Consider the following 71894-nt stretch of genomic DNA (forward strand, 5'->3'; position numbering starts at 1 on the left):
CACCTGCTGTGATCCATTTGATGAATGGAAAGACCAGCTAGGTTTCATAGAAATGAGAAATGAAGAACCTATGCACTGACTTCATGTTGCTTTTTGATCCCCTGCATCAAGAACACTGACTGCCCGGCCTCTCTGTGCAAAAAGGAAAGCCCAGGCATAGCCCCACCGCCACTGGGAACCGACCCCCTGCAACACGGCTTTGGAGGCAAGAAGGCTCAGGTGACCCCCACCAAGCACACCCGGCATCGCATGGGTGTCAGGGTTACATATATATGGTCATGAAAACCATTTGCAGTGAAATTGCTTTTTGTCTAAAGGGGTCTGTCAAGCTGGTCAGACCAACGCTGCGCAGGTGTTGCTGCAGAAATTCACTTTATCCACAACAACTCCATCCTGTCTAAAAATGCAATGTGCTGGCTGCTTAGCAGTACAGATCAGCGTTGAACACACCTCCCCGGCTTACCTTTCTGCACTGCATCTCCATTAGATCTTTCTCCTTCCTCCAAGGGGCTTCTCCTAGCCATTTTTCTCTCTGCAATCATAATTCCCCGTGACAGTACTGTTCTCCTGGAAATGAAGCAACCAACAGAGAGGTCAGAAAACAAAATTTCTAGGCTCTCTGAGCTAAATAAAGGAAACTTAAGGACTTCCATCTCCAAATTCTTAGCTAATTGAATTCTCTAGTAGGCCAGAAAGAAGAAGAAATGGATAAGTACTGCTAAGTTTAAAACTTAGGTGTTTTGAAAGCTGCCTTGTAGTGGAGAATGGAACCCGTATGCAAACTGTGCGTGCCAAGCAAGGGAGCTCTGTAGACACAGGGGATTGGTCAGGGTGACAGAATTTATTATCATTATTATTATGAAGTTATCAAGGATCCTTAACTTCTTGGACACTCAAATATTTTTGAAAAATCTGTTTTATGTATATTTTTTTTCTATGTTTTGAGTAACAGCATGCTACTGTACCCTTTCCATAAACATGAAATCATGGTTAAAAATAAAGCACCATGTAAACTTAACATAAGCAGCTGGCTAGTTGGCTTCGACACACAGAACCTTATGATGCTGTCATCAAACCGCTAAACAAATCTTACTTGCAAAGCATGGTGTACAAATACCCAATTTTTAAAAATAATTTCTTTCTTTTTGTATTTTTATGAAAACAATGTGCACAGTCTGATAAGTGAAATTGGGCCACACAGGAATTTAGCTAAGAGCATCCTGTTTCAATAGTGAATTGTCCAGCATTTTAAAAATTCAAGCCACGTGAAGTTGGAATTTACAAAAAGACTAAATTAATTAATCTGCAGCAAACTTACCTTGCCTTTTAGGGTATTTGCTGTACAAGTCACTTGGCTCATGTTAAACTCTCATGGTGATTCTTCTATCAGGTGTTTTAAATTACTGACAAGAACAGATTCAGGTGAGCAACATCAGTTTGATAATTAGCCCATATACTAATCTTTAAAAAACAAACAAACAAACAAAAAAAAAAAAAAACAAACAACCAAACACCCCCCCCAAGTTACCACCCAGAGAGACTAATGCAAAGTTCTAGAGCTTAGGAATATATAACACTATGCCCATTTACAGAACTGGGATTTCTTATCTGTACTCCAAATCATATTGAGGCATTTGGTATGTAGAACAAAAATTAAGATTTACAGGTTTCTAGGTTTAAACAAAATATGTTGGATGGGAATAAGGCCAAACAAAATGACTAAAACAAATCTGGAAAGATTCACAGCAGGTGTGAAAGTCAAAGAAAATCTTAAAACTGTAAGTTGCTCTGTTTTATATTGATTTTAGAGGAGTTAAGACAACCACAACACAAGCTTCAAGTGTACCAAAACATTAAGACAAGCTGTGTGGGTTTTGTGCTGTTGATATTACTGGTATAAAATTTGTCATTGTAGCTGTATGCTTAAATCATTAAGCTATGTTCTTAAACACAGCTTTTTAAGCAGAACTTTGTACATCGGTTAAGAAAATGCAGCTAATTGTGTTAAAATGCTACTTTTTGAATGTGGACTTATTTCTGATAAACATGATAGCTGTTTAAGCACAGTAAAAAAACTATGGTAGCGATTACCTTGCTGCATCATCTGCACTAGAACAAATAAAACTACTCTAAAGGTTATTGCAGTCTTTCTTCACTTTTCTGCCTTTCATGCCTAAGATACCCGTACGTTACCCTTTTCAGATAAAAGATCAGATGGATAAAGTCTAGTGCTGTGCATAGTTTTCTCTCCAAAATACATAAATGTAAAGGCAATGCGAGCTTCTGTAAAAAAAAAAAAAAAAAAAAAAAAGCTGAAATTGAATGCCTCCTTGTTGGTTTATATAGCTGCAGAATTGACTTTAAAAGCGTGTTTCTCAAGCCAAGCAGCAATCCTGAAGAAAGACGCGCTCCCTTCAGTCCCTGAGTAAGCAGCTTCTCCTCCATTAATCATCCCCTTCAAGCGCAGCCTCTTGGTCCTGCCTTGAGCACATGAGAGGAGCCCCTCGCCAAGCCCGCATCCTGTACGGCGGCAGACGTCTTCATCTAACAAATTCCAGTTGTTATGGCAAAGCCACCGAGGGAGGGGGGGAAAAGGCACTTTCAAACCTCGGCCACCTGTGGCTCCAGCTTCATATGGACTACAAGGGCCCTACTGAGGTAAAGTGCCATCTGTCCCCACGCTGAGGCTGCCCTTTGTACCAAAAATGCAGCCTTTTAATGGCAAAGTTTAAAAGCCCAAGTGTTGAATGGATGCCTCCCAGAGACAAGAGGCTGCTTGACAATGTTTTTCAACTGCGTACCCACTGAACGCAGCCATATGCCACACATCTGATGGGTGCAACTACATGTGGGGCATCTTTTCGTGGTCCCATCTCCTCCTGCTGGGAGGACAGAACCAGGCATGCTGTCCTGCTCCACGGCCACATGTGTCCACCCAGTCCCGCCAAAGACCTCCGCTGAGAGTCAGCAATTGGTTTAGCCTTTGTTCCTCTTCCGAAAGCAGGTTACCTCTGGGCTTTTCAAATACGCTAAACGCTAGAAATGAGGTGTGCAGAAACTTGGCTGTTCGGGGCTGACTGAGCTTGAAGTAGGTGATCTCCTCATTTTGGGGTACAGAATATCAGCCTTAAAGGTAGAGGCAAGCTTTCCTCTAAGCTCTACAGGTGGAAACCAGAGCTACTCTATAGACTCTGACAATGCAATAGAGCAGAATATCATTTCTGACACTGGTTTGTTGTTGGGTTGTCTTTCTTCCCCTGGGGGTTTCCTGGGAATTTTTTCTGGATTTCTAGGGGTTTTCGCTGTGTCTTTTTGGGGGAAGCTATCTAATACAACCAAGCTACTCCCATTCCCAAAGTTGATCATGTTTCTTGAGAGACACCATTGAGCAGGATGCACAATGCGGTTCTAGAGATGACTTGAGGAAAATTCATGGCATTCCCACCATTATCAGTAGCAGCCACAGACAGATAAAAAGGGGAGAACTGGGACATTTAACGTTGGAGCAGTTCCTCCCAACACACAGAGTGAAAAGTTAGTCTGGGCAGGTTAAAACCCCTCTGCCTGAGAAGTAATGACACCGGTGTACAGTGGTGACCCATGTCTGGAGAATCACCTTTGGCGTTCTAGCTGCATAAAGTAAGTATCTGCCTGTCACTCACAAGCAAAGGGAGGGTGAACCTGTGACCGCTTATGTAGTGCTGCAATTGGGGTTGTGCAAAGCAGGGAGTGCATTTCAACATGACACCTCCGTGGGCTCGCAAGAGTCCGTATGCAACAATAAGATCAGTGGGATGGTGCAGGTGTGAATAAGTAATCACACAGAAGCATCGCTCATTTGGCTCGAAGTCATTCAAACAAACAGAAACCAAACGCATTTTACACATTCCCCCATTATCTTCAACACGCATCCTGGGACTCGTAATGGTGTTTGGGAGAAGGTGGTTTTGGGTACTTAGGCTGGCGTTTGAGCAAAGCATCGACACCTTTAAGGACCACAACCAAAGAGGGCTCTTTCAACAGAAAATCAGCAGCAGGTCTGCTTGTGGTGTTGCGTAAAAGGAGTAGGGAAGCAGGTGCGTGAGGATATTCTTGGAGGCCTTTTCAACAAGGCTCACAAAACATCCCGGCAGCTCCTAGGCCTCTCTATTCCAGCCTGTTGCCCTTCCTTTGGTTTCCCCGGATCACAGCAAGAGCACAGGGCAGCACCTCTCTCCAGTCTTTACGACAAAATGAAGTGTGAAGTGACTGGGTGGCAGTGCTGGTCCTGCCACTCAGCACCATGTTCCAGTTCAACTTAAGCACCAGCAAGTTCTGCCTACAGCCTTTCTGCCTTCACGTGTGTGAGATGTCCAGGAGCGTTATGGCAGGTACCAATAATTGAGAGACACAAGGTTGCCCAGTGACAGGATTTAGACTTGTGCTGCACCTCTGCAAAACTGAGATTGAAATTATTTAAGTATCAGACCCCTTGTCAGCACCAGCATCTTGGTAAGTTACTGTAATTAGACTAGAAATGCCCCAGAAGCAACCAAGAACATGGTTCTAGAGGACTTCCCTAATAAGAGCATTAAAGCAGCTGTAGCTTCCTTCCCTTCCAGGGTCTAATCTCCTTGGAGAAGGGATTACAGTTTCACAAACCAGTCTGACAGGCCACGTAAGCACACAAGCCTAGCAAGGTCCCAGGAAGCCTCCCATTAGCCCCACCACCCCCTGCAGGGGAAGGTAGATGGAGGCATGTCTGTGGAAATTGGGTGGCACCACCAGAGGAGGAGGAAGGAGCCCGCCACAGGGAAGGAAGGGCCACCATGGGACAAAGCTAAACTGAAAAGAGGGGGAGTTGATCAACTCCTGTTGAATCTCCGCCTGAATTCTGCCTGTGTGGGCGACGGTACCTTCTCCCTTCTCAGGTCCAAGTCTCACCCTTGAACTTTGCTTTACCTGGGAGGTGCCTCTGCTGTTTTCATTTCAATAAAGGAAACGGGCATATTCTGTTTCAGAAAATATAATGTTGTTTTCCTTAACTTTCCTTTCAGCAAACTATGCGTGAGCAGTCGAATCCTTTGGATTCCAGAAAACCGATTCCCATAGCCCCCCGTTCCACACAGTTGACTTGAGGCAGAAGCAATTAATCTGTCAGCAGTGCTTAAACCACCACAAAGCTACCACACCAGTTAATGAGGAACAAAGGGGGGGCAAAGAAAGGTATAATTAAGACAGCTTTCTGCTTCTGCTCAGCAAGCCTGAGCTGCCAGCTTGGTGAAGCTGATATGAATCTGAATTTCTAAACAATTTTCAGCCTTTCCTTCCATAGTGCCACCGGTAGTTACTGTGCCGAAAAGATCTCCTCCTTTTCTTGCCCCTTGCTCTCAAACACATAAAAAAATATTAAGTTCAAACTAACGTTGAGAATTAAAGCTTAAAACAGGACTTCACTGTCAAAATTACTCCCTGACTCCAACACTAAATATTTAATTTTTATTACGCCATGCTGTCTGTTCACACTGGAAAAATGCAGGTTACAAAGGACCGGGAAGAACACTTCACGTTTACTTTTATAATAGATATGTATTTTAGAATACATACAGTATTCAAATTCCGCCCCCCCCCCCCGGAACAGTATTATCAATTTGCATTTTAATAAATTGTTTGCAATAAATAGTAAAAGAAAAACGCTGGCAGACTTCACTGCAGCGATGAATCTCACAGCCAGGCACCCCCGTGCGAACCCCCCGCAGGCAGCGGCCCCACTGCCGCCTTTAACACACCATTACCATTAACCGCTAACAGCGGCAGGGACACCCTCACGGCCACCTCGTGCGCTGTGCTGCCACCTTCCGGAAACAGGGGACACGGCTCTGCTCGCCAGGCACAGACCCTGTCCCGCACCGCTCGCCGCCTGACTTGACTTTTGGCCTCTCCCCCAGCCCCGGTCCTCTCCTCACCCACCTCCCGCCATTTTCTCCTCCACCTCCCCGTCCCGCACCGCTCCGCCCGCGCGCTCGCCGGCTGCGCCGCGTGACCGGGGCGCGAGGGGCGGGGCCGGGGCCGGCACCTTCCCCGCGCCGTCGCCCCGGCGACGAGGCAGAGCGGCCCGGCGGCGGTTGCCGGCGGTTGGGCGGCTGTTGGGCGGGCCGGGGGCTTGGTGGCGGGCGGCCGGCCGGCACCGCCCGCAGCGCCGCAGTGAGTGGGCGGCGGGCCGCGCTCGGTGGAGGCGGGGAGGGGGCTGCGTCCCCAGCGGGGGTGGTGGTGGGCGTCCTGAGCCTGTCCCCGCCTGTCCGGGGCTGGGCCGTTTGGGGCGGGGGCGGCTCCAGGGTCCCACCGGGATGAAGGAATCGCCGGTGTAGGGGGGAGCAGGTTGGGGTCTGTCGTCTGTCCCTGAACGGGACGGCTTCTCTTAGCCTGTAGGCTGATTTGAGGTGGGCCGGGTCACTGGTGGCCTTTCCTCGCGCGTATGAGGAGCTGCCCGCTCGGCAGAAGTGGGCTCTGTTCGGCTGTGGAGATGGGGATCCTGCCTGCTCCTGCTCCAGTGAGGCAGGTATGGGCCTTGACAGCCTAACATATTCAGGGTTAATGAGAGGAGGTGAATTTTTATTTATGAGAACCAGGGTGAGACTTCCAGGCCAGGCAGTCTTGAGTTTCATGGCCTGAGTAAGCGAGGAGAGAGTTGTGCCAGCCTTTGGACTGTGAGCATATATTAAGGAAGATGACTGTGCGCTCTTGGGAGATCACTGTCACCAGGTGAAACTAAAACTGGCAGGGAAATGGGTATTTATTGAAACTTGTAGTGGTGCGGAGATGTTGAAAGATGAGTAGTTTCTGTTCCTTTTGGACACTGCCTAAAGCTGGAGACTTGAAAGTTCAGCAGCAGGTCTCACTGAAACCATTACTCTCCTGAAACTTGCTGTACCTACTGCTCATTGCATTGCGGGAAGAGGTTTTGCGGGAATGGGAAGAGGTAACCTTGTCGGCACAGGGCAGCAGCATCCAGGCAGGTCACTGTTGAAACATCCTGAAAAAATCAGTGTGGATCGTTTTGGCTTGAAACCAAAGCTACTTTCCAACAAAACAAGGGAAAATATTTCCAGCAAACTGGATTTCCTGCTTTTTTATATGCCCAATACAAAGAAGTGAAACAACATATTCGACTCTTGAAGATACTTTTTAAAAAAATATATTAAGGCAGTATATTTGAAAGTAAAAATATTTATTGTCAATGTTATTAACTTCTTGCTTGCAGCTGAGCAGTTGTGCTTCTAAATAACCACTGGTCTTTGATTAGAGTAATGGATTTGTAGTTAATCCCAAGAACTGGATCCACCTGCCATGGGATCTGATTACTGTCAGCTTCAGTAATAATACACAGTCACTACAAAGAAGGTTCTTGTAGCAACAATTCATTTGTTGGTTTGTGGTTGTTTGGCTTTTTTTTTATTTTTAAAATTTGCATTGGCATACATTCTGTACTGTGCAATACTGCCAGTTTTGATCACTGAGAGTGGTACCATGCTCTGAACGGTTTTGGGGATTTCAACGGTTACTGTAAACAGGTTGGTGAAATTGGGTTGTACGTGTTTTGCTTATCTGTGTGGAAGGTCTTTATTGGGTTATATATTGTAGTTTGTATTTTAATTTGAGAGTAGGCTGTTTAGCATGCAAATGTGAAACTTTTGGTAGTCGTAATACTTGTACAGCAGAAATGCAGATATTTGCTGTTATTCATTACATTTTGAAATGTAATTCAGACAAAATAATTTAAAGTTGTTGCTAGTGCTTAAAATAAAACACTGGTAATATAGTAAAAGTGAAAATTTGCTTAAATTATTTATTACTTGTTCAGATTCTCTAAATTTACACAAATTACTAGATTCTTTCAAGCTATTGTATTTTGTCCTCTGTTTGTCCCCTGCTTTAATCCTTCCTTAATCCCGTATGAAGAGATTATGGGCAGTATGTCATTAAGAGTATAAAACAAGCTGTTGTTTATAGTAGGATTTCTCTTTTCAGTTTGGTAGCTGACTAATACAATTTTACATTTTAGAGCTTCGTATAACTGAGGAAATACTATCACATAAGCTTTACGATGGAAAGCCTGCTTCAAAGGCTTGCATTAACCAGAAAAGCTAGATTGAGCCCTTGCTCTTCCCCAGGTTGGTACAAAAGAGAAAACTGATCTGCAAACTTGAAAAAAATAGAGACCACTGAGAAAAAATCGCTGACCTGAGCTGGGTACCTGTGGTGCAAAGTACAAAGTGTGTGAAAGTCTGTTGTAGTAAAATATGAAACTCTAGAGCATTTATGTTCTAACTCGTCATGCTCTGTAATTCCAGTGAGAACCAAAGAAGCCCCTGACCCTGATGTCACACCAGGCTCATAAACACAAATACTTGGCAGCCTCATTTATTCTAATATCAGTGGAGGGTGGCAGTTAGAATCTTGCAGGATCCAGCACTGTACTTGTTGGTCAGCAAACCTCTGCCACCCTCCAGCATTTCTTATGGGCTACGGCATGCCATAGCATTGCTGTAAAATCGACTGTTTAGTTGTCCATAGAACTCTATCAATTTCCTTAGATACTTCTGTATGAAGGATGAATTCTTTAAAAAGTTGGAGAAGAACTTAGACTCAAGGGTGATACCTGCAGTCCTTTTTTTCCACTGCATTTGGTTAGTTTTCAGTTGATTATGTCTTACTATAAGAGTTCCCTCATTTGCCTTTTTTTATTAACTGTAAGTGGCCGAGATGACTCTTTCACAAGAGTCATTAGTGGAATGGCCTAGTGTGCATCAGTGTGGTCGTCAATGTACATGGTATGTACGATGGTACATAGATACTGTTGTCAGGGTATGTAGTTTTCACACCTGGTTTAGTGCATTTCCATAGAGTAATTTTGACACTACTATTTGACTATGGAAGGAATGTGCTGACATTTCTGTACTTTACCTGATTAAGTGTTCTTATACCCTAAAAATTACAGTATACATCAGAAAAGGAATAATGCAATAAAATAAATTACAAAACAGACAAAATACACAATTGTGTCTGTGATGTGTTACATTACATAGGACTTCTGCAGGGAAGAAACACTTCATGTGATGCTCTTTCAAGTGCGCATGCCGAAATAATAGAATTTGACACAAGAAGTAATTGTAAAGGCATGTGATTAATGTATACTCGAAAAATTACTTGGATAGGTGATAGAATTTAAGCATCAAAATTAGAGGACTTAAAGGTCGAAACTTGAGGTTTGTGTGTAGATCTGAGTCTGTTTATTGCAAAAACAGACATTTTCATTTTGGTATTTTGGTTTACTTTGTTAGCAAAAGGTTGGGCATGAAATGCATGCGAGTTCTCCAAATTTTTAATGTATGTAACTCTAGGAGTTCAGACTAGGGCTGTCTTTGGCAGATATTGCTGAATCCCCTCCAAAAACTGTATCTTAAACAATGTACAATTATATTTGTTGAAAAAGAGAAACACAGGCACCGAAATCCTGTTACAGTTAATTTCACTTCACGTTATATACCTATACACAAGATGCACACAGTTTATCATTGCTGATGCTGTAGATGCAGATGCTGTGTTTTAAAATGTGTATTAGAATACTTTCAGAAAGTTTTTGGTTTGTTTTCTAATATATATATATATAAAACTAACAATAACTTGCAAGATATGTATGGGGTATGTGTCTTAGCTTGGCATAAACACTTGATCATCTGCATATTGCTAGAGTCACCAAATAGTCTTGGTGAAAAAATGGCATTATTCAAGGTATTAAAGACCAGAGTGCATGCAGGTACTTTGGGGAATAAGATACAAAGCTGAATTAATTATGAGAAAAATAATAGGCTTAAATATATGAAAGTCCAACCTAAAACCCAATCATAATTTGAATTGTGTATTATTGTTACTTTTTTTTAATCTGTTTTTTAGCTTTGTTATAGAATACACTATTAACCAGCAATCTTACTTTACTGTGGCTATGGCTTTTGGAGGGGGGTGGGTAAAAGCTTCTTTATATTCTTCACTGCCAAACTAGCGGTTGTCTGGTGCAAAGATTATAAATTGAGATGTCCACTAGGTCACTTGTTACTGGCATCTTGACAGCTGATGTAAGATTCTTCCCTGGTAACAGAAGCAACAGGGAGTAACAAGGTGCATGATATGCCTTCTCCAAGGAAGCAGCCTTTCAAGTAATACCATCTTAGAAACATCAGTGTATTGTCCAGCCAGATGTTTCCTTTACACAGCAGGCTAGTCTACTCAAGGGTGCTGTGCTCTTAAGAGGCCAATTTTATTGTTGAATTTTGCCTGGCCTGTAAATGTCAGGCCTGAGCCTTGCTATCAGCTGAATTTCAGTTCCTTAATCCATTTGGACAGCCTTACCAGCCTGTAGCTAATTCTGGCATAAGGACTACAGAGTTGCGTGCCGAGTCCTGCATCTCCTATAGAGGTAGGCTGACAGTTGATTTGAGCTTTATTTTGCGTTTTCAGACAGCAGAGGCAAAAAGCAGAGATAATGCTAGAATTCGGTTAGCAGTCAATAGTTTGTTTGTGTTTAAGCATTTGGGTTACGGTAAGAAAATGGTACAGTGATTGGCTGTTAGTTTTTCCTAGGCCTGCATAAATAAGTGCATGACTTGTGAGTTTGTGTAAGTGCCTTAACATCAGTCTAGTAGGCAGCCGGTGCTAAGGTTAGAATTAGGATTTGTGCATAGGAGCTATGGGAACTAGCCTTCATCTGAAGTGTTGGTGACAGATAGTATTGCATATAATGAAAGCTAGGGTTCAGATTCAAGTTTGGATCTGGATTCACATTAAGGTTTACATATATTTAGAAATTAAGATTCAAAATTGTTTAATGTGAATTCTTTTCCAAATGATAATTCAGATCTAGTCTGCCATACCAATGCGTGTGAACTCTATACTTCTCTCTGCAGGCCTTGTAAAACTGAACAATAAGCTTAACTCTTCAGCCAGTACTATGCCTAATCCTAACTGTGGCTATAGAGTAAGAATTCTGTGAACTTCAGAGCAAGATACCAGAGTACATTTATTACGGCTCAATTTACCTTGGTGAAGAATGCAGCATTTATCTCACTTCTTCACCTCCCTTCCTCACTTAACTTTAAACATAGCAAGCCTGCTTGCGCTATCAATTCAAAACATAGCATTCAGACTCTAAGTTTACCATAGCACCATTTGCAAAACTTGGGTTCCTCTGTTTGTTTTCCCAAACTTCAGCCCTGCCTTCATTACAGATTAGGAACCTGCTGCTGTCTTCAAATTAAGAATAAGGAGTTCCATCAGAGGACACCAGCCTGAAACACGCTTCTCTGGTTCTAGGGATTTATGACGGTAATCTTGACTCTCTGGCCCCTGCTTACTCTAACCCTAATCCTAGACTAGGCACCTTCTGTGGTTTGAAGGATTAAAAGGAACTAGTTATATTGAAGTGTTCCATTTAAAGAACACGTACAGATCTGGGAGTTGTTATTGTTAGATACAAACAGTAGAGAGACTCTTTCCTAAAATACTGTAAAATTACATATTTCTCCCCCTTTTTTTTTAAGGATCTATGTGAGAATGACCATGTTGTTCTGTCTCCTAAACTTTATATCTGGATCTCAAAGTCGGTGTAATTTGGTGGAGACTAGTGAATGAATATCTTGCTCCGTTATGAAAAGACATTCACCAACGTAAAACAGTCTGGAAGTAGATTTCTCAAAGAAAATCAAAGAGCATAGAATCCCTTAATAAAACAGAAGACATTTAGAATTTCATAAGCTATTGGCTATCTGGGTCTTAAAAAACATGAACCGTTACACAATCATGAAACAACTAGGTGATGGCACCTACGGCAGTGTGTTGATGGGGAAGAGCAACGAGTCAGGAGAACTTGTGGCTATCAAAAGGTATGTAACATCTAAATTCAGTAAAGGTACTTGCACAAGCTTAAAGATTTTCACTTTTAACTTTATTGTTGTCTGCCATCTGTGTAGAATAAAAAGAAAAGGGACATTTTTTTCTAAGGAAATTAACTTTTAATTAAGATGATTAACAAGGTGATTGCAGATCAGATTGCAATAGTGAGATACATCAGTTAGTATAAGTTACTGATTTATCTTGGCTTTTAAAATTGCATGCTGGTTTTGTTCAGTTTGAACATGCTTCCTTTTAAAAATGTTGTTAGGCTCACACCAAAGGAAAAGCAAAACTTAATGTGGAGTTGATTAATTAAGGATTTTTTTTATTTATATGAATTGTAAGAATACCCATCTTACTGGGTAAATGTTAAATAGCTTCTGACCCACCCACCCCCCAAATCTCTATGGGTACTGCATTAAGTTTCAGCTGTTGGTACAATGGTAAATACCAGGTAACAATCTGGTCAGGTAAATAAAGATTGTCTCCTTGGATCTAATAAAGTTGTGTTGTGCATAATCATTGGTGACGTCATACTTGCCTAATGTAGAAAGATTATCATAAAACAACAAAAATTGTACTAGGGAGTGGGGAAGTTCCCCTTGTATTCCTACAGAATTGCAAGCAGGATGTAAAGCATAAGTTGAAATACCAGAAATTGTATGTTGCTGAGATTGTTTATCTCCATTGATGGATTTACTGCAGAAAGATAATTATAATATAATTGACTGACATTTGTTTTAAGAATTTCTGAGAATCTCAGGTTTCTCCATATACTGCTAGTACTGTTACCTAAGTTATTAATACTAATAGTAGCTAAAAAAATAATCTGCAATTTATTATTTTAATAATTTTTAGGCAAAAGGAACAACATTTTGTGGAAAATGTTTTTCATTCTCATGATTTCAGGATTTGGAATTTTTTTGTGTGACTTTCAAGTTTGGGATTTGAGGGGGGATGGTTTTGGTCAAAGATACGTTTATTTTAAATGAAAATCTTGGGTTTAAATTTCTTAGCTCTAGGCACTAGAACTTTACAGAAACACAGTAAGTAACATGACATTCACAACCCCTTCCCAAGATCTGAGCAACACCAAATATCCATGTTTATATCTATGCAAAACTTACAAATAAATGTATTATACTGTTATATATAACAGTTAGTTTAGAGACTATTGTATGTATGTGTGAGTATTGCTTGAAAAAAAGAAGCCATTTTTATTTGGTATTTAATACCTTGGAGCAGGATTGTAAAAATGACTGAGCAAGTCAGATGCTTAATTATAATGTTAAGCAGTCGTGATACTTTTCAGATTTAAAAACCAGTTTTCTTGTTTTCCTAGAATGTGCAACTTTGGCACAAAGAGGTGATTTTTCTAGTTTGAAATAGCCATGAATGTGCACTGTCACTGTTGCTTTCCTTGTTATTAAGAGCACAATTCAAATGATACAAAGGGATTTTGTGTGCCTGATATATTCATAAATACCTTGGAGTATCATGGTCTCTCTGACTACCTACTCCTGTAAAATATGTTTGCAGTTATCAATCATCAAACACTTAAATTTCTAGCAATTCTAAGAGTTGAGTTTGTTTTTAATCATGTTGCTGATGAGTATTCTAGAATGTTTTAAATTGAGTTCAAAGTACAGCTTATGCTACACTTGAAAAATAGCATGTTTAGGTTTTTGTTCCAAGAGCATTTTGTACCGTTTACTGAAAATACTTGAACTTGTATTTCAGAATGAAAAGGAAGTTCTATTCATGGGATGAATGTATGAATTTGAGAGAAGTCAAGGTAAAGTGATGAACATTAAAAACTAAAACATTTTTAAAAATAAGTGTCTGGTTAGGTTTGCATGAAGGAAAAGGGCACCTGCAATGACCAAGCATATGGCCAAACTGTGAACTCTTTAAATGGGGGTGATTCCGTGAAAGCGCGAACTGCTGACACTCTTGAAGCTCCTGCTGCCTTGTGGAATATACCACTATTATCAAACAGTGGTCATGTCTTGTAGCCAAGCCTCTTGTCTTTGAGAGAAGATAAAGAAATTGATTGTGTGTGTGTGTGTGTGTGTGTGTTTCTGTGTTTTACCATCCTGGTCTTTCATTTTACTGGCAGATTTCTAGGTGTATATCTAGTCCTTATATCTTGTATTCAGGGCATTTGTGGAAAGCACTGGGAGTTTTGGCTAGCCTAATGGTAGAATAACACTTGAAATATTGGGCTTAAATTCCAAGTTGTCCCATGTTTTGGACATCTGATTTTCTGTATATACAAAACTCCCTAACAAAGGAGTTGGGTTTCCATAATTTAGGTTTCATTTACTGGAGATTACATGTAATCACTATCTCCAAAAAGAACACCTATAAGAGAGTCCTTGTTCTGGAAAGTTTCAAAACAAAAAAGTTACTTGGTTTTCTCATATAATTCTGTGAGCAAGAGCTGTTACAGTTTCAGAACTCTCTTTCACTGTAGGGAATTAGGTTTTTGTGTTAATCTTCACCACAGCCATCATGTAATCTCTAAAAATAGAAATGTTAAACTACTATTAATATCATTGCTGCTTTTATTTTGAAATTAATTTAAAATGCTATTTTTTTGTTCTTTGAAACACATGGCAAGATAAATACAGACTGTCAGATGGGCATGTTTTGTAAATTCTGTGCTAAAAATTTTTACATGTTAAATTTAGTTAACATGTTAAATTCAGTAGATAAGTAATCAAAGTCACTGAGTTCTCTGAAGCTGTATTTCACTCTATTACAGTCTCTGAAGAAGCTAAATCATGCCAATGTAATAAAATTGAAAGAAGTCATACGAGAAAATGACCACCTTTACTTTGTATTTGAATACATGAAGGAAAACCTCTATCAGTTAATGAAGGACAGGTATGTCTTTTTCACAGAACAAACAGGGTGCTATCGTGCTTTATTTAGTGATTCTTATGCTATCTTGAAGAACACACTGGAATTTCTGGGTTTGGATCTTCTTGCAGCCCCACTGCTGTGAATGTGAGTTGCTGCACCTGGTTATCCGAGGGTATAATTCTGCACTGCTCTGCATTACAATATAAAATATTGTAATGCTTTTGGAAATAAGTTTCTTTCAGTTGTTAACATGATAGTTTGCATGTCTTTGGTGTGTAGAGCCATGACAGAAATCCCAAATACTTCTTTTTTTTCCTTTATTAGCCTTCACTTTAATGTTTGAAGGATTGGATAAACACTATTCATTCTGCTTTTGCTCATGGATTTGGCTTAAGGTGGGGATGGTCATCTGCATGTACATGCATGCATGCTCATAAAAAAGACCTATATGTGGACTGACTGTGTGATATTGCGATCTTGAACAAACAGTGCATAGCAAGGCTTGCAAGGTGGGCTTTGGAATAGGACCTGCCTTTTCAGTAACGTTTTTCTTTGCTGGATACTTTTGTCTTAAATGTGTGTTTCCTTCAGACATAGTCATGCACCTTTATCTCCTAATGTGCTAATGTGTCCTCTTATGTTCGAATCCTGAGATAGCTGCTAGTGATATTGGCACAATGTTACCCTGCAGCTGAGAAGCATTGCTCTCAATCAGAGTTCCTTTAAGGGTACCACTGGGTAACGCACCTACCAGAGTGCTGCACTGTGCAGACTCTTCCTTGCTACATTACTGTGCATTCCATGTTCAAGCACGCTACTGGCCAACCAGCTTCTACAGAAGAGATAGGATCATGAACCTCTCTGCTGCACTTAAAGTGAGTGAAATTAAGGCCTGGCAGCAAGCAAGTTTTGAGATAAGAACTAGTTGCATCTGTCTTACTTTGTGCGCAGGACTTGATGGGTCTGGTTTTGTCTGTTCACGATGTGTCGTGCAAAATGAAGAAACACACATGTTCTGAAAATACGTTATTTTTTTAATTATGTGAAGTTGTTAATCTGTTTCTTCACAGAAACAAGTTGTTCCCTGAGTCAGTCATCAGAAACATGATGTATCAGATATTACAAGGGCTAGCCTTTATCCATAAACACGGTAGGTTTCATACTAGAGTTTAGCCGTGTAGTACTTTTTTAGAAAATAAGATAATGCAAAGTAGTAACATGAATAAGATATCTAGCAAAGGCTATTAATTATCTCTAATAAAAATTACTCTTATCTGCTTCAAGTATGGTGCATTTTTAAACCATACCTGAAGTTACACAGTTTCCCTATAATGAGATTTTTCTCTTTGTTTTTGAAAGCATTGGTTATTTTTTGTACTTTTTTCCATCTTATTTACCAGATGAATAAACAAAGTAAAGAAACTTGTATGCTGTGCTATACCATGCATTTCTCTTCCTCAAAAAGATCTATTTAAGGAGCATTGATACTTTACATATGGTAGTTTCTCCTGCTTTGAGATACTATAACTAATGATACTCTACATCTAAAAAAATATTAAAATACTTGTTCACTAAGAAATTCAAACAGTCTCCTTATCAAATACAACCTGGATTTAAATATTTTAAGAGATGGGACTTTACTAGGAATTACAAGCACAGTCTAAATAAGAGGTGCTGTGTGCTCACTACACAACAAAAAGTTTCACAGCATTTACAAAACTTCTAGTGCTTATGTTTAGTATCTGTCTGCAAACTGCATTCTGAAATACTGCTCCTTTGCATTTAAAGAAGTGGTAATTTACTCTCTTGCTCAACTCTTATTTTATACTTGTCCTTCACATCACATTGGTTTCCTTAAAACTTTCCAAAGACAATAAAATATTAGCTGAGAATAAAATAAGAAACAATGTTCCCAGTGATCTCTGCCTGGCAAGGCCTGTTGATGAATTCAAATAAATAATTAGTTCTGTTCAATATTATCATATTATCATATACCCAGAAATTGCCATTTCTATGTCTTTCTGATCAAGATCATGTACTGGTCTCTGATTATTAGCATCTTCTTTTCCTTCCTCATTTCTACATGAAATAAATGAGAAAATTAGAATTTAAGAAAAACTGCCATTTCCAAGTTACAATATTAATATTTTGTTTTGACCATAAGTGTTTGGGAATGACGGGTATGATAAATTTGAACACGTACATTTCACTGTAATCACTTCAGCCCATTTCTTACAGTGGTTGTCAGTCTGCATGCAGACATCAAATGTTTTATTGTAGCAAGTGAGTTTCAATAAAATTGATTTATATTATAACAAATTGTGTGTACTAATTAAACAACAGAATTTATTTGCTTAGTGACTTATCTGCTTTCCAGGTATATAGGTGCTCAAGCCAATAGCAAGCATTAAAGAAACCTCATGTGCCTGCATTACCAATATTAGCATTCCTGAGTAGAAATTTTATCTCTTACGTGTCTATGTCTGCAAATTGTTGTCACAATGAAAAATTATACTAGTTAAAAATCGTTCAAGGAATTTTATAAATCAAGTAAGTGTGTCAGATGCTCAATTTTCCATTATCCAGAACTGACAAAGCAGTTGTAGTTTTTGCAAAACATTTCATTCTGAAATTGGTTTGTTATTTGATATTGCTGCAATAGCCAATTCATTTTCCTTAGTGTGTTAATGACATTCCTTAATTTAAGAACCCTTGGTGTATTAATCACTGAAAGGAAAATGTGTGTGCTTGTTGGGGGAGGGTTGGCATTCTCTTATGTTGAATTGCACAAAAAAAAAAAAAAAGAGGGGAAAAAAAAAAAAAAAAACAAAAACAAACACTATATTCTTCCAAAACATCCAAAAGTCAATTTTGGATTACTCTAATAGAGTTTGCTATTTAACAAGTGACGACAAAATAATTCACTGTTCTTTTCTGTCTGGTCTTCTATAGGATTTTTTCATAGAGATATGAAGCCTGAAAATCTTCTCTGTATTGGACCAGAACTTGTGAAAATAGCAGATTTTGGTTTGGCTCGAGAACTAAGATCTCAGCCACCTTATACAGATTATGTTTCTACCAGGTGGTAAGTATATTAAGAACTTAATACATTGTCTTAACTACTTACCTTTCTCTTACCTTTTCAATTTATCTATTATTTCTTTCCATCCTCATAGGTACCGTGCTCCTGAAGTTTTGCTAAGATCATCTATTTATAGCTCACCTATTGATATGTGGGCAGTTGGCAGCATAATGGCTGAATTATACACACTAAGGCCTCTTTTCCCGGGCACAAGTGAAGTAGATGAAATCTTCAAAATTTGCCAAGTATTAGGGACTCCAAAGAAGGTAAGATTTGGAAAAACTCACACAATTGTATTTTTAAAAAAAGTAAAATTATTATAAAACATTGAATGTTATCTCTATTTCAGAATGCACATATAAATTATTGTTTTAGTAAGTTTCTTGCAGACTTAAGGTTTTGTCAACGGTGTTTATTTTAAGTTTCTATTAAGACATGTAATGCTAGCCTTTTGTTGTATATTAGCATCTGCTGTATATCATACCATTATGTGTAGCCTTGCTCTCATCTGATGAAAGCCAGATAAAATTGTTTAATTTAGTTATTTAAAGCTATGCATATTGGAAAGAAAATCAGGAGTCTCCTAGGATTTCATTTTGCCACAGCCGATTTGCTTTCCTTTCCCGAAAGTGTAATTCTCCTAGGCTGGCACTCAGAACTTGGAGCTTGTAGAAGATATAAATAAGACAAATTATGCTTTTCTTATTTTTAAAGCATAAAGGAAACATTGGATCTCAAACACAGATCTCAAAAATATTATTAGCAGTAAACAGCAATGGAGTAAAAATATGCAGTATTTTAGAGAGGAAACAATTATTCTCCATTATTTTCTGGCCAGGCTAAGTACTACTTAAAATTACAAAGAAGATTTGGATAGTGCATATAAAAATGTATGCAATTATATTTTCTTCAGTTAAAAAGTTGTTTTAGCAAATGGATACATGAACATGCAAGAAAAGAATAAGCTTACCTTCAAAATCTTGAATAAACTGAAAAAAGACCATATAATACAAATATTTTTTTGAGAAGAAGGTAAGAGATGGCAGGTGTATATCAGTACTTCACAGGCACAAACAGAACTTGGTGAACTAACTGACTGAACACAGAGTTTCTAAATCTGGGAAATCTAAGGGTGGGAGAGAAAAACATCAATTTCGTTAGTGTTCTATTGTTATAAAATAGCGTAGTTCTTGTCCAGTAAATAAGCTGTTATCAATAGAGAAATAAAGAACAGAAGACTTAAAACAGAAATAGATTAAACTTAGCTTGGAACATGGGAAAACATCGAAGAAAACATACTGAGAAACAGGTGCAAACTCATGACAGAGCAGAGATTAAAAGGTCAGAGGTGGAGAGTTATAGATGATATGTTGAGGAAGTGAAAATTGAGTCTAGAGGGCTAAGTGAAAATTGCTATGATGTGTAAAGCAGTACGTGATACGACAATTGTGCATCAGAAATCATGTGTAATATGAGCGGTATTTTAAGACCTGAGTTTTCAAACACAGATGTTAAGTGTCTTAAGCAGCTCACAAGTCTAGGATAGTTAGAAGAACATTTTGATGTATAGTCAGAATATCTGTGAAAGAGCAACATACTAGCTTCTGGAACATTTTCAATGTATAGCATAAATAAGTTCTGGAAGTGCAGGGAGATCAGAGAGAGATTTTCACTGTGTGTAGTAGCACAGCAGTGCTGAGCTGACTGCTGTGGTTTTTCTCTAACCTTATAAGCAGTTGAACAGAAACAAATCATGGCTGGTTACGCTCTGATGTTTTCGGACTAGCAAGCTTGGGAATGCAGGGAGCATTACCAGCTGAGCGTTTCAGAGTAAAACTGTAGCCTCTTCTAAAGACCCTAAGGGTTAGAGACACTGTAAAGCTAGCCCTATAGGATTGGGAAGTGGTAATTAGTTCCTTTGTGCCCCTGTCATCTGCTTGAGAGACTTGGGAATTTTATCTCCTTATGACAATGCTAAGGCATTCTTCAGGGAGATAACTGTGTAAGAAGAGTACTTAAATATTATGATAGGAATTACCACAACAAATGATGCCTTTGTTAAAAGTGAAGTACTGTTCTGCATTCTGAAAAGCATAAGCAGTTATTTTAATAGTCTGGTTTTGCAGATAGTTTTACAAATAGTATTTTTCTCAGACGTACATTTTCATTTATTCTATTATCCTGCAATAAGGAATTATGGGAATTTATGCCCAGAAGCTATCATCATTCCAATTTGCCTTCCTATGTTTAAGTCCATAATACCGTACTGATGACTTCTGTGAGTTTGTTTTTTTTAAATAGTGACAGGCAACTATTTTGCTTTATTTTATAAATGAAGTTGCTTCATTTACAAAATGTTGCTTTATTTATTTTATAAATAAAGCAGTAAGTTGCACCATTCAAGTACTTGCAGTGATGGTACATTTGTAGTATGCCACTTTAATGAAAAAGCTGATGACAATCTGAAAAGGAGAGAGTAATGAAATGCATTTTCATTAGTTGAAGGTTGGCAATGGCACTCTGATTCCAAATTAATTTGTTTTATAAATTGGAATGTATTTTTCATTTTTGCATTTGTACTGTTTCCACCGTATCCCTGCACTTCACTAGTTCCACATACAGCCCTTGCTGCTTCGTTCTAAATCCCTCCTTTATCACTACCTCTGGCAGACAGAATGAAACCAACTCCAATAAAGGATGGAGATGGAGCTGAGGAGGAAAGAGTTTATCTCCATTAATTAAAATGAACAAATAGTTCTCTGACATGAAACAGGAAGTCACTTGAAGTCTTGAGACTTATTTTAACCGGACTTGGTTTATAATTATATTTGAGTTCTTTGATTACCACAGACCGTGTTAAAAGAGCTAAAACTGTTGTACATAAAACAGTAAGTAATAGCTAACATGGTATCTTAAGACTAAATTCTATCAAATCAATCCAATTTACTCCTGTAGCAGTGTAACAAGCTTTGCGGATAGAGAAGAAGCACTAATACCATACGTCATCTTCAGTAAGGTGCCATCCCTCATGAAATTCTCATCAGAATATTTATATAAACAAACTGCATGCTGAGTGCATACCTGTTTTGAAAGCCTTGTTCAGAGAGTAAATTTACTGGTTCCCATTCAAAATTAAAGATTGAATAGGACTCTTGAGCAATTCTGCATCTAATGAAACTTTAAAATTGTTTTTTGTATTCTGATGGAATAGATTTTACTACTTAGGTTGGTAGATAGCAGGCTGGGAAGGACTGAGTATATTAGAAGACAAGATTAGAATTCAGAGTGTCTTTATAAAATTAGAGATGTAGCTTTAAAAAATTTTCTTCAGTAGTGTGTAGAGTGCTGCACTTAGGCAGGAAAATCATCCGCATAAATATCTAGGGATAACTATCCAGCTAACGCATCTGTAGAAGAGGATGTAGGACCCATATAGTGCATTGTACATCAACAGTGTTTTGCTGCGACAAAGACAAATACCATACCAGTGTGTAGAGAAAGGAGTATTGTCCAGTGATGTATGAAGTAATCTTTCTGTTCCACTTGCTACATTATATCCAGTTTAAAGTTTTGCTTTTCAAGAGAGAAAAATCGGAGTGCAGAGAGGAAGAAAAACATAAAACGCCTAGACCTGGGAATTAAATTGTTTGGGTTTCTTTAGCCTCTACAAAGGAAGACTGGAAGAAAGGAGAAGAAATACACTTTCTAACATATAAAAAGGCTGTTCTAGACAGAAGAAAGAAATAGTCCTTCTTGGTATCCATGGATGAGAGCACACTGAGCAATGGTCTTTTATTGTCATGAGAGAAATCTACATTTTTCTAATCTTGAGGAGGAGGAGAATTAAGCTCTGGAATAGACTGTTTAAAGGGCTTGTGGAGTGCGAGAAACTGGAAGCTTTTTGAAACAACACCTGTCACAAAGGGACAAAGGCATGGACTAGATGATCTCTTGAGGTCTTTGATAATCCTATGGTTCTGTATCCAAACAATGTAATTATCAAGCAACGAAGGACTTCAGGGTTTACTTTTGGAAAGTGAAACACACACAAAAAAAGCAGCTTTCATCGGGTAGTCATGGCTTTTTCCTGTTGCAATAGTGTCTAGTTGTAATTTAATCATTGACCGTCTTAATAGTGGAATCAGTGGTATATTGTATAGGCTGCATCATGGCTGTGTGGAAGGGCCTCACCTCTACTATTCCCATAAAAGAAGGTACGTTGAAGTCAACTGTTCGAGCTCATGGCTGTGGTAGATGGGGTGTTCGGTACTGTTCCTGGTACTGCTGCACTCTCTTCTCCTTCAGATACAATATGTCCAAGTATGGTATCCACAATGATGGTTCCACCTTTACCTACAGGACAACTTGAGAACGCTGCATTCACTGGTGGTGTAACAATTGTAATGGAAAATAGGAATGCCTATTTTCCACTATATAGGAGGGAGCTATGCAGACCAAGTGTGTCTCAAGCTGCATAAAATTAAATTTGATCTAATACCTGAAAGATATAGAGTCTTTGTTGTTCTTTGGTGTTCATTTTTCTTTTCTTTGAAACAGAGTGAGTGGCCAGAAGGATACCACCTTGCTTCTGCCATGAATTTCCGTTTCCCACAATGTGTCCCTATAAGCCTAAAAGCTCTCATCCCAAATGCAAGCAGTGAAGCAATACAGCTTATGAGTGATATGCTCAACTGGAATCCAAAGAAGAGACCTACAGCAAGTCAGGTCTGAGCACCTGAATGATTAAGTATAAGACTGAATTTTCTTGAATTGTTAAAAAAATTGAAAATGCAGAAAGCAATTGAATGTCATAATACTAATGGCCAGAGAAACATCTCATTTTAAACACTTTGGGGGGAATGAGATGAAGTAGTGAGGAGAGAAAGTTCTAAACCTGGCTCAGCAGACATCATAAACTCTTTAGTTATTTCTGCAATGTTGTCTTCTGTACTGACATATTCTAAAACTTTCTCTGTACGGGATAGAGAAGAATCTGAGCTGCAGATTTCCTGAATTGTAACTATAAGTCACTTCTGCCACCTTCTTTTTCCTCCCCAATCTGTACAAAGGGGGATATTGAAAATTAAGCTTTGTTTTGTTGTGAAGCTGCAGATGGAATGCAGTATAGAAGAGCTAAGGATTATTTTTACATGGAGGTGGCATGTAAACTGTGCTAAGTAATAAGGAAAGAACTTTGTGAAGAACATAACAATAGGTAACAAAGGTCACAGCTTTTCTCAAAGTTAACGTTAAAAAAATATTTCAAGTACCAATAATGGTTACATTCTACTGATTTTTTTTTTTTTCTTTTAGTATTCATACCTAATACAATTCTATAAAAGAGTAATACAATTGGGAAAGAAAAAGGACATATTGCAAGTTACCCTAGGTGGATGTAATTTAAGTGATTCAGAAGTGGTTATGCAGATGGTACCAAGTAGAGCAACCATTTCTTTCCACTTTATAAAGCATATCTATTGTCACAGTCACTGAGATCTAACTGTAGTCCGGTGCTATATATCTCTACACAAAATACTGCATGGTGCTTTATGAAAGCAAATAACCAGCTTTTGCCCAAGTAAGTTCTCAAGGAAGCAGCTGCAGCAGTTGTGTAATCCACAGCCAAAAGCGAGAGTTTAATGTGTATACATAGAAATCTGCACAAAGGCAGCAATTCTCAAGTGTGGCTGAGGCAAAACATCTCTGAGAACTAACAAAGAGTAGGATCCTACCCAAAAGGAGTAGCAGAGTGTGTTGTTTTGACATAGGAGGAGCTGTGTTAGTAAGGTTTGTCCATGATGCGCATCTAGCAGGGCACATGAGAAGGTCAGAGAAAATGAAATAAATGTCTGCTTGAAGACAGATATTGTAGTTTCCTAATAAACACTATGAAGGCACAGCAAGCATAGTAAACATATTTCAAAGCAGAACAAAAACAGGGAAAGCTGGTGATTAAGAAGAATTAAGAGAAATTTTGCTTGTTAACATCCTTTAATTGTAAACCCCATGCATTAGTATTAAATGGCAACCATCACACTTCTGGGGTTTTGTTGCTTTTTTTTTTTTTTAATAATAATAATAAAAAAAAAAGCTGTTCATCAAGCTGCCAAAACATAGTTAGCTGTGGAAACATGTAATAAAGCATGTAGTAAAGGTAGTGGAGACTACCTGTTTTAAGATCGAAATTTGTTACTGTATGAATATAGAATGGTGTTGAATTTAAAATGCACCTCAAAACACAGACTCCACAAAACCTAGAAGCAAAGGAGGGAAAGAAAGCACATGAGTGCTGTAACATGTACAAGTGCATCCATTTCTATGATGGGAAGAGTTTAAATACAGAACTGACAGTTATCTATACACACTGTTTACAGATGATCTCATTATGCATCCACCTTGCATCTGTGCTGTAGAGCTTGCTCAAATGCTTCAGAAACCTGCTTAGACCCTTGATGGGGTTACCAAAGTCAACTTTTTGAAATAAATTTAGTGTGTTATACCTTCTTCTCCAGGCTTTGAAGTACTCTTACTTTCAAGTTGGACAAGTTTTAGGACCTCCTCCACAGTATCTGGAGAAGCAGACTCCTATTAAACCAATTCAGCCAACAGAGCCAAAGCCAGCTTTACCTAAACTGGAAGCTATATCCAAGCCAGAACCTCTGTCTTCACCTGATGTACCTGACCAAACAGAGCCACAGCCCCTGTCAAAGGTTAACCACCAGCCTCTCCAGCAAATTCAGTTGCCTCAGAATACAGCTAACCAGCAAGTACCAAAACAGCAGCAGCCTCAGGCACAACTGTTTTTTCCAACTATCAATAAAAACTCATCACCAGTAAGTTGTCTTCAATAAATTCTTAGGTGGTTTTATTAAAAGATCTTACTATATTCAACCAGGCTATCCCTTGAAAATTGTTATAATTTTTTTTTTTTGTTAGGAAATACAGATAGATAGATAGGAACTAATTAAGGATATAACTGGGCACTTGCTGAAATTTTACAGCAAATCAGAAGAATAGATTGCTTGTAACAACAATGTATGTTAATTTATAGTAACCTTTACTGACATGCTTATGCAGTAATGTAGTTACAACAGCTATCATTTATTAAGCTTTGAGACACAATTCACAAAAATATTGTTAGCATACAATACAGAAGTGGAAAGGGAGAACTTTACTTGCCTCAAGCAGGAAAATACCTGAGAAAGTTCATCCAATTCCTAAGCTTATAAGAATTTAACAAGTAAGATTTTTAGCAAGATGCATATTAAACTTTGATTTGTAATCTTCATTTTGCTTTCCACTTACACTCACTGAACTACAATATAAAATATGTTAAAAAATAATAGGTGTACAGAAAATACTGGAAAGCAAACAATAGTCAGATGAAAGTTTTAAAATCTAATAATTTGTTTAGAAAGGATTGTTAAGGAAAGGCCTAACTAACTTCTTTTATTTGCTGTATTTATTTCGGGGCCACAGCAACTAGCACTCCTGAATTCTAAGTGTGATTGCTGCGAATGTTCTACACCACTGTGCTCTACTTACTGACAGTTCATCTACCACTGTTGAGAGCATGAGTTCAGCAAGATATCAGTAGTAGAGGCTGAGCACTGAACTGGGTCTGCAAATAGAATGTTAACTTCACTGCTTCAGGTAGATTTGAGCAATTTAAGGATGACGGTCCAGAAGAGCTACACTCAAAATACTTGCTGGCATTATTGTTGTTTTGTGCTTAAAATTAGTCTGAGACTATGACCAAAATAAGCATAACACAATGGGAAAAATTCCCTCAAAGTTCTTAAGTGGTAGTCAGGAAGTGAACTAGATACAAAATGTAAAATTTTAGAATTGAATTGAAGCTTTTTTTTTTCCCTATTTAAAATAGAAACAAGCAGCTAGTGGCCCTCAGAATGGTGCAGTAGGTCCTAAAAGCTGCAGAAGACGATGGGGTCAGACTTTAGTAAAGGCTGTGGATAGCTGGGATGACTTGGATGACACTGAATTTGGAATGTCATGTTCAAAGAAGCCTAGCATTGCACTGTTAAAAGAAAAGAAAAACAAGGAGTGTCTTTTTAGGTAAGTCCTATAATTATAAAGTCACATATTTTTTTTAGTAAAACGTCCAGTAGCTTTACAGATTAAGACAAATCTGCTAAAATTTAAGTCGCCAAAATTCTGCAATAATTGAAAGAGTTGTATGCACAGACCAGCTTTGGGTGCAGTGTTGATAGCGCCAGTAATATCTAAACAGAATCAAATTTGTTTTCAGGCACTGTATGGTTTAGGTGTTTGTTGTGTTATTAAGAAACTGTGTGTTTTACTAAAATCAGATATCCTAACTTAATTTCCTTTGTTGGTTAAGTTTGATACTAAGTTCTGCCACAGTTATCCACATTTGCTTTTATTCCATAGTGTTGGATACACTTTTTACTTCAAAGTCACAGGTCAAACACTCATGAGGTGTGAGATTTGGCTGTTACTTTGTGGGAATAAATTCTACTGATGAAAGTAGGATAAGAGAAGAGCACTGTGCTCTTCAGGCTAGGGTCATCTTTTGGTATTCTGAGATGGAGTTGTTGGTCACATTGTTTGAACACTTTGATTTTTCAGTGTGCCAGAACCAAAAGCTTCATGCTGTATGCAGCCAGGAGGAGAAAATAAGGTTCTGATGACGAATGACTCTGGAAGATCAAATACATCAGCAAAACAGTACTATCTAAGACAATCAAGATATCTACCTGGTAAGGGTAAAAGTCAATACATATGGAAAATACAAGCTGTGAACAATCTGCGTACAGTACATTTAAACTTTGCATTTCGCACTTCATAATTTTGCTTTTCATAACCAGGCTAAATTTTCAAGTTTTGGACTAAATGCCTTTCCCAGAACATATCTCATCACCATTGATGCAGAAGTTCCTGGCTATGTAAATATGGAAGGTAGCTCCATGCTGTTTGTACACCATAGAATGTCCATTTATGACCAGTAACATATAAAACCCTCAGTAATAGGTATCCAATATACTGCATAGTTCTCAGGTTTGCAGTGTCAGGAGGTTTGGGTTTTTTTTGGACTTAAAATTCTGACAAGCACCGTTACCTTTCTCGGTAGGAAGTGTTTAGAAATGCCAGCCACTTGCACTGGTAGGAATTCACATGCTCACTTCCCTTCCCAAGGGTGATTTTATCAGGAAAATAATATGAAATGATGTATTTTCTAAGAATAAGAATGGGAAGGAGGAGAAAGAAAAGGGAACATTTCCTCAGTTAGTATTCTGAATATATTCTATAATCAAATTACTTCCATGGTGACTCAGTAGCTTTTCTTTATTACCATGATAGTTCGCACTATTACAGTAAGGGTATCACGACTTTACTATAATTCACATATGAGAATTTAGGTGGCTCACAGAGAAATTCCTGATTGTCAGGCAAGTTGATGTGTTACAATGTATCACTAATTTCTCAGGACTTCATTAGGCCAGTAATGACTTCTGAATATGAAATCACTTCTTGAATGTTAAATAGGATGCCGAGAGACTCAACAGTTTAAGTCCAAAAGAAAAAAAGAAAAAAAAAAGGGGGGGGGGGAAGCTTCCCTATCTAAAGGTAACACAAATGGAAAGTCCATCTTATTTCTTATCTTTTTTTAAGCGTGCTTCTGATGTCTCTCTGGTTTTAGTAGAGTTTTCAATGAGAAAGGCATAGATCTAAAAAATAATTAATTAATTTCAGCACTTAGGAGAATAATAGCTCCAAGGAGCATATTTGTTATTTATTCATATTACTTCAGTTCTGTTACCACTAGATCTGGGAGCTGCTTTCATGCTGTGTAATCCCATTAACTCTTGTAATGCTCATAACATGCTGAAGTAACAAGAACTTTTGTCCTACTTTTTAATTTATCCCTTGAAGAAGTCGTTTATTTTCAGCCTTGAAAACCCTAGGTTTTGATAGGTATTTTTAATTTGTGTTAATTGTTTGAGAGTCAAAAATATCAATAATGATATTACAGTTTTATAGAAACTAAGTAACTGTACTAAAAAGGCTTTTAAAAGTTCTCTTGAAAGCATGAAGAGAATTGTTCTTAAATCAGTGTCTCTAATTTTCATGGTTTGGCTGAAAAATCTAACCTAATCTACGGACATTGTTCTTTTATATTAATGGTGTGTATGTTATACCACAAATAATTCAGTGTTGTTTTCCTGTTCTAGAAATGTCCATTTGTCATAGGTTGAATTATGTTTCAAAATTGATATTTATAACATTTTCCATAATTTGCTTTCAAAGGTGTAAACCCTAAGAGTGTCTCTTTAGTAGCAGTCAGTAAAGAAGGATCACAGGGAACATGGAACAACCAGTTGTTTTCTAAACCACTGGCACATACTGGAGGAGGAGTGACTTTCAACAGAAATACTACAGGTAAAAGTGTAATTAAAAACGGTCACATTATATCTCGTCATATTTTCTTTAATTAATTTAGTTAAGACCATCTGGTTTAACTTCTGTTGTCAAGCTTAGGATCTAGGCTAACATTTTTTTTATTGTTTTAACAACAGAGTCTTAAAATAACAACTTCTTCATATGTATACTATATGTTTTGCTTTCAAAGCATACAGGAAGTGTAGACCAGCCCCTGTTATAAAGTTCTGTCAGATAAATTTTGTCCATAATCCTCTCAGACCATTATTTCACCGTGTTAATTTAAGAAATAGTTTTACCTTATTACTGCCTGGTCAGTGTGCCGTGGAACACTATCAAACAGCAGTCTCGCTTATGAAAACAAGATGGTGGGAGGTGCAGTCACGTAATAAAAGTACTGCTTAATATTCTAAACGTGTCTTTTAACAATCGACTAGCCTTGTCCTAAATGCTCCATGAACATTCCCCCAATTTTCAGCAAGGAACTTGCAGTGAGGTGCCTTTTGGCACTACATTCTGTGAGGAACACTATTATCAGCATTTATTTATAGAGTGAAGACTAAGACTAGTTAAACAGCTTATCTAAGATTTCACTGAGGAAAGCATCAGACTCAAGACTAAAATCTATCTTCCGACCACCAAGCCCTATACTTTAAGTACTCAGTCCCATCACCCTGTTATAGGAGGTTACCTTGTTAACAACTTTGCAGCCATTGTCCAGCTAGCATGAGTCACTCCTAAATACTTTAATGCCAGTAAACCACCTAGCCTTATATGCTTGTACACAAAGAACTTTCGAAGGTTTGTTTACATGCAAGTGCTGCACCCCTTTTTAATAGAACTTTAGTAGCCATTCTGCAGTGTCAACAAAGCTGATTTTCCCTCTGCAAGTCAGGTGAGCTGTAAGCTGTTCATCTGAAATTATGTGAAAGACTTTACAAAGTGGAAAAATAACAGCGCCTACTGGAATTTTAGTGCAATAGAATAGGCTTTTTTAAGCAATCATTATATGTACCTTTTTAGTTTCTGAAATATAGTACCTGAGTGCCTTGGAATTAATTCATATATTCATAAAATAGTCTTGCAAGGGAATTAGGCACAAAAGGGCAGAGTTGTTTCCAAAAGTATGCATCAATAAGCTAGATATCTACCTATTAAATGTCACTGAAAATAAAATTAAGATGAATGCTAATGTAAAAAATCCTGCTTTTGTCTTACGGGCTTACTTCAAGTATCTACCAAAAGTTTAAAGAAAATAAAACCTAAAACTGATTATTTTGTATGTTTGAAAATACTTGGTATTATTTCCATCAGCATCTTAAATTCCATGTGATGTTTCATATACTGGGGAGGCAGCAACATTTAAGACAGATACACATGAAACCAGGATAGCTGCAGCACCGATCACAGAAATGCAATACATGTAAAATATGCATGTTTTCTTTTTTCATGTTGACAGAATTGAAAGTTGACACTGTGCTATTTACAGTTTAAATAACTATGTTTAGTTTATTTAAGTGCTTATTTTTATTCCTCATCCACAACATTGCCCTAAGGTGAAATAAGATAAGAGCAAATAGTTACAAATGCTTTCTTTGTGAAGAATTACAACATTATGATCAATCAACTTTGCAGATATGCCTGAGTGCTTAGACTTGTGATTTATGTATTTGTGTGACTGGAACGTTATTGCATTGTTGATAAATCACATTTTTATTCCATTATTAGAAAGGGCCTTGAAAAGTAACTTGTTAGAGGAACTGAGAAAACATAGGAGTTATGACATTATAGTTACAAAAATGTCGCATATTTATTCTTTCTTGCTTTGTTTCCCTTATTTCTTTTACATCACCTAACCAGATTCTCCATACACTTTTTCTGAAGTTCTTTCTGTCGTCTTCTTCCTTTCATTTTCCTTGTCTACAGATGAGAACTTAATTATACCTATTGAAAAGCTATCATGCAAAGAAAGGTTGAATGAAAAACTAGAGGATCCAAAAGGTAATTTATAGCAATTATAGCTTGGTTCGTTGTACAATTCCTATTTATGTTTTACATTTTCTTGTAAAAATTTCACTTACAGTGCAGATTCCAGATGATCATATAGTTCATTTTCAGTTGTAATCTGTTTTGTCAAAACTTGCTCTCTTCATTGTGACGACTTCTGGACACTTGGCACTTATTGTGCTTTAAAAGGCAGAGAATATTTTATTACCCTAATTATAATCCACAGCATGTCACTGCACTATTGCTGGATAATGCTGAAGAAGTAATCCTAAAGAACCAGCATATGCGTCTCTCTTGAAGGACTGCTTGTTCATAACAGTACTTGGGATTTGTGCCACTGACTGCATTCTGATTCTCTGCTACGCTGATTTTACAGTGCTGTGATTGCAGAGATTTTGGTGGAGTTACCTTAGTGTAGGAGGGTGGAAACTCAGGTTTCCAGGCAGCATAGTTTGTGTCTAAACACACTGTTCACTGCAAGCACTGTAAACCTGCTTGAATGTTTCACCTTTCCTCCAGTTTCTGGCGCCTCTGGTGCGTCCTGGCTGTGGATATGTCCCATTGCAACTATTCATAGGGTTTTTTGAACTCACTACCCAGCTCAAACGATTCAATGACTTTATCCTTTATGAAGGATCAGGTATATGTTGTTTGAGCTAGGGGGTACGGCCTAGGCCACGCTTACACTTGCTGACATCATGGCCATGACAGCTTGCATATACACTTGCTGCGAGACCTCCTGGATGCCTGATGGATGAAGACTTCTATAGCAAGAACCCCTTCTTTTGTACAGCAATCGTTAGAGGTAAGGAACTGTGCCTTTCAATAGGATTTTTTTTTTATTTGTACTTACTCTGTTATTTTATATTGAACTTTTCTTTTTCCTCCTTCCCTTGTTCTCATCCAACAAAAGATCACCCCTCCAGACCTCTCTGTTTCTCCCAGACTGTTCCTCCTGGCTGCACTCTTCTATTTCCTGCAGAAGGGTTTATAAAGGACATTGGACATTGAGAGGTAAGGAGAACCAAAAAGTGGCTGAGCAATTTTTGACAGATAGGCAGCTTTGCTGAGCTGTAGATAAGAAGCAGACAGAAGTATTCTTCTTGGGGTTATATTAATTGAGGCCTGTTATGTTCTTATTTCCAGACCTCAGAATTTTAAGGAGTGCTACTGAGCTGTCAGAGCTCTGAACCACTCCCAGCGAAATAATTAGGAACTGGGGGAATAAGAGGATGTGTGTAATGTGCACCGGCAGATGAACGAACCACTAAAACTGTGTTGGTTTGTTTTTCAGGCAAATTCTTGAAAAGGAAGAACAACTTCAAGACTACAAGAAAGTTAAATTATATTAAAATACTTTATTAAAGTTATATTTTTCACCAGACCTTTTGTGTTATTCTTCACTGTGCTGGAGACTGGCATCAACTGGACACAGGGAAGCCACATGGAGACCCAACTATTTGAGGAACTGACAGAAGTGACAGTTTAGGGAGACTGGCAAAACTGAGTTAGCTGAATGCTTTTTTGTTAGTGCTCTTCAACGGGGAGGTGTGCAATGACCCAATACAGCTGTAATTAGCTGTGGATAACTTATTGGTTTGTAGACAACAAATTTTGCAGCTTATAGATCCACTGCTCTGAGCTCTGAAATTATCACAGATGACTAGGCTTGTTTGTGTGAAGAGGAAGATTTTGGGATTGCACTGAAGCCAGAGATTTAGGAGACAGAAAAAACGTCAAATCAGATATTGTGTATTTTACTGCAACTACCATTGAAACCAGGCTGAATATTAATATGATAAAAATGCTGACACTTGACAAAGGTCAAATTAAAACTACTGTGTGTGGCCTGGTAGTTCACAAATTTAATACTACTGAATACAGTAGTATTAAATTTGTGAACTGAATACACTAGAGAAAAGCATTTCTCTCTGGACATTGTGCCAGCGCAGTCTTAACACTGTCCAAGGTGATGACAGACATGGAGAAGGTAAGAAATTTTCTTGGACCAGGGAGTCCAAGTATTCTAACAGATCCCTCTGCCATTAGCAATAATTTCACTACTAATTTTGTGTGTATATACACAATGTTTCTCAGCTCCCAAATGAGGATGGTTATGTCAACCTTCCCAAGGTAGCACTGTTTTAAAGAAAGATCTGGACCAAAACTAGGCACAATAGAATTATAACTGGGGTTAAAGAAAGAGGGTAATTGGGTCTGACTTTTATAGCAGGCCCTTAACTGTGGAACCAACAAAGTCAGCTTCCAGTGGTGTACCGCTTCCCACAAGAGAAGTTTGGTTCCATTATTTTAGATAGATTTAGGCCAAACACGTTGAGCACAAGAGTACTGTTGAGCGCTAGTTTTCAAATACTGAATTACTTAAACCAGCTTCCAGTAAAGCAAGTAGCTGTACATAAAGGTAAGATCCTGGCTTTCTCTAAACCTCAGTGTAAACATTTCTCTGTGGTCTAAGTTTAATGAAAGTACTAATGAAATGTTCATCCTGCTCTGTTGTCTTTATTCCTGCTGAACTGCAGATCAGATGTACTAGATCTGCAACTTAGCAAGTCTGTTAAATGCTGTAAAGGGTTCAACTAATATACAAAGCAAAGAATGTATGTATACTTTTTTTCAACAGACAAGCACTAGGGAGTTTTTAAAGAACACTCACACTTAGTACTCTTGCGGTACTGCAAATATATTTTAAAGTGACTATAAAAGGTAGACAAGGTTTTCTGAATGCAACTGAAAATACTAAAACTCTGTAATGTCAACAGGAAATCCTGGCTTTGTAAGTGGTGCTGCTTACAACCCATCAGGAGTATATATCCCTTCCTTTCATAAAAAAGAAGTTGGATCAGCTGGACAACGGATACAGCTAGCCCCTCTTGGTGCACCTGTATCAGGTAAGAAACATCCTTTTACCATATATATCTGAGACAAAGAGAACTGTTCATTTCCCATGCTTCCTAAAAGATTTATTAGCCCCTTAGTAAGGTTTTCCTCAAGTTTTGTAAATGGAACTATTGGGTATAAATTGTTTTTAACATAAATGAGTTGAACGTAGGTGTCTAGAGGCAGTCCTGCTAGCTAGAGAAACTATTGTTACTATTATTTGTTAGGTAAAAGAGAAAATAAAGGTGCAAACCTTTTGCAATTCTAGAAGGTTTGGACCATTTGCTAAACTACTGTTCATTAGGGCTGAAGGGCTAAGCAGAATTGTAAAAATATGTAACTCCACAAGTCTATAGTAAAGGGTCATGTAGGCTGGACACAAATAAATATCCACGATTTATGTAGCTGGTAGGAATTGATACAGTCACCAACTATTGACCATGTAAAATAGGTAAATTCAAGTTTTTAAAAAAGCCTTACATTTGAGTGGTTTATGAGGAATATTCTTGACAGTGACTTTCATGTAGCTGTCTTGTGTGGGTCTTTAATCAGTTTAATGTCACTTAATGCAACTGAATAATGCTGATCCATGCTTACAGTGGCCTCAACAATTTTAAATGGCAAAGACCTTCATCAAGTGACTTAGTAAATTCACAAATAGTGTTACAGATATGGCATAAGCAGTAAATTACAATTATTTTTCTCTCTTATTTACTGGCCCTACCTAGTTGGCCTGTGGTTTCTGTGGTGGTCATGTAAGGCAGTTTTTCACTGTGTCTTCGTCTCACTGTGTTGGCTATGTAAGTCTGTGGATACTGAGATGACATACTCTTGTACCCATTAAATACCACGAGTGCTCTGTGAAGTGAAACTTTCAATGTTGCTACATTATAGAAGGTAAAAGCCAAATGAGAATGCAGATGACCAGTTCTTAATAGTTACGATACAGTAATGGTGTAGCTGTACATTACATTAACGAACACATTAAAAGACTGATCCATTCATCAGTTAAAATCAATGTGAAATCTGTTCTGAATGTAACTTTTACCTTGGATCCTCTGCAATACGGATGACATTCTGAGCCACTGCTTTGTTGGTATGTTTCTGATTCAGAGAAGATGAACAGAAGTCCTCAGGATGCAGGAGAAGTGGGTTTGTGAATGAAGATTTAGAGCCATTGTCCAAACCCAACAGCACACTTCTCTAGTTACTTCAGAGGAAATAGCAAGGCCCTAAACTAATAATGAATTTAACTAAAGGGCCTATGGCAGACCAATCTGATATGGTCCTGCTTAGTAATGTTGTCTTTTTGCTGACTTGCTCTTTTGAGCTACCTATTCCCCTAAGGAACTTGCAGGTGACTTTAGAGGTGAAAGGGAAGGAAGGAGATAGCACGCACATATAAAATACACTTAGATGTATGCACATTTTGAGTCTGAGTTGATCAGAAGCCCACCGGGGAAAGATGGAGCTGCGCTTCATTATCTTATCAACTCAATGCTGCAACACAACAGCGAGAGTTTTGATTTGTCACAGTGTGTGGATCAAGAAGTTCACAGGAGGACAAAATCTGCAACTATTGCTAGACTGCTGTGAATAGTGAAAATGAAAAGGAATTATGTATGGTGATCCAAAGAGAAATAAATTCACTGTTAATCTGTAATTAAAAATGGAAAATGTGTAGTAAAAGTCAGAAAGCCTGGCAGATGGAGGTCAATTAAGAGACTGTTCCATGTCCTGGAGAAGAGCAAGAATCCTATTGCTTAAACCCCTCATATTTAGCCTAAACTCTCCAGAATTGCATGGGAAGAGAGATAAGGATGAAGAAAATGGCAGGTTTTATCTCCTATCTGTCAGTATTTAAACATTAACATTTTGGTGACCCTTTGCCTTGTATTATCCAAACTGAAATAAGTAACGCCCACAATTGTTTCTGCTCTCGCCATTTGTTCTGTTAAGTTTTGTAATGCCATAATTAAAATAATTTAATGTAGTATGAAAGATTAATTTCTCTGAGGAAAATGCAATGCCAAGACCAGAGAAAAATGACCTTCATTGCCAAGACAGAGTAGGCTGGAATCATACTTGCTGATGAAAGATAGGGAATGCCAGCCTACAATAAAAAAGAACAGTATTAGTTTGCAAAGAGGTGGAGACCTGGCCCCCAGTTTCAGTTCCTTGAGATTCCTCCTTTTTAAATGTCTTGATCCTCACCTGTTCCTGAATGGGTTCAACCCACTATTGAAAAATACCAAAAATAGGTGGTTTCCCCTAAGAAACAGAATGATATGTAGCCACCAAAAAAAAAAAAAGAGTATTTCATCCATAACATGTTAAATTAAAAAAAAAATCAGTAATACCTAATAAAAGAAGATTAAGCTACGAAAGTAGGAATGGAAGGGGCAGAACATACTTTAGAAATGCTAAGGAAACAATGACAAGGTATAGTAGGAGTATATATATTTCTTATATATACAAATCATAATATAATTTCTTCTTTACATGTGAGAGGTCCCAGATGACTGACTTTAAAGGCTTGGGAAAATGGCAGGATTGGTGATGAACATGAAAACCGTGAGCAGTCTGCCCCTGCAGCAGGGCAATTACTTTAATTACATGAAGCTTGAGGAAGCAGTGACTATCTGAAATGTAGAAAGGGGAAATCTCAGTAGGAAGGCTGGGAATACAGCAGTGCACTATTCCCAGTGCCTGAGACCAGGTGGATGCCAATCTAAGGGATAAAAAAAAAACCCAAGGACCTGGAACGGACCCTATGAAATCAATAGAGAAACAGGAAATGGAGATGAAGAGGACTTGTCACCAGGTACAACAGGAGTTCTGAGCTAAGCAGGAGGGGAATAAAGGCATAAAATCTCAAAAGGAACAAGAGGGTCTCCAGAAGCTGTCCTTCAGTCTAAACTGTTTGGGGTTTAAGAAGTTTAGCAACGTTATAATTATATGCTTTTTCAAATACTTGACATAGAAGAAAGAATGCTTCCATTCTGTAGCCATATTGTAATAGGAGATACAGAGTTGTACACATACACATCAGTTTTCCCACTGAATTTCAGTCTCAATGTTTTCTTGAGGGATTGATGCAAAACAAGTATCCAGTAGATACGAATTACTAATAAGATACACAAACTATAGGAAACATCAACCTTATCTGAAAACAAGTATAGACAGCATATCAGAGACCAAAGCATCCTTCTGTGTTAGCAATCCTGCGTACCACAAGTCATCTTTAAGTTCTCATTCTTCTGTCTATAAAGGAATGAAATACCCATTGAGTTGTAACTAATTCTGAGTTCTTGTTCCTTTCAGATTATTCCTGGAAAACCAAAGCTACTCGTGCTCAGTTACCAGGTCCTACTTTCAATTCTGCAGCAAAAAACATGACTATTTTAACTCGTCCACCAACAATTCAGCCAGTACATGGAAGAACAGACTGGGTGGCCAAATACGGAGGAAACAGATAGAAAATGCCATACGGTATAGATATTATGTGAGCTGTGTTCAGCTCTCCTTCACTGGAAGCCTGAAATGCCTATTTGCTCTAACTTTTCCTAAGACTATGCAATAGCAAAGAAGGAAAAAAGACCTTGTGTTCTATTGTCTGTGGAAGAAAAATATAATATATATAACACGGTGGAAAATACTGGCTATAAAGTAGGATTTGTTGAAGTATTGTATAACACATATTGCCAAAACTACTGAGAAGTAGATTTCACTCAACATTTTTCTATAGATGGGTCTTCTATCATTGTACTCCTAAAACAATTGTTACAGTTGTTCGCCCAATGCAGTGTCCACTATTAGCAGATGCTTGCTTTCATGTACACAGGCAGCTAGAACTGGGGCTAAAGCAGAGCAGCACCACGCTGTCAGGTTACTAGGCTGGTTCCTTACCAGAATGGTGAGAGCGAAAGCACAGATTGGGCTTGGTGAAGAACACCATGCTCTCATACAAAGACTTCAGAACTCACTTGTACCTATGAATTATTTAGGGTCTGTAATGTGCAAATATTCATAACAGCAATGAGAACTTATCTCCTTGCAGCAGGACATAAGCAATCCACTGACAAATATTACACAGGGAAGGTCTAAAAACTTGGCCCATATATGGCTATAGAATGATACAGCAATATTGGGAAACAGCTAAACAAGTGCTGAATGCTAGACTTACCTCGCCAAACTGTAGTGAAACCTAAAAACTAGGTTCTACTAGATTAACTTATGACCAATTTTGGTTGAAGATCTGTGGAGATTTATATCTGTCCTGTCCAGGGAGTGTCACAGTGATATTTTAAGGAGCCTGAGTCACTGTAGTCTGTCAGTCATTTTAAAGGTGAGTTAGCCAAAAAGGCATAAATTATCAGTAAACTCCTGTTTTTAGATGTCTTTATCAGGTGATCAAACTAAGCTACAGAATTTGAATCAGCTATGTGAGGGAGGATATTGGGCTGTTCTTCAAAGATGTTGCTTTCTGATTTATATCTTAAAGGCCAACTTAGGTACCTGAAAACACAAACTTCAATAATGCAATACCTCACTCTATATATGCTCATTCGGTACTTTCCCTGGCTTCTATGCCAAGTTGTATAGTAAAATCCCACAAAGGACCTTGCTATGTACAATAAATTGGTTTTAGGATGTTGATCTAGGATACTTCTGTTAACAGCTGCACTTAGAATAGATGCTTTAGACTTAGTAGTTATATTAAACCTGCCATTTTAAAGTACAAAATGAGTATGTTCTTTAGAGATGTAAAGCTGTTCATGATTACTTTAAGCATTGTAAAAAAAGAAATGTATTTGTATGGCTTTTATAACTGCACATAAAAATTTAAATTCCTGTTGCTGACCTAATGTGCCATAATATTTGCTTTACATTAACTTACTGGAAGTCAGTTGAATCTACAATAGTTGTACAAAAAGTGAATTATTTCATTATGAAAATCACACCTAAAGAAAATGCCATTTTAATACCGGAACAGTTATATAGGGATGGGGATATCTGGTTAGTAATGCACTACAGACTTTAATTCAATTGCCCTTGGTCTAGGCTTAAGTATTTGTCATTCCCTTAGTACCACCAGATGGCCCTATGCTATTTAAATGCATCTTAATTGATCTGTAGACTATATTCGTAACTGGCTATGGCGATGAAGGACAGCCTCAGACTTTCTATAACAGGCATAAATGCATTGATTTTATAATTAAAAAATAATATAAATGAATCACTCATCTCCAGTACAAGATGCCATTGACTTAGTTAAAATCACAGTCTGGTCAAGGAATTAACTAATAACGTGTCTGTGTCCATAAGTCACCTACTACAGAAAAATAAACAGGTGCTATTTATGGCACTAAATATAGCTAGAAGAAACATGCTGTCCTTATCATATGCTAATGAACACTGAAACTGCTTTGACATAAGCCTAACAGCCTTTACTTGTCCATAATCAAAGCATGACAAGTGTTAAAAAATTGTTCTTGCAAACAGCAAGAAAAAACAGTAACAAGAGGCTAATAGGCTTTGTACAGTCATTGTAACTCAGATGCATTGATACACATTGAACCATTAGTGCAGAAATGCCATCCAATGCTTAAGAAATTTAGTATATGCTGATAAAGTTCCAAGGGGGTAAAAAGTATGTAAGGCTCACACTTTTCTCTCCTCCCTTCGTCTGGATTACTACTGTTTCTCCTGAACATGAAAAGTGGTAATGAGTTCTACCAGCAGTTCTCAATGCAAGCTACCGCTTTCCCAAAGCGTGTGAAACAGCAGCAAGTCTCAACACTGGTCTGAGAATTTAAAAGCTCGGCAATCCAATTCCCCGCTTTCTATTGCCTTTATTCCATTAAATAAGAAAATAAGGTAAATACTTATATAAATAAGTAAACACGGGTGAGCACTTGATGCTGAACTCTGCGGGATGATGACTAATGGCTCTAGGAAGGTGCCCTGAGTATAGTTCCCCCCCAAGAGAACTCACTGCCTGTGCTCCAGCCCGCTCTGACCCAGGCGGAGCGGCCTGGGGCCAGGCTGCCGAGACCTTCGTTGGAGCTGCGCTGCAGCTGTGCCTGTGCCTGGCTGCGTCCCTGCTGATCTGCACCCTGCTTGACCTGGCATCCTGGCTTGACCTCAGCCCTGCCTCATCACTGCACTGCTGGCAGAGCCTGCCCACTGCCACCCGACTAGCTCTGCGCCTCCAGCTCAGGCAGTTCCCGGTCACTGCTCTGCCTTGTTTTGCTGCGACAAGAAAGGAGGGGAGGAAGACCACAAGATGTCACCCTCCTGCCAAGGTACTAGCCTGGTATTCAGAGAACTCTGAGCAACTCCAGAGTCTGACCCATCTAATGGATCAATCCCGCTGCGTCCATCTCTCCCAGTACCAGTCACCAAAGAAGAAAGGTTGAGGAAATCGAAGCTCAGGATCTGTGCAGAAAGGGATGCAAGTTAAACAAGACCAGAAAAGGGATACGTTACCATGCATGTGTAGCTCCTAGGATTACTTCTGTATGGCAGGTTTATATTTAGAATTATTTCAGGCATCAAGGGAATTAACTGAGGAAAAAGACTGATGAACTGAGCCCTTCAGTCTTTAAATAAACTCTCATAGAGCATTTTTCAAATTTAAAATAGACGATTCAGAAAAAAAAATTACTTTAATAGAACACTTGTCGGAATACATGGTCTCTAGGCTTTTGTTCTCTACACCTCCCTCCAGTTCATGGGATTTTTGTATTTACAAGTCACTAGATTCAGGGAATGGAATAGAGATTATGTATACAATTCATGTTCACAAATATATCAGACTGCGGGAAAGGCAACAAAGTATCAACACAGATCAACGATTAAAGAAAAAAATAGTTGCGTAGAATGCAAAAGTGTGTAATAATAATTGGACGGTTTATTTAGAGTAACATTTTAATTCTCATGAAATGCAAAAGCTATGCCTACAATTCAGCATTATTATAAGCATATTTTTGATTTATGAATAACAGTCTGTAAAATGAATGACATTTAGCTGGGCACTTTTGCTCACAAGTCATTGCAAGTAACAGGTTTGCATTCACTGCATTACAGCAGAACCTCAACAGCCGGCTCTGCGATTGTGTTTCGTAGCACCAGGTTCTAACACGCAGTGCTGGGAGAACAAAGTCCCCAACTGACAAACGTCATGACCGGATAAACTGGCAAGGAAAAGGAGAACTAACATAATAAGCACATTTGTTATATTAATTACTAGTGACAAATTGGCAACTCCTCTCTCCTTGTTTTAGCGGTATAAATGATTTTAGAACAAGTCCAGATGTACATTTAAGCTTTAATCCTGCAACTGTCTGCACACAAGTGCCAAGAGGTCTTTAGCTTCTAGTTCTGCAGCTTACTGTAGGCAAACTAATGCTATACTCATATTTTCTTGCCTCACAGTGCAGAAAATGTTAAGACAAATACCATTTTGGAAGACATAACAAGGGCTCTCAATGTCGATCCTTTAAAAACACAACCCACACGTGTCAGGATATGAAAAATACAAAGCACAGACAGCAGTGCCTTTTCCACTTTTGTGTAGCACTTTTAGGCAGTTGCATTTTCAGGCTTCTCAATCACGTATCTCCAAGGGACTTGACGCAGACTTATGGCTTAAGAGGCTTTTCCATGATCTGCAGTCCAAGACGTCCAACCATCAGTAAACTGTTGAACAGAATAGTTGTTACAAAAAAAAAAAAAAAAACAAACGTGTGGAGGCAAAAATCCCATAAAGAACAAGAAGGAAGAAAACATTGACATGATTTCATTTAGCTGAACTCCAGCAGAATATTTCTGTTTTCACAGAACTTACCGCGTAACATTTTTAAAATAATACAATCCACGAATAAGTTAAATAAAATGCTTACTCAAAAATAGAGACAAGAACAAAAGACAGGCGAGTACCTGGCACCAGCAATTATCCCAGGCATTGCTTTTCTGGAGTTGTAAAATCTCATTCCCATAACAGCAGACAAGGTCCCAGATGCCACTGTTGAAAAGAAGCCCAGTCAGAACCATTTGAAACACAAACACCAGCGCAGCGCTGCAACTCTTGGACATTTGGCAGTGCCAACCAAACAGGCCTACGTCTACAGAGAGGAACGCCTCCCTCCTCTCCGCAAGGAAGTGTACGCACACATTCAACTTCTTTTTTGTTAAACGGTAGAGTTGTTGAAGGCTTCTCAGCACCTTTGGTGGACATGCTCCACTGCTGAGTAGAAGCGAGTAGATCTCATCAGGGTTGAGACCACTGTCCAATCGCCCACCACCTCCAATCCTCTGAGCAGACCGCTCGCCCTCTCTCAGTTTCTCCTGATTTGCAGAAGAATGATTATTCCCCTGACTACAGACAGGCTCCAAACTGCCGGAAAGCTGGGGCGGTGCCAAAGTTCACTATGTGGGAGGCAAATATTGTTACAGTTCCCATTTCTCTGTGACATTCTGAACTGGAAGGTAGCACTAAATTCTACAAATAGAAATAAAACCACCTACTTGAAAATACGCATTAGCAAACAGAAAGCAACCTTAGGGATCAAACTGACATTGTAAATGTTACTCCAAATTATTTAATCTCTAAGTCTGGAAAAAAAAATCCCATCAATTTTCACATAGAAGTTACATGGCCATTGTTTCTTTGAAGAAGAAAGGCAGGTGGAGGTGTTGTATACCTTTCTCTAAAGCTTCAAGCTTGCTTGCATCAGACAGGACAAAAGGTATTCTAAAGATATTCTGTCAAGGTTCTTTTTCTGGATTTCTATCCGTGATGTACTGTGACCAACCTAAAACTCAGCGGGAGCCACAACTGCACATCGCAGCGGGACTGAGGAGAAATGGATGAATAAAGAGTTGTCCTAGACTGGGACACAACACCGCTTTCAAGAGGTCCACCTGAAAGCGCTACATGCACCACATCAGGATATCAGCTGCTCATCTTTCTGTCATGACTCTGCTTAAAAACTCGTGCTGGAGATGCACAGCCACTCCTTGTGACACGCCAGAGTGGAAGAGACAGTTCCCAAATGGAAACTTTGCTTCACATCACACATTTACATTTCATTCCTTACTGACAAGGCAGTTTGGTCCTCTGCAGTATCTACCAGGGGTTTCATAAAGCCTTTCAGCACATTATGTGATCAAGTCCTATTGTTTTTAGATAGTCTTAAATCACTGTAATGCTACAGTGTCATAACACTAATAATACTATGGCATAGTTACAGAACTAGAAGGAACCTCAAGAGGTCATCTAGGGTAACCTAGTGCCCAAAGGCAAGATCAATTCCTGACAGATACTGGTTTAACCAGTTATTAAAGTCCTGCAGTGATGGAAGTCCCTGAGGTTCACCTGATCTCTTCCACTGGTTCATAATACTTTCCACTGTCATTTTATCTTTCTCCTTCACCTGAAGGGTTAACCGCAAGCTAAACCCACAACTTCTTGTCCCATCTACTGTAAGCAAGCAGAGTAGATTGTTGCCGCCTTTCTTTTACATACTTCAGACTGTTTCTTTCACAGCGTATGATGCATTAAAACACACACTGCTCTTCTGAGATGCCTGTGCAAACCGGTATTCCATAAAGCCACATACCGCTTGTCAAGAGTGCTCTCACTTCTGCAAAAATGCTTATTCCATGACCACAGGCTAAAAACACTGCTTCACAACCATTTTTCACGTACGTTTCTGTTGCCTACATTAGTTTAACATCGTATCTCATCTGGCAGAGAGGAGATAAGCATTTCTCACCAACTCTGGCTTCAAGGACAACCCAGGTTCCAGAACCAGGTACCATGCTCTTACACAAACACCTCCCGGCTGCGGGCGGGAGCTCCTACCACCACTTACAACATTTGTACAAATAAAAGGGCACAGATCAGATCAGCTGTAACGTGCTGGGGGGGGGGGGAAAGGTTACCATTCCCACTGCTACCAGTAACACTCAGCACTCGGCTGCCCAGCGAACTACTTACCGAGGGAAAGCCACACGTTCTTCGGATCTTTGGACTGCTGGTATGCGCCCAGTCCCGCTAAGCCACCGAAGAGAAGCCCGGCAGCCAGAGACGGGACGCTGCCTTGAATAAAACGAGAGATAAAGCAGTCAGTAAAAGCACACGTACAAAGCCGGACGGCAAACCAAACAAAAGCGCTTCCAAGTTTTCGTTACTAAAAAATACCGTGACCGAGATTTACGACCGAGAAGCTCTGCTGAGCTCAGCCGAGCGCCGTTTCCAACCCGCCAGGGTTCGGCAGGGCCGGCCGGAGTCACTCCCCGCCGCCCGGGCCGCTCAGAGGGCCGGCAGACACCCCGCCACCGCCCGGGGGGGAGGGAGCTGAGGTCGCCCCGGCAGCGACGCAGCCCTCCCTCCACAACTGCTCGGACACCCGCCGGACCCGAGGCCGAGGCCGAGGCCGAGGCCGGGGCCGGGCGGAGCGAAGGACTGCCTGCGGGCAGGACCGGGACACCGACACCCCCCCCCACCCCCCCCCGCCGCCGCCGCCGCCGCCGCCGCCGCCGCCACCGACCTGCCTTGGCGTAGCCGACGACGCCGCCCGCCGCCACCAGCGCCGCGTAGCCGAAGCCCAACCAGTCGTACTCCATCTGCGGGCAGCGGAGACCGCAGGACCCCCAGCTCCGACCTTGGGCCGCCCTCCCTTCCCCGCCGCGGCGCCGCCTCCCCCGCAGGTCCCGCCCGCCGGCGGTGACGGGCAACCCGGGGGGAGGCTCTGGCCTCGGCGGCCGCCCGCCGCCTTACCGGGCCCGGGCCCGGGCCCAGGCCGGGGGCCGGAGCGGGGAGCTGAGGCGGACGCGGGGGCAGCAGCGCCGCGGCCCCGGTGGGGCTGCTGGGGTGCGTGGGCTGCAGCGCGTCCCGGCCCCTGCGCTTCCAGGGGATTAAAGGTCTTTAATCATTTAATCATAAATTAAAGTTATTGACGATGAATAAACAGAGTAGGAAAGTCGGAAATAAAACAAAACCAAACCACTTCCTCCCCTTCTGCCCAGGCTCAGCATCACTCCGGACTCCCCAGGGGATGGGGAAGGGGAGTTGCGGTCAGTCCGTCATGCCTCTTCACAGAATCACAGAATGGTCAGGGTTGGAAGGGACCTCTGGAGCTCACCCAGTCCAACCCCCCCCACCAGAGCAGGGTCACCTACAGCAGGTTGCACAGGACGGCGTACAGGCGGGTTTTGAATGTCTCCAGAGTCGGAGACTCCACAACCTCTCTGGGCAGCCTGTGCCAGTGCTCTGCCACCCTCAAAGTAAAGATGTCCCTCCTCACGTTTAGACGGAACTTCCTATGTTCAAGTTTGTGCTCGTTACCTCTTGTCCTGTCGCTGGGCACCACTGAAAAAAAACTGTTCCCATCTACCTGGCACCCTCCCTTTAAGTATTTGTAAGCACTAATAAGACCCCCACTCAGTCTTCTTTTCTCTAGACTAAAAAGACCCAAGTGCCTCAGCCTTTCCTCATGAGAGATGCTCCAGTACCTTAATCATCTTTTGTAGCTTCTCTCCTGCTCCTTCCTCCTCACGCTCTTTCCCCTGCTCCGGCAGGGGGTCCCTCCCACAGGAGACAGTTCTGCATGAACTTCTCCAACACAGGTCCTTCCCATGGGCTGCAGTTCTGCACAAAGTGCTCCAGAGTGAGTCCTTTCTGTGAGGTGCTGTCCTTCCTGGACAGACTGCTCCAGCTTGGGTCCCCCACGGGGCCACAAGTCCTCTCAGGAAAACTGCTCCTGCCTAGGCTCCTCTTCATGGGCTGCAGCTTCCTTCAGGACATGTCCACCTGGCATGGCGTGACGTCCTCCATGGGTTGTAGTGTAGGTATCTGCTCCACCATGGTCCTCCATGGGCTGCAGAGTGGATATTGGCTCCTCCATGGGCTTCAGGGGGGCAGTCTGATTCCCCCTCCTTCTGCTCTGACCTGGGTGTCTGCACGGCTGTTTCTCTCACGTTTTCTCACTTTTCTCTCTCAGCTGCTGCTGCACAGTGTTTTTACTCTTTCTCAAATATGTTATCACAGAGGCACTAGCATCATTGCTGATGGGCTCAGCTTTGGCCAGCAGTGGTTCTGTCTTGAAGCTGTCCGGAGCTGGCTCTGCCCAACGTGAGAGCCGCTCCTGGTGTCTTCCCACAGCAGCCATCCCTGCAGCCCTCCCGCTACCACAACCTTACCATGTAAACCCAATCCAGATGTCAAAGGAAGGCATCTGGATTCCCCGGAAACTCTGTGGAGCACAGCGTGCATGTGCTGAGCGATGGGGGTGATGTGCTACAGGGCACCATCCCCAGCACCACATGGAGCAGCCACTCCAGCACTGCACTGGATGCAGCCCCAGCTCCTGAGGGAGGGTGCAGCTCTCCCGGTGTAGGGCTGCAGAGGTGCCTGGGACTGGTCAGCTGGAGAGCAGCTTTGCAAAAAAGACCTTGGGCATCCCCGGGTGTCACAAGAAGTTGCCCGTGAAGCAACAACATGCCCTTGCAGCAAAGAATGGCACCCTGAGCTGCATTACACAGGTCAAGGCAGGTGATCCTTCCCCTCTGCTCTATGGTAAGACACAGCTGGAGTTCTGGGTCCAGTTCTGGGCTCACCAGTGCAAGGCAGACATGGACATACTGAAGCAGGTCCAGCAAAGAGCTATAAAGATGATTAAGGGCTTGGAGCATCTTTCATACAAGAAGTGGCTGAGAGAGCTGCAACTGATTAGCCGGGATGAGAGGAGGCTCAGGGGCATCTTATTGACATGTATAAGTATCTGATGGGGGAAAGTAAAGCAGATAGAGACGGGGTCTTTTTGGTGGTACCCAGTGACAGGACAAGGAGCAATGAGCACAAATTGAAATACAGGAAATTTAATTTAAATGTACATAAAATCATATTCATTTTGAAGTTGGCCAAACACTGGAAGAGGCACTCAGGCAGGCTGTAAAGTCTCCATCCGTGGAGATATTCAACACCCAGCTGGACACAGCCCAGAGCAAGTTGACTGTACTTTGAGAAAGGGGGGTTGGACTCGGTGGTGTCCAGAGGTCCCTTCCAACCTCAGCTGGTCCACGATTCCGTGACACAAGCCCTGTGAAACTGGTGCAAGTTCGCTTGCTGACTGCTGCCTCCTTCCTTCCCAGCAGTGCTTTGAGAACTGAGCACTGAGGTTTGTGCTTGTGACAGGATCTTTTATGTATTTTTTGGAAAGGAAAATGTCATGAGGCCCACCTAACACAAGAAGCAAATTACCTTCTGACCCCTGGCAGAGCTTGTTCATTAATGTGTACCCAAAAGTTTACCGAACTTGGCAAGTTTCAAGGCCTGCCTGTAGAACAACGCAAATGATTTGTCGATCACACTTTCTGCTTTGTGGTTTTTTTTCCCCCAACTGCACTACAGATGGGCCTCATGCCCTATGCTTGGGCCTGGATATATTTGCAAGGAAAAAAACCCAGAGATCTGAAACTTGCACGTTGTAAACTATGGTCAGACCAATTCCTTCACAAGGCAATGAACTTTCCTCCACGCTTGCTCCTATAAAAGACTCCAAAGAAGAGGTGTTCAGGCCAACCTTTGTTCTGTTGTATATGAATGGTTAAGAGACTAGCACAAACATATTTTGACCAAAAGAATGTTAATACAGTTGTCAGGCTTTCACTAAACAGACAAAACCAAACCAAAAAGGGGACCTATTGCAGTTTTACGAGCTCTATGGCAAACCAGCAGTTTGCCCCAGGGTGTCTCGAAAAGAAGACTTACACTGAACAAATGTCAACTACCAAAACAGTATTTTTATCCTATTTAGCTGACCTGCTCTTCACATTCTCAGTTCATTGTCTCATGTGCTGTGTTTTCCTTGTCCCATCTTTGTTTTCCTTCTCTTGCCTCTTCCGCGCTTTTGCCCTAAGGCTTTCTCTATCTTTTCAGTTGTCCTCTTCCCCATGTTCTCTGGTCCCTCTTGTTCTGAGGTCCATATATCCTCCTAAGACCTCTTCTACTGCCCTTAGTAGTGAGTGCATGGAAAAGACTAAGACCATGGATCATATTTGCTGAAGTTTGCAAGTTTGCCATTTTTTGTGGAGACAACTTGATTTACATTTTTGTGCCATTAGATGCGCTGCAAAAATTTGTGTTTCAGGCCTATAGGGTCTGCAGTGGAACCTGAAGCATCTAGCCAATACAGTGCTAATGACTGCCTGCAACGACTTGCTGATCAAAACCAGGCTGGCTCCTTTGTTTAAAGCAGGACCTTTGCTGTTGCTTTGAAATACCTAATCAGATCAGATAGTGAGGTTTACCTGTTACCTATTTGATGCCATTGTTTTGCCTTGAGTGCCTATTTCTAGGCCTATTTCTAGTGCCTATTTCCAGCCTCTTTGGCTGCCCCTCCCAAAAATGACATTCATGCACCAGCCAGTTGTTTGTCATCCTTAGAGTGTGCCTCCATGCTCACATAGCAAACCACCACCGTGCCACCTTAAAATTTCTGCTGGCAGTCGCCAGCCATGAGCCAGCAGGTTTTGCTGGGCAAAGACCTTTCCTTGGCTGGTCCTGTTAGCAGAGGTCTGAATCTTCCCTGGCTTCTCTGGCGTGGGGAGAGGAAGGAGATGGCAAGCAAAACCATAGCCATAGGGTGGCACTATGAATCCGGAGCAATGAAAATCCATCTTCATGCAAATCCATTAAGAATGGATTTATTTGCAGAGGGTCAGCAACAGTGAATCTCTGCTGTGAAGTAATGCCAGCAAAACGGGTTTTTTTAAGCTTTATGTCAAGATGTTATGTTCGTTAGATATTTGTATGTTCACAGGCTGATTCCTGGTGGAAGCTGAGGATGTTACTGTATTCATGCACATCACGGCGTAACACAGCACCTTGACCTCTCAATCAGTGTGCGCTAAAGGGCAGATCTTGGCACCATCCTCCCTGATGTTTGCAGCACCTGCAGCTTCTACTTAATTCATTGTTTTGTGTTGCTGACGTCACTGCTGACTTCACAGCTTGCAGAAGTCAGCTCCGCCAAAATCTTTGACACTTTAACTGAATTAGAAGCCAGAGACTGACTCAGTAGCCAGTGAGAAGCCAGTCCTACTGGCCGATTTAGTGTTATGCCTCCTGTGGCTCTGTGATGATTCATTCATGTGCATCAAAGCTTCAGTCAGGCAGTTGTGGGTGCCAGAATGGTGGGTTTGTGGTAGCTGTGGTGCCCACAAATTAAGTGAGACAAAGTTTGCAGGACAATGCAGTGTACTTTTAACAAAGGAGTGGAATATTGCAAGAGAGCAAACCAAACCAGACCACGAGTCCATTAAAGCGTGCTTGGCTTTTGCTCTTTTCTGCAACTTCAGTGTCACCTCTCCTTTCTCTTATACTATTTCTGTTATTTATCTGAGGGACGTCCAATATTGGACCCATATTAGTTGGCCTCTAAGGTGGTGCCTGATAGTAGTGGTAAAACCGCAAAACATGAATACATCCACGTTACTTTCATTCCTTAAGTGAAGTTAAAAGCACACCTTGGTAAGCCTTGCTTTTTTTCTTTTTCCTATTTTCTCTTCTTTTTTTCCTTTTTTTTTGTCACTAGGCTCGACTTGAGCAGCTGCCTAGCTCCTAGTCCCGGGATCATCGCTGCTACCCCTTCTTTTGGGCTGGCACAAGTACTGCTTGGCCTCTTGGTAGAGAAATTGGTACAGCTGGGACGCGGACAAATCTAGCGGGAGTGGGAAGGGGAGGACTGGGAGCCCGCTGGTTTAGACTGGCTTTCCCAGCACTGCTGCCAGACATCGAGCCACAAGCTAGGCCTGAGGTTTGCCCTCCCTTCTCTTCAAAAAAATCCCTGCTGCTGGGGGAATTTAATTCAGGGCTCTAGACTGGAGCCCTAGAGGAGCTCTTGCACAGATGCCCCATTTGCAACAGAAGGCTCAAGCCCTGCCGTGAACGCGAGGAGGCACAGCTTCACTTGGACCCGCTCTCACAGCTGTGCCACCGGGGACTCTTTCACAGTTGCCGCAACCTGGCACGCTCTGCCGGACATTTTTGGCTGCTGCGCATACCTCCGATGCTGCAGGCAGGCACACACACAGAATGTACATCTTCCTACAGGGTGGGGGATTTTCGGGAGTATTCGGGTGTGTTCAGCTGGAAGGGAAATAGCGTGAAACCTGCAAGTTATTCACAATGGGGAACAGCAGACCTGCGGCCACGCGCATTGCGTGAGGCTGAAACCGCAGCTCCTGCTGGTGTCGGCTGGCTCTGGGGAATGGGTGGCCACAGGGTCTCCCTCAGCAGCAGCTTTGCTTGTCACCCCACGCTGAGCGCTGACTGCACCAGCTCAGCCTGATCTGCTGCCCTGGGAGAGAACGAGTGTCTCAGCTCGTGTATTAACTTCACGGTGCTGTACTGTGGGGTGGAAAACGAGCACTTGATGATGGCTACTGGACCTGAAGAAATAATGTATCTTAGGAAGGTGAAAGCTTGGGAAGAAACTCTCAACTCTCACATCCAACAGGAACTTTAAAACCCTGCAGGAGAAAGTTCCACTTAATTTGAGACTTAGCAAGCACCAGCCCTGTCAGCTCCTATGTCCCATTGTAAGCCCAACTACGATGCTGTACAGCCACATAGCAGAGTACTCCGTATCTTGCATGACCACCCACTTGCATTAATAGACCAGTTAAACAAATCCGGATGATGAGTCCAAGGCTAAGACAACAGCATGCAAGGGGTGAAGCAATGGTGATATCTCTTCCCTACCGCTGACAGAAAGTGCAGAAGTGCACCTCCAAGCATCCTCTCCTCCCTATTTCACATATAGAGTGACAAAAGAGGAATGCACACTCCTTCTCTTCTCATTTTTAGTATTTTGAACATCTGAAGTGTTAGGGGATGAAGGAAAAATGTTGCAGTATCTAGAACAGGCACAGAAGTTTGCAGGGTCTTTGCTCATACAGCGTCATACAGTGTGTAAAAATGTCCTTAGTGTTAGGAATATGCAAAGGCTGAGGAAAGGGGACTGATGTTTTTCATTCATAGGCATGAATCCTTATCCCAAAATGATGCCAGCCCGTGCAGATGTACTTGTTATGACTTTGGGGCTTTGTCCAGTGGGGTCCTGAGCCACTCCAAGGATGGGGCCTGCACAGCCTCCCTGTGCAGCCTGTTCCCAGGCTCATTTCACTGTCCTTGGCATCAAAAGGCTGCAGTCTCACATGCCTTAAATCTTACAGTGGTGTGCTGACTCCTTGGGTGAGGTGTACAACAGTCTTTAGGAGCTCATTAAGCAGAAAGGCATCCAGTGGGTTGTCTAGGCAAGTCAAACTGACTTTAGCGGAAAGTCTGACCTGCTTGGAAGTCCCCTTAGAGAGAGCGAGATCTTTACACACCCCAACCCAGTCAGCTTCTGAGTGGGCGACACAACAGAACTGAAAACTTTGCTCCACTCTTCATACTGATTCAGAAAGGCAGCTACAGGTTGCCCTGGGAAAGAGTTTATTCTTTTTTTTTTTCTTTTTCCCTTGCCATAATTGTAGAAAACAAAGAGGTACAGATGTGGGACTGCAAGCGCCCTCTACGGAGGTGCACCACAGTTGCTGAACTGAATCACTGTCATTACTGCTGTGCAGAGGAGTCTAACTCTCTTTAATGTCCTTCTGACCAGCCACCTCCTCCAGTTTTTCATCTCTCCCTGTCTTTTACTGCTATTCCAAAGTACTGCGAATACCGTTAGGTCTCTTTGGTTCAGTTCCATTTCTTGACCTTGGCTGCCAGAAGTTGTTCTGTTCCCTCTTTTCTTTCCACATCACTTCACAAGTGGTGATTAGTTGTAATGTTCTTTCTTTTTTTTTTTTCAAAAAAAAAAAAGAGGCTGATGAGACAGGTGTTGCACCCCAAAATCGGGCACACAATGAAAACAAATTAACTGACTTCCAGAAAAACATAACATTGAGCAGCATTCATGAAAAAAAACCAACCCTCTAAATCATGGCTGGACATTCTAGGTCTCTCAATAGACTAACCAGCTGTGATGTTTTTTCTGGGTTCTTTACTTAAATAGGTAATATAACCCAGTCTTAAAATACCTATATGTGTTCAGGCTCAGTGCACAATACCCTTTTATATCTGTATTTTCAAACTGCCAAGCTTACTGTTTCTGCTGTTGGGTGATATTTTGCCATTTGCCTGCAGAGTCTGAACAATGAAAAGTAATCTTGTTCGTACTCTGTGCTACTTTAAATATTCACATAAAATGGTGAGAATGTGTATATTTTATTTGGGACATTTCAATCTGGGGAATATTCAGCTTAATAAAACAAAGGGGGGGCTGGTTCCAAACCTCTCAAGTCGGACACCCTAAAACTCCCTCTTTAAAAGAATGACTCTCTTTGAAATACTTCTCTCTTCAGCTGCCACCATGGCAGCAAATTAGCAAAGCCCTATTCTTTTCCTCTCTCCTCCAAAAAAATGAACAGGATTTCCACCAATTTTCTGCTCTGAAGGTAAATTCTCGGTGCCTTTCTGCAGGGATCTGCGTTATTAGGTGTTGGCAGCAATAAATGCAGAATAAGCTGACTGAAGCAGATCCTGGCTGTTCAGACCCTTCCCTGGGGGTTACCAGCCACGCTTCAGGATGCCCGAATATGATGCGTTGTCATTTCTGAACTGCTGCAGGTTGCAATCCAGTTTGCTAGAAGACCCTGAAACTAGAAATGGTTTAATAAAGTTGATGGTAAATTGCTGTTATTCAAGAAGTACTCTTTGAGCCATCTTCACTTGTTCAGAAGAGAGACAGGAGAGCAGCACACACGCTTTCCTTAGATTCAGGCATCCCGATTTATACAGCCTCTGTGCTGCTAATCAGGTCACTCAACAGTGCTGTTAAAATGCCCTGTAAATACAACCGTCATAGCTACAGGATGAAGTATTCATAGTTTTGCTTCCTTGATTTGTTTTTTAGGACACAATGACCGATAGCCGTAACTGTTGCCTTCTGTTTGCCATACAAAAATATTCCTGAGCACTGATTTTTTTCTCTGCGGCATGCCTAGTCTGTTGAGATTTTGTGTGCTTTAAAGGTTTATGTAAACTTGGAAGTGAAAATCTGCTCAGACATTTGATGGTCTCCCTCTAGTGGCTGTTATTGGGGAATAAAAATAGGGCTGTGATGAAGTGACCCCAAGGTTAAGTATGTGCATTAACCATTATATGAAGACGAAAGGAAGCGTACTTGGGAAGAAGGTTTATGCCATATCAGAATATGACACAAAATTACCGAGTTATTGCCAAAGCTCAGTCACTGCTCTTTCAGTCCTGAAAATATTTGTCTTGCTACTTCCTTCCCCGCTATCCATCTCTCCCTCTGTGTCCTTACACGTGACGATCTAAGGACACCGGTGGGCCGAAACCTGCGTGTAAAGAGTTTTTTTATTTTATCCAGTTCTTTTAATTGGCCAAGTAAGACAAATACGCAAGCGCCCGTTTCTCAGATGTGAAGAAGGGCTCCTGTGCCTCAAAGCCTATCGGATTTTTCTAACCACACCCATTGATGTAGTAAAAGATGCCGTCTTCTCTTGCAAACCTTGTCCCAACAGATATTTAAAGAACAGGTAAGATCTGGGAAGTGCAGTGTCTTTATTCCATTTCCAGTGCTCTTCCATCAGTCCTCTGCGGTAAATATCAGTATCTTTGACAAAAGGGTATCTGTATGCATAGCCGGCAGTTGTGGTCCTGCTTTTAATATCTTGCTCACTGTGACTCATTACCTTTTTGCTTACCAAATGTGCACACTTGTCTTTTAGACACGAGACTCTGTTTACATTTTTACAGAAAAAGATAGAAATGACAGTGTAGCAAGGCAAAAGTTGAGGCTGGAAAACAGCCCATTAAAAATGGCAAAAGTGCAATGCTCCTCCAGCTGCAAGAGGAGTTTTACTCCGCTGTCTTTTTTTTTTTGGCTCTCTTGTGCTTTGGCCTCCAGGTGTTAACTGTAAGGTGAGGTTTGCAGGCAGGGTGAGACAAGCCTACCCAAGCTGCATCTACAGAACATCCCGAAGAAACCCATCTCGTGAGTTTGTTCTTCTGGCACAGCAGAAATTAAGATTGCTGCTGCTGTTGTCCTGACTGCTTCTGTCGATGTCATAGCCTGGGGTTTTGCTAGCTAAAAGTACCAGTTGGGTTCCACCTGAACTTCACTCTGGGACAAGGTTCTCTGCCGATGTCTCAGCTCCAGGCACTCCACAGTCAGGGGGTATGTTTTAAGCTCAAACTTATTTGCAAACAGACAGGTGGAGTTAAAAAGCCACTTGAGGTCACCTGTTCCATATACACAAATGCCTCTGACATAATGGCCTGCCAAAAGAAAAAGGAAAAAGCAATTTCAGAATCAAGGATCCCAATAATTATTTTTGAGAAGTTTTATCTGCAAAGCCACTATAAATAGTCTCCTACACAATGAACATGCTAAAAGGCCTACTGGACATGCAATGGGAATAAGTATGAATAATAGGATGAAAGGAAAAAAGTTACATCAGAATAAACAGTGAGCAAAATAAGGAGAGAGCTTAGAAAAGAAGCGTTACTACTTGAGACTCTTTCTCAGACAAGGCTGAAACACAGCAAATGGGATTTTCCTTCTGCCAGTGAAGAGGAACTCATACTTTTACGCATACTAGATTTTCCACTACCTAATTGTGGGTGATATTGGTGTAATTTCACTGATTTTGATGCAGTTAATGCCAATGTAAAACTGCTGTAATTGAAACTGATTGAAGTTCTCAACATTTTTCTCCACAACACAAATAACTATATTCTGGATTAAGAATTCTTGAAATAAAATTTGTATTATTAGCCTTTTGGCATTCCCTTTCTCGTCCCACTTGGATATGTCAGAAGTAGTAGCAGTACATAATGTAGAAACCAGTGACTGAAGAATTAAGTGTGCCATACAGAAGATTTAGTGCTAATGTCAAGTGAAGTAGGAAAACTCAAAGCTCAACCATCATTGTCAGCCCGCAGTTTCTTAGGTTCCTCATCAACTGTGGCTCTGGCAGGCATCAGTGCCCAGCTGAGAGCTGGGCTTTGTCCAAGTTCACACAGGACACTTGCCCTGCACACTGCTGCTGGCTCTAGGGCATCTGCGTCCCAGTGTGGGATATACACGTGGGCTATTCCCACCCACCTGCGAGAAAATTCTCTCGAGGCCTCCAAGAAAACAGTCAGCTAACTCATGTGAGCCCTAAGTGCTGCCAAATATCCCCCTTTCCAAGGCTGATATATTCTATAAAATTCCTGATGAAGAAGCAACTGTTCCAGCTTTCTCACTATGTGGCTACTGTCATTCACATATGGACTATGAAGGAGATGACTCCTTTTTAATGTCTTCCTTCCAGTGAAGTGCCATCTAAAGACTATCACATTATGATTAGAGGCTATAGGAATGCAGGAACAACAGTCAAGTGTTTTTCACTATATGAACAGGAAGAAGCAGCTCCATCCCTGGAGATGTTTAAGGCCAGGCTGGATGGGGCTTTGAGCAACCTGGTCTAGTGGGAGGTGTCCCTGCCCATGGCAGGGGGGTTGGAACTGAATGATCTTCAAGATCCCTTCCAACCTAAACCATTCTACGATTCTCTAAGAAATGGAGAAAAATGCACACATTACCATGACAACCTCCATGGCTCTCTTCCATATCAATCCACTTCACTGCTTTCAGGTCACCTTCCCATGATGCGTTGGGCATGGAGCCTGGGACACCTGTAATTAGACAATAGAAAATCAAGTAATAAGTTCTTTTATCAGCTATGTGTTCGGGTTTATGTCCACTCTCTGGGACCTTTCTCCACAGAACTGGGATGAAATACTTAGGAATATGCATCAACAGATGCCTGGCTGCTAGCCTTGTTGTCAAGTTTCTTCATTAAAGCAGCTTTTATGACATAAGCAAGATGTCAGCTCAAGAGACCTAAAAAAATCAAATCCCTTTTTTGCAACAGCCTCAGTATGATACTGCATGCATGTACTCATGTCACTTTCCCAACCAGCACTCCCCTCCAAGGGCTATTTGAACACTGGGCCACCAACATGTAGTACCTTGTCATGAATTTAGTGGTCAATGCTTGCTTTTTTTTTTTTTTTTAGAAAAGAGGCTAACAGAACAAATTCAAGCATGATATAACTGGATGGAGTTGTTGAAACTCAATTATAACCTATAATGTTATATAATAATATATGTAAGTCTAGGCAGTTCACAGGACCTATCTAAGAGATAAACTGGTAAGAGGACCTCTCCTCATAGTAAATGATCAAGTCCTGCTATAACCTGGCCAACATCCATTTTAAGTAATGAAGGGGGAAATGCTGAATACACAGTGTTTGGAATTTGCTGAAGAGTTAACAGGCAACATGTATGCAATGTGTAGGCAATTGCTGTGAGTCAAGGGAATTTCAGTATCTTCAGCACAAAGCAGTAACTATAACAGACTGTCACCATGGGATAAAGTCTTTGCCTTTGAAACCAAGAGCTGATCAGGTAGGTACAGCTAGAGAATCCTCTGTGCTTGATCTGTACTGCAGTATCATATTCAATTCAGTGAAAAAAAGTTTATTTAAGTAGTTCCTAAAACAGCCTTCAGAATACACAAAAAAAAAGGGGGGGGGAAAGCAAAGGTATAAAATATTAAAAGCTTTCTATGAACTCATCCCTTTCAGCAATTTTTATCTTTCTTGTTGGCTCAATCAGTTGTTGAAGAACAAAACAATGTTACTGTCTGTGTAACTGCCACCTGATGTACAAACCACGTCGCTACGAAAAGCTGGAAAGACCCCAATTTCTCACGGTAGCACAGACACTTGTATATAACTTATTTGCCCGTTTGGAAAAAAATAGCTGTCTTTTATTCTTTCCTGCCCAGCAAGCAATGACCAATGCTGTACCTGAGCTGTCAAAAGGCAGAACATGCAACATGCAACGTACATGCCAGCAGATGAAAAAACCACAGGCGTTATTTCTGCTTTCTCCTAACGAAGCTGAAAGCAACCGAGAAGACTGAGTTGCTCAAATGCAAAGAATTACCGCAGTGTTACTGCAGAGGGGTACCCGGGGCTCGAGCTTTTTAACAAATGTAGCAGAAGTGCCACCACTGACTGGTGGCGGTGACCGGGGAGGAAAGGATTTGTACCGACCCGGCTGCTCCCCACGCGCCCAAGGGGGTGACATGGCAAACTGGGGTATCACTGGTCCGTGCTGCCCACGCACCGCTGAAGCTCAGCCCCTACCCCAGAGCCCTCCCATAGCGGAGAGCCCTCCTCACTAGCAAAACTCTGCCATTTTTATCAATCTCTGTTGTGCACACAGGGGGTGGGGAGTCTGACAGTGTTGCCAGTATTACTTATTGTTACTGTTAATAAATACTAATAAACCTGGTAATAGCCTAATCATAGCCGATGCAAAAGTTACGCTGTTTTAACAGCTAAAAACGTTTGAGTGTTTTTCTTCGAGATTTTTAATAGGGATATTTAAAACCTGTTATTCCTGCTTCCTCCCGTTTTCCTTTTAAAGGAAACACTTGTGGCACAGAAGGAACCGGGCAGCTTTCTGTGAACACATCTTCATAACGTTTGTATTATTTTCTGTCATTTGTACTAACTCTGTATACTGAAAAGACAGCCATTTTTCTTGATTTACAAGGAGATGAGAACGAAGCCTTTTAGAGCTTGTACAAAACGCCTAATAGCACTGGTTTGGAGCTGTGGGACCTGTGCAAAGACAGGGAACCTAAGCCCTTTAAATATGATTTTAACTAAAAAAAAATCGAGTTTTTAATCTCCAGTTCTGAGCTCTCTCTTTCTTTAAGGCTAATTAGCTCGTCTTCCTGATTTTCATAACTGCATTCAAAATATGTATTAATATAGGCTACTTATTTTGCTGGTTAGCTACAATCCTAAACAGGGTGATTCGCCAGCGGTTCTGTAAAGCACAATTTCAGTTAGTGACTACAGCACACGCAAGAAGCCCTCGGTGCCAAAATGGTAGTTGAGAGCGTGTCATCACGGTGGTTTTTGAAAAATAAAGGTGAAAACAAAGATCTGTTACTACATTGTTTTTTTCTGTTCCTTTCCGAGATGGCAACAAGTACAGTACCCCTATAGTTACCATAACCCAACAACTATTTTGCTTGTGAGCTTGAAGAGAAGTGCAGTGAAAGACAAACGAGACACTAAAGGCACTGTATAACGTCAGGTGGGTTTGGGTTTGGAGTTGGGTTTTTTTGAGAAATTGGATGGAAGAAAGGTTAAACATCAGGGTTTGGGGTTTTTTCTGTTTGCTTGCTTTGCTCTGTGCTTTTAAGGATAGCTTGTTCGTGGTAAGTAAGGGTGATTGGTTGCAAATACCGAGTCAGGACTTTTATATCTGATGCAAAGCGACCGCCTGATCTAACAGCAGAGCCACCATAGCACTTTGCCATAAACAGACATATGTGGCAGCTATAACCAGAACTTCATGATTTTATTTCTCCCCCTCTGTATATTGGGCTGTTATCAAGTAAAATAACATGCCAAAAAATGTGGGTTTGTCCTGGGGAAAATTCAGAAAATGTTAGTCTTCCGCAGAAAGCGTTAAACTAAAGATAACGATAAAAAGACAAAGAGGCAGTGATGGCAGGGGGTAAACACTTTAAATGGCCTGCGATGTGCAGTACCATCCCAAATTAAAAACCTGTTCATAACAGATGGCAGTAAATGTGGTGTGCAGAAAGACTCGGAACATGCTGACACAGTGGGAAAGCAGAAAGATGACAGACAATACAGGAACGACCCTAGGACATCCACAAAAACACTGGAAGGCACTGCCTTCTAGGAATACAAAACTACTGACTTCACATTATTCACCATCTCCCAAATTAAGTAAACTAGGCATTTTTGTAAGTTAATTAAAGAGTGAGGGAATGCACAGCTCAGCACTGGGGAAAAAAATGGATTTACCACATTTTCCTTTAAATATTTGTTTGAGCTACTGATTTCAGATTCAGAAGCTGTTGTGGGGTCCTATTCTTATAAGTACAGTTTGTCTGAAAGGTGGAGCTGATGGTGAAAGTTAATATAAATATCACCATGAGTTGCTCGCTCTACTTTTGTCCAGCTCTCGTCTGCCACTCCGTCGAGGTTAGCCAAGTTTTGTCCCCAAAACCAAGGAGGGGTAAAGAGCTGCCTCGTGGGCAGCAGTACTGGGCACTGCCCTGGAAATGAGTTTGCCACCACCGGCTCTTAGAAACAGCCACCAGAACTGCACAGCTCAGGTGTGAAAAGACACACAAGCAACTAGAAAGACGGGCCAGCCCCTCTGACGCCTTTAATTTCATGTCTTCCCTTGGTGGTAGAGGTTTGGAGGCAGGAAAAACACTGCTTCAGAGCCTGGACCTCATTCACAGCACAAAGGCAGCACAACCTGCTTCTCCGCTAAGCTCTTCCCCGGTTTTTGCCATTGCAATTCTGTTGAGAGCTGATCTGTGTGTGTTGGCTCCAAGAGACAGCCCACTGCCTTTCCCTATTGCGTCGCTACCCTGTATTATGAAGAAAAAAATAGGCAGCTTACAGAAAATGAGCCACTGCGTTGGCATTTCTGTAACACGCACATAGACTGACATCGGGCTGCAAATCTCGCAGCATAAAAGGCTGCCTGACATGCCTTGACCTTCCAAGTCCTGTACCTGTGATTCCAGGATCAAACCAACACATCGGTTAAAACCTAGCTGCCAACGGGCTAATCTCCACCCATCCCCTGAAGCAGCCTGGGCTTCCTCATTGGCATTTCTCTTTAGGGAAGGGGAGAAAACTTATTTACATTTCTGTACCACTAACTGACCCAAGCTTTTCTCCTGCACTTCATAAGCTGGTGCACAGGAGTTTGTACTTCCGAAATCTGCCTGAAATGGTGTACACGTTACCCTTGGGAATATTACTCTGAAAGACCTGATTGAAATCAACCATGACTTTGCTGGACTTCAGGGCTATGTATTTCTGTTTGGGAAACATGCAAGACTTGGGGTGGGCCATGTATAGGTGGGCAAGTGCATACGCTCTCCCCTACAAGTGAAGGCGTGCAGCCCACCAGTGTGTGACAGGGACCTGGAAATTGACAAACCCCTTTGGTGGCTTTTGGAGAAGCAAGATGGTACAAGGAAGTACATGTGGGACTAGTGAGACAGTATGGCCAAAGACGGTGGAAGCAAAGTGGATGCCAAGCTGCGTCCCTGGGTCTTCATGGGGCAGGGCAGCTGCTGCTAAGCAGGAACGCGTGCAGCGTCCCCGAACCCATCACACTGCAAGGCCCACCACCCCTGGGATCTCCCTTACCCAGTAATGAGTGCTGTTCTGCCCAGAAGGCAGCTCAGCCAAGCAGATAAATGTCCAGGACATCAAGCTCAAGGAGGCTCAGTACACATTCATCACTTGCCACTGGTGTTGCCAACATGGGTTGTCACCTCCCTGGGTGTTTCTCCATGTAAAACAACAGGATTGGCAACAACCTGCTGGTGGGCACCACGAAGAACCACAGCTGGGAACAAGTCCATGGAGAGGCGAGCCGTGGTGGCCACCACAAAGAGCTGGCACCACGCAATGGCCAAGTGGCGGCACATGCCAGGATGATGACTCCTGTGCCCTCCCTGGACCTGATGCCCTACTTGGGATACTGTTGAGCATCACCCAGAAGTGCTCATCAGGGCTGTAGGTGTTCTTGGACCACACCAGCAGATCAATGGCACACTGGTCCTACAGCACGAACACCACGAAGGGTTGGGTGACAGCCACATATGTGGAGCCAAAGTCGATGGTCAGGTTGTGGGGTGGGGGTGCCCTGTGCAACTGAGGGGTGAACAGCTCCATGTTATTGTGCCCGGCCCCATCCCTATGCACGTATTTGGTGCGTGCTGATGTGGGGGTTGGCAGCACCCCAGGGGTGACCTTCTTCCCCCCAAGTCCCTTCAGCAGCTGGACGATCTTGTGTTTGGTCTTCAAGGGGAAGTCCTGGCCGCAGGTGTTGAGCAGGTAGCACCAGGGCATGGCCGAAGCCAAGAGGTCTCTCATGCAGTGGAGGTCAGCCCGCAGGCGGGAGGTGCCACCATAGACCACAGCAAGGAAGGCATTGGGGAAGCAGCCCACCAGGCGCCACACTGCTGGCCAGAAGGGGGCTGGCGCCTTGGCATCCACGTGGACGCAGTAGACCTTTTGGCGCACATACACCGCCCTGAAGAGTCGCTCAAAGGTCTGGAGCTCCTTGTGCAGGGTCGTGGCATAGGCAAGGGGGAAGGCAGCCTCCTCAGCCAAGAGGGCACAGGTGATGTAGCAGCTGCGGGACACATAGGCACTGCAGGGGTCTGCCCCTGGCGATGGTGGCAGCTGCCTGCCCCTCAGGTGGGGGGCCCAGCCAGCCAGCAGCATGTCACATGCCTGCTCCAGCACCATGGCCTCCAGGGAGCTCCTACTGCCCATCACTTGCCACCCACCCTGCAACAGCAACATGGCAGTGCCCAGCAGCACCGTGGCAGCCACCAGCAGTGCCACCACCTGCCGCCACCACATGGCCCACACTGCCAACCGTGGCCTACCCCTGGCCTGGCCAGCAGCTCCCAGCTGGTCCCACACCAAGAGGAGACAAATGCGAGGTCGACCCATGAAACGCACCCTCACAAGCCTCCTCCCACGCTGGCGAAGGGCAGCCTTGCCACCACCCACGGCTGACCCAGCACCCTGGGGTGCTCCCTGCGCCTGCCGCCTTCGGGGCACATTTCTAGACAGAGTCCCTAGGATGGCACTGGCACTGCTGAGGACAAGGGGACACAACCCCACGGGTCAGCTGTGCATTCGCGGCCCTCCTGGCTGCACGAGGAGTCCCAATCGTGGATGCAGGGCTCCATTCCCAGGTTCACCCAATCTATTTTTAGGCTTTCTAACAGTAAGTTAAGGTTGTTGGGGGGTGGGGTGGGGGGTGGGGGGGTGTTGTTCAGCTCTTGTCTTTTTACGGACCTGCTCAGGGGAGAAATCAAAGAGTTAAACTGTCAGTGTTAGGAGGATGGAGAGAAGCAGATAAGTAAAGGCAAGTAGGATGGAAACAGTCACCTCTTAACCTTGTACAGCAACAAGAATTTGTCTGACTGGGCTCATAAGAGCATACAAGAACGATCTGCTCTGAAATCCTGTTTTGTCTGTCTTCTTGTTTGTCCTGCGAGACAAGTTGTCCCCACCTGCCTATGGGAGGGAGGTGGCTGGTGAAGATAGGAGTGAGTCCTCAGAAGAAGAGATTTTCTTTCAAGATGAGATTGAAACAATGGAGAAAAAAAACCACCACCCCTCCTTAAAAAAGTACAAAGTCTCAATTTTTTATTTTGCTACCATAAATTTTCATTTCAGTGGGGTACATGAATGCAAAAACGTGTGTGTAGAGGGGTGAGGGGTTAACAAAACTAAACTCAAGATTGTCAAACTTTAAAGGAAACCTCAGAGCCTGGAGCAAAGGAAATAAAACTCAGGAAAAATAGAAGCTTATTTCAAACTACTTCTTTCAAGACAGTGGTCAGAATTAAGGAAATGCATGCCATCTCCTTGAGCCATCAGGCTGTTGACAATCATAAGAGGGCTAAACTGCATCTCCTCTGTTGAATCATCTGGTGGATAATAAGGAAAGGGTCTCAGTTCTAGTAGCTTCGTTTGATTATGTGTTTTGAATGAGGTTTTCTTCTGAGCTGTTACTGACCCGTAAACCAACTCTAGTGTTTTTGGCAGGGTTGCAGTCCTGCATAAAAGGAGCTAAACTCTACAGGGCTGTTCAGGAAACACCTGCTTCCTGGAATGGGAGTGAGCTGGATCTGTGGGGACACGCTGGGCACTGAGGACAGCCAACAGGAGAGCCGCTCTGCAGGAATCACCGGTGCCCACCCCAGCACCCGTTCAGGCATGGCTCTTCCAACTTCCACCCCGGCTGCCCAGGTGGGTGCTGGCATCAGGGTTTGTCTCTCAACAAGCGTAACACAGCTTTAGGTGTGGTCAGATGAATTTGCTCGTAGATGAAAGGAGGGGACAGACTCAGGTGGCCTGACTGGAGTTCCCCCCTAACAAAAACAAAGGCTGTTGGCAACTCAGCATCTGGGAACATGAAGGAAAGTCTCTGTTACTGCATCTGGACTGAAGTTTAGTTGGTTACATGCATGAGTTGTGACAGACATTACCTGATGCCAGAATTTAGAAAGAAAAAAATTATTCCTTAAATTACTGTCATCTGGTTCTGTTCTTCAAGGAGTTTGAAGCCTATTACACCAATGTCTGATAGTTGTAAAGATAAAGGAGAATCAAGGGAAGGAACACAAACCCATTTATTAGCTGTGGCTTTTCAAAAAGACTACTTGAAGACATACCCTTCCTTATCCTGTCATAACTAAGTGGTGTTTTGGTGAGAAGCAAACAATTGGTTGTGAAGTAAAGTATTGCTGCTATTGAAAGCAGTACTTAAATTCCAATGACTGCGGATTGCACAGAGACCAAACCGTATTTTATATTATATCGTCTCAAATGAACTATAGTATCTGAATGGTGGATAGAAGACAAGAGCCATTTTTCAGGAAATTTTGCTGTGAAGATGTGTTTGTGATTGCTGTAACTGTGTTGCAACACCTCCCCTTAAGCAGGTTTTTCAAAAGAGGAAGGTTTTGATGACAAGATTACAACAGCTCAATAACAGTCACAGGAAAATCCCTATTTTTTTATGCCTTACTCCTATGAGAAGTTCTTGCTCAATCAGTAAGTCTCATTAAAATAATAGAGAATATGAACAAGAGAACAAGGATTAGTTATATGAGTAACGCTGCAGACAGAGGTACAAAATACTTTTTTCTAGAAAACGGCTTATTCAGCTGGTACCACTGTCTGGAATCATTTTAAAAAACTTCTGCATCTCTGTCTCTGTCTTTTGAAGGTTGGGCACTAAGCTAAGGAAAAGGAATAATTTTAACAGGCAGAAAATAACCACAATTGTGCATATTAGTATGATGCATACGTTGAGGAGAACGTTGTTCCAAGACCCTATCTACAAACTCCAGTGGGATGGAGAGGTACCAAAGTAGTTTTGAATTATTAAGTTGCTGTAGCAAAAAGCTCAGTGCAAGCTAAATCATTTGGAAAAAACACAGGTCTGTTTGAACAAGCAAATGGCCATTTAAAAACTTAAAAATAAGGAGTTGGCTAACGTGATTGATTAATTTGCTAGCAGTGCTACTCAGAAATTTCTGGTGTTGCTCTTGTATCTCACACCCACTCCAAGGGATGTGAATGAGATGTTCCTTGACAGCCAACAGATCTCATTGGAATGTAAAGCTACTACTTCAGACAAACTGCAGTGAAATTTTAACAAGGACAACTTGTTGCCTGCATCAGGAATAGTGTGGTGAGCAGGTCTAGGGAAGTGATCATTCCCCTGTACTTGGCACTAGTAAGGCCTCACCTCAAATACTGTGTTCAGTTTTGGGCCCCTCACTACACAAAAGACATTGAGGTGCTGGAGCGTGTCCAGAGAGTGCTGGAGAAACTTTCTCATAATATCCATCCTAAACCTCCCCTGACACAACTTGAGGCCATTTCCTCTTGTCCTATCACTTGTTACTTGGGAGAAGGGACCGACCCCTACCTTGCTACAACCTTCTTTCAGGGTAGCTGTAGAGAGCAATAAGGTCTCCCCTCAGCCTCCTTTTCTCCAGGCTAAACAACCCCAGTTCCCTCAGCCACTCCTCATAAGACGTGTTCTCCAGACCCCTCACCAGCTTTATTGCCCTTCTCTGGACATGCTCCAGCACCTCAATGTCTTTCTTACAGTGAGAGGCCTAAAACTGAAGCCAGTACTCAAGGCCAGTACAGGGAAGTGTCTGACACCCTGTGCTACACTTACAAGTTTGGATTCAAAATCCTGGACACAGCAGCCCCTGAGTACATCTGTCAGAGCTGCATGGCCACTTTTAGCCACCTACTGTAAAGTGATGGCAGGGAAAACAAGGAAGAGGAAGGAAACATATCTGCTGTGGAAGTGTTTCATCGTTTTTTGGATTCCTCTTTTGGATGCAAAGAGAACAAACACAAAAAAGCTTTACGCCAATGTGCAACACTGGAAAGCATACGGTGATGATCATGGAAATAAACAATGAAATATGCAGCCGATGTACACTACAGAGTGCAGTACAACAAATGGCAACCACCAAAAACTTTCTGATTGTGGAGAACATATCTGGTCCCAGGTTTTTTGCTTTTGAGGCAATGAACTATAATGAGATTACAGCAACCAGCTTCCTGGAAAAGTCAGCTAGCTACAAATAATATATGCTGATGATTATACCATAAGTATCATAGAATCATAGAATGGTTTAGGTTGGAAAGGACCTTGAAGATCATCGAGTTCCAACCCCCTCCATCAGTAATCATTTGTGGATCTTGTGCATGCCAGTTGTAAAATATAATTATCGGAAGAGCAAGCACTACTCTCAGAGAGTTATGTGGTCATTTGAAAGCAGACTGGCCTTGCCAAATGGACCCACAGTCCGCTGCTCAGGCTAAAGTAGACATGCTCTGCCTCTCTGTTACTGCTCCCTGGTTTCGTTTCCCACAAGTTAGAGTAGGGAGAGGGCGGAAAGGAAAAAAATGACAGGAGAATAAATTTATCCTTGCTTCCATTCCTCATATCCCTGCTTTGGGCTGCTGTGAAGCTCTAGGGAGTTGGGAGCAGTAAAGCCCTACCAGGTGCTTCTAAAAGCAACATGCATGGGGAAGTCCTGTGCATCTTCTGACCATTTCCCAGTCGTAAGAACAAAGCAAAGTGAATTGTAAATAAATAAGGTAAAGATGAAAATACCAGCTCTGATTCTGCTTCTCTGAACAAGTCCTTGACCTTGTATAATGGAGTTTAGGCAGCGGTTATGAGTACAGGGGTTTTCTGCAGGTGTCAATTACGGGAGAGCTGGTGTGTGTGCATGTGTGTGTGCCCACAGAAAAGCAGGTGACAACTAGAAGCAGATTCTAGCCTGAACTCAGATTTTCTGGCTCTGGAATAATAGAGAGAGAGAGAGGGAGGAATTGATTTCTATTTGTGGAAAAATAAAATTCCCCCCAGCAAAATGAACATCTTGTAGAAAACACCTTCCAAATAATGCTTACGTAGCTTACGTGTTTTCATCTTTATTCCTTCTCTTTTCTCCATCTCAATTTTTACAGATAAAAGGCTTAATTCATCTGAAATGTCCAAGGATTTAAATTTGAACTTAGATCCCCTGGGCTTCTTCCTGCTCAGACGCAGAGCGGTAATGCGCATCCTGCCCACCTCTCCCTCAATGGTCAAAAAGGGCAAGTGAGCTTATTTGATAGACCAGCCCTTTATATCAATTATGATCTGATTAAATATCTCATCTGGGCTTTGTCAAAATCAGCCTCAGATATATGTCTCTCTGTGTGTGCGTGCATGTGAGCACCTGTGCGTGTATCTGCGTATCTACAGAAAACAAAAGTGAAGGCGCACTCACCTGGGATCCTGTTGAGCGTCACCCAGAAGTGCTCGTCGGGACTGTAGGTGTCCTCGGACCACGCCAGCAGATCGATGGCACGCTGATCCTGCAGCACGAACTCCACAAAGGGCCGCGTGACGGCCACATATGCAGAGCCAAAGTAGATGGTCAGGTTGTGGGGTGGGGGCGCCTTGTGCACAAATGTCCTCAGCATGAAAGAAAAAAAAGAGTATAATTGCTCCCTGTGCACGTATTTGGTGCGTACGGTGATGTGGGGGGGCGGCAGCACCCCGGGGGTGATGTTCTTCCCCCCAAGGCCCTTCAGCAGCCGGACGATCTCCTGGTTGGTCTTCAAGGGGAAGTCCTGGCCGCAGGTGTTGAGCAAGTAGCGCCAGGGCACGGCCGAGGCCAAGAGGTCTCTCATGCAGTGGAGGTCGGCCCGCAGGCGGGAGATGCCACCGTAGACCACCCGCTCCGCCCGGGAGGCAAGGAAGGCATTGGGGAAGCAGCCCACCAGGCGCTGCACAGCCTGCCGGAAGGGGGCTGGCGCCTTGGCGTCCACATGGATGCAGTAGATGTTTTGGGGCATGTACACCGCCCTGAAGAGCCGCTCAAAGGTCTCAAACTCCTTGTGCACGGTCATGATGTAGGCGATGGGAAAGGCAGCCTCCTCAGCCGAGAGGGCGCAGGTGATGTAGTGATTCTGCGTGATGTACTCTCTGCAACTAGATTCGGTGAACGATGTTTTTAAAGCATTTTCCTTCAGAAAGGTTGCCTTATCTTCAGTAAGTGCTTTACAGGCTTCTGCTAAAGTTGAACTCACTGAGATGTTCAGCCTCCAAAGAGATTTTTGTGCATGCAAGTCAACAGCATAGAAAACAAATGGAAGTGAAACACTGAGAATCAAAACAGCAAAGAAGCAGTATTTGAGATTATTCATTGCTGCTCAGATAAAAAGTCTCACTCGAACTATCGCAAACAGGTCAGATCAGACACTCCAAACGGCTCGTTTTGCTGGCTGCGCTTGCTTCCTGCTGGAGAACGCATGCGTCCGTCTGACTCATAGTATGCAGCTGCTGTCCTTACTTTCAATATTAATCGTTTCATAGTCACCGTTGATGTGGAAGCAGCATAAGAGGCGAACAACTTGCAGATGGAAGCTGCTCCACAGCACCCTGAAGATTATGCAGACACATTGCATAATTACTGGCTTGGCAATGAACAGACGGCACTACATATTTCACAGTGTCCCGGAATTCAGTTTATGGGTATGTTCTCAACTGCTTCCTTCCCACTCGCCCTTCATGTTATCATATCAGTGTAAAAGTCCCTGTGCATGCACCCTGTGGCAGGAAAACCTCATATTTACCTCTTGCAGCATTCTATTTTTTCACTTACAGGAACGTTTTTTGAACCACCCAAGTGTATCAGTCATCGCTGCTTCAGAATTATGAAAGGTTTGTTCAGCACACCGTGCTACCGTGTAAGGCCACCCACACTCACATATAAGAAGCAGGACAGTCTTTTTTGCCTCTGCGTAGAGTTATATCGGAGCCATCAGGTTTTTTTCAGCACTGTTTTCTTCATTTGTAAATTTCATCTGTAAATCTCATTTTCTTCATTTGTAAATCTGCCAAATAGTTTCTGCTAAGTGTCATGGATGAGTTGCGATGAGCTCTGGGCTTACATCCATCACAAGGAACTGGGTTAGCGAAACATGCTGTTTAAACTACTTAAGCTAACCCTAGGCTTTCTGATGAGACATTCTTGTTTCTAAAAGCCGTGCATGCATTTGGTATAACAACATGTTTATACAATGAGGGCTTCTGGCATGGCTCTGACTAAAGTGAAATACTTGGTAACTCTCCCTCTTCCAACCCCGAGCCTGTTCATGTGCATCTGCTGCCACGAGACGGCACGTTTGGAGCACATTAACTTTTTCCAACATCAACTCATTTTGCTTCAATGTGAAATAATGCTGAGGAAAATACCAGATGATCTGAGATTACAGCAATAAATGTTTTGACTGGGCAGTCCAGCACGCTACAAAAGCAGAAATACCATCACCAACCTTTCAGCTCATGCAGAGAAGCCACCTCGGGCACTGGCACGTCCCTCCCAGAAGCTACACTTTCCTCCTGTCCTGGCCCCAAACGCTCTCTGGGAGTCTCCATTCAAACAAATTGAAGGCTGCAAGCAGTGGCTTCGACCCATCAGGTACAGTCACAAGCTGTAATGAGGAGAGGAGCAGTGGAGAAACCTTGTAAGGACTTGTGGCTACATTGTCCCCCAAGAGGATCACTGGTGCAGGACAGACCTGGCAGTCGAGCTTACCCAGCAATGGCAAGCAGCAGAGCAGCTTCTCACCAGGGTGTCAGCAGGGACAGGTAGGGACAGCTGTGGTCACAATGGAGATCCAGTGCAGCCTTGTCATGGATGGAAATGTTTGATATGGTCATGATTTACTAGCAATTCAAAATTTATTAATGATTCGAGGTAGATCAGGAGGTTGAAACTTTTTTTTTAATCATTAACTGACTTAAGGATTTACAAGGTGATTTACAAAATAATTGAACAGTGACTTAATTACAGATTCGAAAATGATGAGATTCACATGAACTCACTATAAGGTATCCCAAATAAATACATATATGTATAAACACAAACATACAAACACACATCACCCGAGGAGTCGCACACACACCACCTGAGGCTTTAACTGCTACGACCAAGGTCCCTTCACAGCAGGTGACCCCAGTGAGATGACAGGTGCCCCTTTTGACTCCTTACACACACACACAGAGAAAATATTTGGATCCAGTAAAATATATGAACACCCATGCTTGTAAGAGCTAATGTGTATATTAGAAACACGTAGATAGATGGAGAGGTGGATGGCAGAGAGGCTATCCTATAGTTCAAACTTCCTTCTTCTCAAGTTTAGAGCAAATACTCACAGTGCATCGGCATTCCTCAGCTGCTGCTAATTGAGGCTCAGGAGGTTGACTCCCCCTGGTCCTTTAACCCTCAAGGTGTTTCCCTGAGCAGCATCCAAACTCATGGGAGATGCTGGTCATAGCCCACTGGGATCCAGGAGAGTTCAAAGGGTCTCACTAGGGTCACTATTTATAGGGTCCAAAATAATTGACTTTTTTCAGGTACTTTTTCACTCCGGCCCAACTCAGACAATGGGATATTCTGGTACTTTCCACCAGTTGCATAATCCCAGAACTTGCTAGATCCTGAAGTTCTGGTATCACCCCCCAGCTTTGGGCCACGATCCAGATATTGTCAGGAGTGATCGATTGTCAATATTGTTTCCAAGCCACAGGGCACATGGGAACCAGGCGCGCTAAAGGGTTGCCATAACGTTCTGGTCCATTACCCTCTGCATTTTCTCCTGATTAATGTTGGGTTGTTATGTGGCCCAGGTCAGGGGGGGAAATCGTGCAAGTACCGAGTGGCCTAAGCGGGGGGCGGAGGGGGCAGTTGTTGCACCACCGCAAGCCTTCTTCACAGACGCCAGCACCTTTGGAAGGAGGACGGCTCTGATGGAGCCGAGGAGGGGCTGGAACAGAGGTGTGCAAAGTCCCAGGAAGTAACAGAGACTTGCCTGATGCTGCTGAGAAGTCATCTGGAAAACGCTGCCACAGCCCAACAGTACAGATTGTTAAAAGGGGATTCAGAGAGATGAGCAGATGCTGAGCTGAGACCGCTGCCCAAGTCCAACAAAGAAATACACAGCAAACACCACCATGAAGGCAAAACATGTCCCACCAGTGCAGTGACTGGGGAATGCTGTCCTGAGCTGCACAGACCTGCCCGCAGGGCTTCAAACCAGTGATCCTTCCTAATTTGATTGTTACAGTGAATTATATCCAGGAGCAAACAACACTCACCTGCCCGACAGCTTAGTAACACAAACTGCCATGACCACAGCAGCTTCTTGCTCTCCCTTGCGCACTCAATAGACCACTGAGTTCAATGTCTTCCCACCTGCTCACTGAGCCACCTGGCTGCAAGACCATTTCTTCCCCTGTGCTATGGTCTTAACATGAGAGACCTCCATCCAGCTGGAGTTAGGAAAATGTGGAAGGAGGAAAACTGGGGGCAAGTGCCAGCATTCCTGCAGAAGCCAGGATTCCCTTGGGGAAGTCTCAGCTGGGGGCAGAAAACACAGGTAGCGTTTCCAGAGTATCAAAGGCTGGGGTCTTTCAAGGCATCTAGATGCCTTTGGAACTGTCTGCTCAGATGCTTTTAAGACTCTATTTCAGGCACTGTGTAACCTACTACACAGCTAGGAAGACTTTTAGGAACTTAAAATATATGTACTTATACGCGCGTGTGTATGTGTGTGGATACGGAGACTATTCTTTAGGTGTTGAAGTTTGCAGTACTGCTGTGGTCTGTAGCAAACAAAAGCTGTGTGCAGAATACAAGAGATATAGGCCTGCTCACCGTAGGAGTGAAATGCAAGATTTAGCTTTTCCTTGCTGTTGTTTTTTTCTTGCACAGACATTGCTGCCAACACCCTTGCAGCGATCCAGAATAACCGTGATCCTTCAGTACTACTACCCTTCAGGGAAGGAAGGCTGCATGCCTGGCGCTACTTCTTAATCCTGGTGCCTCACTTCTCCAGCATGGTTAGTATTTAAAAAGCTGAAAACATACATGCAAATGATTGCTGTGGAAAACCAAGCTCTCAAAACTTTTTTTTTTTTTCTTTTTTTTTACTAGTTCTACCTTGTGCTGATCTTTGTGAAAAAAGATCCATGCCTGGGATTATAGGCAGAAAACACACACACACGCGCGCACACACACAAAATAAAGAGCAAAGAAACAAAGAAATAGAGTGTGCAAGTCACATGAGCCACCTCAATGGAAAAACTCTCAGGTATTAGTGAGTTGTCAATTTTACAAGCTCATCTGAAGTTCAGATGCAGGGAGAAGCCAAATCTGGATGTAAATCTGAACCATATTATAGCAAATGTCAGTGAAAGAGCAGCAAAGTGGCAGCAGACCTCATGATGCCCATGGCTTCTCCTGTTGTGGATTGTATTAGACCTCAGCATATTTTGGGTGCAAAAGCAGAGTTGAGTTAGTGGACCAAAAGATAATAGAAGATCAAATTTACCATGCTATTTGACAGAGGCTGCATAAGAGGGGTCTGTGCTAGTGGAAATAAAACCGCTGCTCACTGAGACTTGCAGTGTAGCTCCTTTTTACAGTTCCCTGGACCTGCACTGTAGCAATTCTCATTTTAGCACGAAAGGAGCTTTCGGTGTGGCTCCTGTAGCAGAAACACACTCCCCAGTAGGATTAGCAATTGAAATGGCTTCCCTGCGGATGCATGGGAACAGACCTTTCCAGATAACAAGGATATTATCTTCGGAATATTGTTAGTATTCAGTAAACTTAATCAATATAGGTGATTGGTTTCAGCTAATTAAAAAGCAAGATGCACAGGCTTTGCACATCGGTTTCGAGTTCCTGTTTGGCCTCCGTCAGTAGTGACAAACGTTACCCATTTCGTGTTTATTTGGAGTCACTTGGTATTTTCTACTCTATTGTTAGGACAAAACCATCTGTATCATGACATTCCTGTTCGTGACCCTCGCATGCAAAGCTGTCGGTTTGAATTGGCACTGTTGTTAAAATCACAGCAAGGCTGTTGTGAGCAAACAATTTCTCCTCAGTGTGGTTTTTCTGGTTAGGAAACGCAGGTAGCCACAGTCCACCGTTTTGTGCCCAAGTAAGGGATCTCCTCCTCCCTCACACCTTCTTGCATTAAGATGAATCTGCCTTGGTCTTGTGCTGCTCTAGGATGCCGTCCAATGTGCACGGTCTCCACAAAACTCTCCTCTTGGAGCAGCCCTGCCTGGAAGCAACCTTCTCTAACACGTGCCTTACTCACATGCCCTGCCTGAGCTGGAAGGTATACACATTCCATATAACACAGGGAAAGAGAAAGCAGTCTGAGCACAAGAGCAGTTAAAGCTTATTCCTATCTCTTCTCTTCTACCCTCCCTTTTTTTCTTGTTCCGAGTAGCCCCTGGCATTCCTGAACTTCCCAGCCTGTCATAATCTGGCTATTCAAAGAGAAAAAAAAAATACAAGCCTACCTGAAACAGGAGCTCCCAGGCAG

At 42.0% G+C, this 71894-nt stretch overlaps 3 protein-coding genes and 1 long non-coding RNA gene across 4 annotated transcripts; 1 reads left to right on the forward strand and 3 right to left on the reverse strand.

Annotated features, from left to right (window-relative positions):
* Positions 1–1391: 1391 nt before the first annotated feature.
* LOC309686843 lies at positions 1392–5815 on the reverse strand. Its single transcript, XR_014270586.1, has 3 exons — positions 5775–5815; positions 2194–2283; positions 1392–1403 (listed from the first exon to the last, which is right to left on the reverse strand). It is a non-coding gene; the product is annotated as an uncharacterized lncRNA (long non-coding RNA).
* Positions 5816–11814: 5999 nt separating this feature from the next.
* Positions 11815–36740, forward strand: MAK (male germ cell associated kinase; the record flags this gene model as incomplete). Its single annotated transcript, XM_082479532.1, has 14 exons — positions 11815–11915; positions 13666–13720; positions 14693–14814; positions 15864–15943; positions 17746–17878; positions 17970–18141; positions 22433–22600; positions 24388–24708; positions 25761–25951; positions 26486–26616; positions 28166–28297; positions 30224–30298; positions 33085–33213; positions 36527–36740. 14 exons carry the CDS (start codon positions 11815–11817, stop codon positions 36679–36681), a joined length of 1965 nt encoding a protein of 654 aa, XP_082335658.1. The 3' UTR covers positions 36682–36740.
* A 3132-nt stretch (positions 36741–39872) lies between these two features.
* On the reverse strand, positions 39873–43922 carry LOC309669394 (transmembrane protein 14C-like). Its single transcript, XM_082480044.1, has 4 exons — positions 43762–43922; positions 43209–43310; positions 41147–41231; positions 39873–40906 (listed from the first exon to the last, which is right to left on the reverse strand). Exons 1-4 carry the CDS (start codon positions 43835–43837, stop codon positions 40849–40851), a joined length of 321 nt encoding a protein of 106 aa, XP_082336170.1. The 5' UTR covers positions 43838–43922; the 3' UTR covers positions 39873–40848.
* Positions 43923–53376: 9454 nt separating this feature from the next.
* GCNT2 (glucosaminyl (N-acetyl) transferase 2 (I blood group)) lies at positions 53377–66689 on the reverse strand (the record flags this gene model as incomplete). The annotated part of the gene is made up of 3 exons (XM_082479374.1): positions 53377–53567; positions 54879–54971; positions 65768–66689. 3 exons carry the CDS (start codon positions 66687–66689, stop codon positions 53377–53379), a joined length of 1206 nt encoding a protein of 401 aa, XP_082335500.1.
* Positions 66690–71894: the final 5205 nt, after the last annotated feature.

Source organism: Vanellus vanellus (assembly GCF_965231255.1).
Source record: "Vanellus vanellus genome assembly, chromosome: 2".
NCBI classification, from domain to species: Eukaryota; Metazoa; Chordata; class Aves; order Charadriiformes; family Charadriidae; genus Vanellus; species Vanellus vanellus.

Bases quoted from the DNA above. Each gene is read 5' to 3' on its own strand.
- LOC309669394 (XM_082480044.1), bottom strand. From the start codon at position 43,837: ATGGAGTACGACTGGTTGGGCTTCGGCTACGCGGCGCTGGTGGCGGCG. The intron at 43,311-43,761 runs GTCGGTGGCGGC...GTTTTATTCAAG, and splicing joins CGTCGGCTACGCCAAGGCAG to GCAGCGTCCCGTCTCTGGCT. The intron at 41,232-43,208 runs GTAAGTAGTTCG...TCTTTTCAACAG, and splicing joins GAACGTGTGGCTTTCCCTCG to TGGCATCTGGGACCTTGTCT.